The sequence below is a fragment of the Amaranthus tricolor genome, chromosome 11 (assembly GCF_026212465.1).
Source record: "Amaranthus tricolor cultivar Red isolate AtriRed21 chromosome 11, ASM2621246v1, whole genome shotgun sequence".
In the NCBI taxonomy this organism is placed as follows: Eukaryota; Viridiplantae; Streptophyta; class Magnoliopsida; order Caryophyllales; family Amaranthaceae; genus Amaranthus; species Amaranthus tricolor.
Window position 1 is genome coordinate 20,526,489 of NC_080057.1, and position 72,089 is coordinate 20,598,577.

Genomic DNA, 72,089 nt, shown 5'->3' on the forward strand with positions numbered 1-72,089 from the left:
GGGATTATTTTAGTAGTAGATAAGAATAAAATATGTTCTTTTAAATTTTATTGAAATAAAATATTTTTGAATTTAAAAGATGTATAAGGTTTCCAATTAATCTAAGAAAATGTATTTGCTTTTTTATGTTGTAGTATTTGCTAATAAAGTTTCTGCATCAAAGTTTTATTAATATTTCATCAAAAAATAAAAAATGCTTTGGACAATGACAAAGAATTATTTTGATAACATTGTTAGAAGATTATCAAATTTGTCTTAAAAAGTATGTGAACTCTAATTAATACCTATATTAACAACTTAATTTTATAACATATAATTGCATTTATGTTTAAAATTTATATTTATAAATATACTTTTATACTAATAATTTCATGTATTACACGAGTTTTTATACAAGTATATGATATATTTATACTTAGAGATAGTATAGCTATAAAATTGCTTTAAAAATTATACAAAAAGTAAATGAGAAAAACTAAAGGAAAAGATATATAAAAGATAAAATATATATTCATATTAGACCTTGTTAAATTCTTCTTAATGTATATTTTTCATCATATATTTATTTTAAAAACTATAATATATCTTTAATGATATTAAGATTTTAAAATTGCTTTTGAAATATATGCAAAAAAGTAAACCAAAATAAAAAAAAAGACGAAAATAAATTTAAAGAGGAAACACAGCTTTCAGGTACACAAGTGTCTAGGGCACGTGAAATTTCTTGATGTTGCCTATATATATATATATATATGTTTGTTTTTTAGAGTCCATTGAACTTATTCTATTCCTATTTATTTACTGCTCGTAATATCATGTGCTTAGTACGTTGTGTAGTCAGATTAGGTGTAATAATTCTTGGGAAAATATCAGATCTACGTCAAAAATTAATAGGTATGATCAGAACTTTATGTACTGTTTAGTGTTCGTATTTAGTTTAATATTACGTAATCTTAAGGTAATTACAGATTTACAGTACCTTAATTTAGTGTTTAGGCTCTCTCTTGAGAGATCATTTTTCCTAAAGGCGGCTTTCAAATGTTCAGTTCATTTTCCTTCGTTAGTAAATATCTTAATTTAAAAAAAAACTGCTGTCTTTTAAAAAAAACCGTTGTTTAAAAAAAAAACTGTAGAAAATTGTTTTTTTTGGAAGATGAAAAGTTTTCTGATTAACTTTCTATTTCCAAGCAAAATATAATATCATTAAGTAATAAATCAGATATTTTTATTTTTTTTAAAAAAAATTAAGGTTCATCAATAGTGGAAAACAGTAATGTTGAAGATGACAATTATGGCTAATTTTTATGATTTTGGGTTAAAATAATATATTTGGTGTTATGACATAATATATTTGGAGTTATAACAGAATATATTTGTGATTATAACATAATATATGAAGACTCAACTCTCTTAAATCATGATAATTCAAAACACATATTGATTAAACAAATAAATTAAGTAATTACATTTAGTTGTTTAAGTTGGTCTAAAATCATATTGGATATAAATTTAATAATTGATATATATGTTTAAGTCCGAATTATTGAAATATGCTTAAATGACTTCAGTTTATCATAAGGTTAAATTTATAAGTCTTGAAATACGTTTCAATGTCTTGAAAGTGATTACGTTTATAATAAGGTTATTTTCGTAATTATATTTGAAAATATTTTAATAGGTCAAGGTTTATTAAAATTGACTTTGAAATATTTTAATAGGTCAATGTTTATTAAAATTGTCTTTGAAATATTTTAATAGGTCAAAATATATTGAATTTAAGTTTGAATATATTATTACACGTTTTATTTTAAACGTTTGGATATATTTTGAGTTTGAATTTAAAATGTGTGTTTAAAATAGTTGGATGATTAAATATCCATAGTAAAAGCTAAACATGTTTTGTTATTATTAGTACACGTTAATATTTGAATTTAAATATGTTGTTAAGTTAATTAAAAAGTTTCCTATAAATAAGGTAATATTTAAATTGATACTAAAAATATTAAATGACAATTTAAATTAGTGCTAAAAATAGGAATTAATTTTGAATATTATTTTACACATTGATTTATCTTATCTTTGTTGAGTTTTCAATACCTTGTATGAGTTCTAACGTGGTAGCATAGCATTGGTTATTAAAAACAAATTACAGCACACAATGACGAAAATAGATGAGCTGTCAGTGTAACGTCAGTTTGAGATAAAGCTCAAGGTCTTGAAGACTGGCATAGAATATTCAGATCAACAAAATTAGCGGATGAAGCTTTCTTGCTCTTCAAGGATATGTTGAGGCGTAACATCTATATATACAAGGTTTCATTTCAGAATTAAGGATGCACCTCTTCTTACAATTTTCTCTCTTTCTTTAAGATCTAGTATTCTCTAAGTATTTAAAAGAGTTGTAATTCTTAGTTCATCTAGCTCTTACAATTTGTAATAGGCTTAATTTTTAAAAAGAGTTAGATAATTTCATAGTTTAATACGCCTAACTTAGAATACTTTTCAAAGTGTTCAACTTGTAATCTCTATTAAGAGATTGGGATTTGCTTTTATTAAAGGCACTTGTAAGACGTTTCTTCAAGGGGAAGAACGTGGTGAGAGAAGATAGTGAGATCTTCTAGTTTGTCTTAAAGTCTTAATAAAAGGCGTTGAAATCCTATGGGTTGAAAGAGAACCCATAGGCGGGGAGTAGGTTGTTTAGAATCGAACCTCGTTAACATATCGTGTGGTATTCTTCAAGTTTATTTTCCGCACATACGTTATTGTTTTATTACTCGACCTAAAAACTGTCTCAGAAAACAGTTTTTGAGAGGTCCCTCAATCTCTTGAGATATTCTTCCAGACAAAAAATTTAAACGCTCATACTCTCTATTCACAAGAAAAAGGACGCTCAAGAAAATGATGTGTTAAAAACCGAATCTGAATATTCACAAAGTGATTTGGAATCCGTTTCCAAGAACTATAGGGCAATGAATCAATTGTGTTGTGCTTTGAATGGTACCGAGTTCAATAGAGTTTCTTCATGCACAAGTGCTAAGGAAATATGGGATAAGTTAGTTGTGACATATGAAGGAACAAGTCAAGTAAAGGAGACTAAGATCAACATCCTCATGCATCAATACGAAATGTTCAAGATGAAAAAGGATGAAAATATTAATGAAATATTTACTCGTTTTACATTGATTACTAACAGTTTGAATTCTCTTGGCAAAACTTTTGCTAATGCAGAAAAAGTCCAGAAGGTCTTGAGGTGTCTTCCAAGATCCAAATGGGGTCCAAAAGTCACTGCCATTGAAGAAGCTCTAGACTTGAGAGTTCTATCACTTGACGATCTACTTGGAAAGCTCACAACTCACAAACTTACCCTACATGATGATGGAGAAAGTGATGTAACACCTTCCATGAAGAATCTTGCCCTAAAGGCAAAGAAACATTATGAATCCTCAAGCAATGATAAAGAAAGTGATGATGAGGAAGATCCATTTGCCTTGATCACAAAAGGTCTAGAAGGAATCATGAAGATGCAAAAAAGATTTAAAAATTTATATTCAGAAATAAAGGTAAATCTTCAAACTCTAACTCTAATTTCAAAACTAATAAACTTGCTTGCTTTGAGTGTGGATGTACAAAACATCTTGTAAAGCAATGTCCTAAGAAGAAAAGGGAATCTTACAAGAAAAACAAGAAGAAACAAGCAATGGTTGCTACATGGAGTGATTTCAAAGGATCAATCGAACCTGAAAGTGAAGATGGTCAAGCTCACTTATGTCTTATGGCCAATGATGACAACGATCATGAACTAGATCAAAATCATAAAGAGGTACTTGACTTTCTCAACTCTTGTTCTAAAGACGAATTAGTTAAAGCTCTCTATGACATGTTTCAAATTAAAAAGATCTTAAAAGATGAGAAAAACATTCTAGAAAATAGAATTCGTCACTATGCTGAAGGTTGTGAAGACCTTATAAAGAGAAATGAATCGCTAAAGGCTGAAACAGTAAAATTGGAAAAGACTGTTAAATTCTTGAAAGAGTAGAATCTCAGCCAGACGAAACAACTCATTAATCTTAAGAATGAAAACAATGATCTTGAGTCCAAGCTTAAGACTATGAGACATGAGTCTGAGAAAAATTTACAAGCATTAACAAAGTTAAATGAATCCGAATCTAAATTCACAAAAATGCTTACACGTCAAAAAGGATTCAATGATAAACGTGGTATAGGCTATAATAATGTCACACATAACTATAAGAGTAAAACCACATTTGTTAAGAGTGCATACAAACATAGACGTACACCTACTTGCTCATATTGTTGTAAAGAAGAACATATTAAGTTTGCATGTCCGTACAGACATAAGGACAATTATATCATCAAGAATTCCTTTCCTCTTGAATTAGTGGACAGATAAAGCAAATATGGGTTCCCAAAGGGACAAGACCACCTAACATGGTCTACCCCGAATACGATCCCAAATTTATCACTTGGATAGCCAATTAAAGTTGAGAAAGGTTTTTTTTTTGTTTTGTAGGAAAAGCAAAAGTGGATCTTAGATAGTGGATGCTCGAGACATATGAGTGGTAAAGTTTCTTTATTTTCTGAAATTAAAGAAAAATGCAATGGCTCCATCACCCTAGGAGATAAAGGTAAATGCAAATCTTTAGGTGTTGGCAAAGTTGGTAAAAATCCGTCTAAAACTACTGATAATGTCTATTTGGTTGAAGGTCTAGAATTTAACTTACTAAGTGTGTCTTAACTATGTGATAAAGGTAATCAAGTAATCTTTGATAAAGAAAAATGTGTTGTTAAAAACCCTAACACTGGAGATTCATTTATTACCGTCCTTAGACATGATAATGTTTATGCTTTGAATACTAACGAAATTGCAGCTCAGAATTTTAAGTGTTTGAAGGCTATGACAGATGATCCAAAACTATGGCATAGACGTCTTGGTCACATCAATACACATACCATGCATGAATTAGTAAGTAAAGATTTGGTTAAGGGACTTCCAGCTCTTGACTACAAACACAATCCTACATGTGATGCATGCATTAGAGGAAAACAAGTAAGAAGTTCATTTAAACCAAAGAAAATGGTAAGTACTTCAAGACCATGTGAACTTTTACATATTCATCTATGTGGACTAATGCGCGTACGGAGTATAAGAGGTAAATCTTACATTTTAGTTACAGTTGATGATTATTCTAGATCTACGTGGGTTGATTTTTTGAAGGATAAAAGTGAAGCCTTGAAACCGTTCTCAAGACATTGTAAAGAAATGCAAACTCCGCTGAATCTTCCAATAGTTTCGATTAGAAGTGATCATGGGAGAGAGTTTGATCAACTAGGCTTTGATTCCTTTTGTGAAAAATACGGCATAACCCATAACTTTTCAGCTCCTAGGACACCTCAACAAAATGGCGTGGTTGAAAGGAAAAATCGAACCTTAGAGGAAATGGCTAGGACAATGCTTATAGAAAATGGATTAGCCAAACATTATTGGGCCGAGGCTATTAACACAGCTAATTATGTCTTAAATAGATGCCTCATTAGACCCATACTTAAGAAAACCCCCTATGAGTTATTCAAAGGAAGAAAACCAAACATAGCTTATCTTAGACCATTTGGTTGCAAATGTTTTATCCATAATAATGGCAAGGACAATATAGGTAAATTTGATGCTAGAAGTGATGAAGGTATATTTCTTGGATACTCACTAAATAGTAAATCCTATAGAGTTTTAAACAAGTGTACAAGTATGGTTGAAGAAAGTATACATGTAGTATTTGATAAATCTGACAATGGAACATTAAGTGAAGGATTTAAAGAGTTAAACCTTAATAAACATTTCGATGATATAAGTGATGACGAATTGGATGCCAATGGTATTAGTGAAGTGAAAAGGAAGAACATGCAGGATACCATACAAAGTCTTGATGAGGTTGCAGAAAAACAGGTTGTAAACATTGAAGACTCACAGCCTGATCTTGAGACCCAATCTCAAAATCTGGAAACAGCTCCTGAACGTACTGCTTTAGATACACCAATTAGAAACTCCTCATATGAAGTAGGAACAAGCTCTTTGAATGATTACACACCATCCATATTATGAAGAAGACTTAGAATGTCATCTCAACATCCTTCAGAAAACATTATAAGTGATCCAAACAAAGGTACGCAAACTCGATTCTCTCTTAAAAATTTATGTGCATTTTCTGCTTTTGTTTCTCTTGTAGAACCAAAGGATGTTAAAGAAGCTATACAAGAACCAGAGTGGATCATTTCTATACAAAATGAATTCGAAAGAAAAAAAGTTTGGGATCTAGTGAAAGGCCTCCAGATCGTACTATTATTAAAACTCGGTGAGTCTTTCGCAATAAGCTCAATGAGGATGGAGACATTATAAGGAATAAAACAAGGCCGGTAGCTCAAGGTTATGATGAGACTTTCACTCCAGTTGCAATGTTGGAATCTATCTGTATTATGCTTGCTTTTGCTTCATACATGAAGATAAAACTATATCAAATGGATGTTAAATGTGCTTTCTTAAATGGCTACTTAAAAGAGGAAGTGTATGTTAAACAACCACCTGGCTTTGAAAATTCTGAACTACCTAATCATGTGTTTAAACTAAATAAAGCACTGTATGGCTTGAAACAAGCTCCAAGGGCTTGGTATGATAGATTTAGCTCACATTTACTTGAAATGATTTTCAACGAGGAAAAATCGATACAACGCTTTTCATTAAAACTAAAGGAAAAGATATTCTTGTTGTTCAAGTATATGTTAATGATATATTGTTTGGAGCTACTAATGATTCTTTGTGCAAGGAATTCTCTGAGATTATGTGCAAGGAATTAAAACTTAATATATTTGAGGTTTTATAACATAATATATTTGCTTATATTATTATAATATCAGTTTTATAGTATTATATCACAAATATATACTGTAATAAACTCAAATCTATTACGTTATAACCGCAATTATATATTTTGTTATAACCCCAACTATATTATGTTATAACTCCAAATATATTATGGTTATAACCCCAAACATATTATGTTATAATTACAAATATATTATGTTTTAACTTCTAATATATTATGTTATAACCACAATTACTTTTATTAATTTCCCCCAAACAGTAGACATTGTTGTCTTCTTCAACATCACTATTTACACTATTGATGAAGCTTAATTTAAAAAATATATCAAAAAATTGTAAATCCAACTAATATATAACACAATCAGCCCCAAAAAAAAAATAAAAGCTTTAAAAACGAAAATGATGAAGTATAAATATATATCTTTGGTGGTTTTGCAAATGTTGAAGAAGATAAACAGAGAATAAACAACAATGGAGTTTGAGAGAGGAAGATGGAGATTGAAAACCACAAATGGAGTTTGGGAGAGGAAGACGAGTAGTTTTGTCAGGAAAGAGAAAAAGGAAAACTGAAAATGAAAGTTAAAAAGCATTGGTTAGAAAGTTTAGTTATTTTTTTTTAAATTTAAAAATTGGGTTGGCACAAACTTGAGACGTCTTTTGTAAAGATGGTCTCAAATAAGAATTTTTGTTTAGTTTTTGAGGCTGGCCCGTGAACTTTATCATAATTAATATAGAAATATAATCGTATATAATAACTAAAATACCATAGTCCATATTCATATTCATTTAAAACTTTTATATCCATCAACGTCCACCCTATGGAAAATGTGGATATTCGGATATATACTCCTTCTCGGCTTCTCCATATGGTTGATATGGATTTTAGATTTTGGATTTTCATCCAACACGACATTTGATTGGCACTTTCTTCATACCTAATGCGGTAGGAGAAAGAATTGTCGGTATGTGTTGGGATGGTTTGTTCTACATCAATGGATTAAAGATAATGTACATATTTTATAAGTTATTAAAGTCTTTCCTCCTATTGACATATGACTAAGCGCTTTTCTAAGTGTTAATTTACCCTAGGTGCTCGTGTGAAATCTAGAAATTATTCTCAAGAGGTACAATGTTGTTTCAAGATGATCTAAGTAGTTTATACCTATAATGTTTAAGATCAATTATTAGAGCCATAAATTAAATTGAAAAAATTTGATATTGATAGTCAAATAATAATAATAATAAAGGAAAAATTGTTCTGAATAACTCAATTTGTTGTCCATTTGCTTGTGAATAATTTCACCTTTTGAAAATTTTTAAATAATCCAATCTTTGCCTTCATTTTATTGCGAATGGACCATCAAAAAAACAAAACAGCTATTTCAAATTACTACTAACCGTTACATGCAACAGGTCATTGTCCTCCTCCTTTATAAGCTTCCTTTCAAGGAGTCCACCATATTCAAACACAAAATTGTAAAGAGAGAAAGAAAAAAAAAACTTTCATATATTTAATTTAGTGAAAATCTTATTAATTTTAAATGGTGTAAACTCTAATTCCTCTCTCTTCAAAGTGTTGATTCAATTTTCAGAAATTATGTGAAATATGAGCATGGTTTTAAAGCAAAGTTGCAAAGGGCGAAGAAAGGTTCCCAAGCTAGTGAAACTTTAATGAAGGTCAAAGAGATTATTTAATTGAACATATAAAAATGTTTGAATAAGTTGAAAGTAAAAGGAATTTATTTGTTTGTAACTGGTTCTTTGCAACAAAAGGTCTATTTGCAATAAAAGATATACAAAAGTTGAATTATTTAAAAATTTTCAAATGGTGGGATTATTTGCAAAGAATGGGCAATAAAGTTAAATTATTCAGGACAATTTTTCTTAATAATAATAATAATAATAAGCGAAATTCCACGTGGTAACTCTGAGGTGTTGAGTTTTCCATGTGGTAACCAAAGTTTTTTAAAAATCCACACGGTAACCTTGAGGTTTACACAATTCATCCACCGTAACCATTTTACCCAAAAAAACATTTAGAAACATTAGTTTGGTAAGGATAACGATTGTTGTATGCCTATTTAACCCTTTAACCAAATCTCATTGCATCAGAAGTTTATATTTCCCCCAAAACATAAACCCTAATTTTTCCATCTTTACCCCAAATTATACTTCAGGGTTTATATTTTAGGGAAATATAGGTATCTGATGCAATGGGATTTAGTAAAAGGATTAAACACGCGTATAACAATTGTTATCATTACAAAATCAAAGTTTCCAAACGTTTTTTTTGGTAAAAAGGTCACGGAGGATGAATTGGGTAAACCTCAGGCTTACCGCATGGATTTTTTAAAAACTTTGATTACCACGTGGAAAACCCAATACCTCAGGGTTATCACGTGGAATTCCCCTAATAATAATAATATACTTTTATTTATAACTTTATTCCTTATGGAATTATTTATGCTCCTAAATTTATCTAGATTTTAGAGTAAGATGAATGAGAAAGAAGCTAGGTAAGAATTGAATTCAAAATCTTATTTAAATAAAGTAATACATACTTCAATTGACATAAAATTCGATTCTTACTTATGGTTTTATTATAAATTAGCCTTCATTTGCCTATTAGGGAGACGATATACTCTAAGGGAGTGTTTGGTGTGAAAACTAAAAAAGTAATGGAAAGGGAATTTGTTAACAAGAATAACGGTAATAGTAAGTGTTATTATTATAGGTTGTTTGGTATATATTAATAGAAAGGGAAACAATTTCTTATGGAATTTTTTAATTAACTACACATTATCATCCTTCCTCTTTCCTTAATATAAAACCACCAACCCCAAGTCATGGAGCACTTATAACACCTTCAACATTTCTATCAAAACCACCGGTCCACTGCACCACCAGCCCACCACCACTACCATCATCAACTTGTAAGTTAATTTTGCCAAGAAATTCGCTAAGTTAAAAAAATTAAGAAAAAAATTGCCAAAAACTTTATAAATAAGCCAAGATTGAGAATGAAAATACCAAACTTGTTCAATCTTCAAAAGTAAAAATCATGTCAGTGATAATAAATAGTAAAATTTTCTTTGAAAATTAAAAAAATTAACTATTAAATGCAATTGAATATCAAGCTATTCAAATTGACAAAGACTAAGGTAGGAGATGAGAGAAAATCAAGCTAAATTGTGGAAAAAGTGAGAGATTAATAATCATAATTCTAATTGAATATTATCACAAATCAAAGAAAGAGATAAAGTAATGCATTTTTTCAGTTTTAATCCTTGAAAATTTTAATTGCATGCAAGAAAGAAAATTAAAAAAAAAAATCAGAAGGTTACTAAGATTCGTTAGTTAAGCACTTGGAGAAGACACTATCAACCTAATCATCAATGGTTGTTTTTGATATACAATCATAAGAGGAGAAGTGTTAAATATGGCATTTTGAGAAGAAACAAAATTACAGTAATTGTTTCCCCAAGTATTTGAGAGGTAACAAAGTGGGGGAAACGAATACCATCAAAAAACGGTAACGATTACCTCAACATCCTTTTCAAACACTTGGCAATGGTAACTATTAATTGATTCCGTTTCCAATCTTAAAAATTTTGATATCAAGCAGCCGCTAAATCTATAACTATTATGTTTATCTATGCACCTATGATGTTAGCTATACTTTTACTTTTAGTTATTTCCAAAAGATACTTGTAGCCTTATAGGTCTATTCGTAAAAATATTTTTATTATACATTGGACAAAATTTTTTTACAATTTTGATTGAAATGTTACAAATAAATTAAAACGAAAAAAATTAATATATTCTATGTGAGAATTGAGTCTCATCTCAATAAATTTAAATATCATTCTTTTAAATAAGATTGTAATATCAAATCTCATCCAACCTTCCCTTTCTATGGTACAATCTATAATCACAATAAAATATAGAAAAAATTATCTAGAATAATTCAACATTTAATTAATTTTCCTATAATAATCCCAACTTTTGATTAACCATGAATAATCCAAATTCTAAAGTTACTTACCCAGAAACATTATTGCCCGAATGGCGACCGATTTTTACAGATTAATCGCCACAAAAAAGGGAAAAATAAAATCAAAAATCAAAAATATTAAAAGTTAAAAGTTAAAATAAAAGGAGTCAATTGATTTTTTTACAGAGCCCTTAAAAATTAAGTAACGTAGTATATTTTACGTATTAAAGATACAAAATTGTTAAAAAAATATCATAATTAATCACAGAATCTTTAAAAAATTATCAAATTTTGCTCTACCTCAGTACTTCATTGTCAAACAATCAAGCATGTTTCTTTCAATCCACAAATAGTAAAAACTAAAAGTAACCAATTAATTCTATTCATATTCAATTGTAATTTTGGAACATAATGCTAATTACAAATTTCATATAGTAAATGAAAAATAAAAACTACAACTTTAAATGTACGAAAAAATAATAGATGATAATAATAATAATAATAATAATAATAATAATAATAATAATAATAATAATAATAATGAATAAAATAAAATAAAAAGAAACCTAAAAGAGTGTTTAATTTTTAAGTTTGAGTGTAAGTAAATGATCCCAAAATATAAAGGCATGATCAAGTGAATAAATTTTGCAAATTGTAAGGAGCAACAAGGTTAGATCCTCCACTCCAAAACTCCTTAGAGAAAGCCTGGTTAGCCTTATCCGTAGGATGCGCAGCGTCGAACCACAAATAATCATTAGGGTTACTACAAACTGTAAAGCTTGTGCCTTTCTTTTGGCAAGTGAAATCTCCATTGTAGTTCCCACTTCCACAACATCCTGTTTCACTTTCTCTAAACCCTGTAATTAACAATTGTAAACTTTGATTAATACCTTAATTAAATAAAAGCTTAATTTCTTAAGGGTCGCTCTTTTGTTAAATTAGGTTGGACTTATTGTCAATACCAGCATATAATCGAAGAACACAAAGTACACACTTCATAAGACAAGGAGATATCATCCCAAAACGATATGACAATTGAGAGAAAGGACTCCAATAACTTGTAAAGTTTGCACATTATCTTTATTCTATCGATGTTGGACGAATAATGCCAACACTTTTATTGGGGTTTTAATTGTTTGTGTGCTTTCCTCCTATCCTCTCCTTCGAGGGTGGCGGATCTAACGTGATGTCACTGAACTCAGTTGATATTACTTAAATCCAAAATTAATCAAATATTACATGTAAATATCTTTAAATGAGTTGATTAGTGTATTGTCTTTCATATATGTGACCAGGGATTAAAACCCAGTAAATTATTTTACTTAAATTTACATCACACGTTTTTTTTTCTAGAACTGCCACTAAAGACTGCAGTTGAAGGGGTACGAGTATGGTCTGTTTACTACCTCATCCTCCTAGACCCTATGTAGAATGTTGGGCTAATGACCATACGAGTTTGACGCGTCCGCTACCTCTTCCTTCTAGACCCTATGTGAAATGCTGGACTGATGACTTGACCTTAATTTTAAAATTTTGTAATATAAACACATATCATGTGGATTTATAAAAGTTTTCAATGAAAATGTCACTTTCTTGGACAAACTTACTACAATAAAAATTAAGACTTTACCATATGAATGTAACATAGTGTAGTAGATGAACAATGACCCACATGTCATGACTCATGAGCTAGATTAGACTATTCTATATTGGATTTTTCTTAATCAATGGCGTATTTTATGGATTTTGGTGCCCTTGTGTCTATATCATTTCACAATTGTGCAACCTTTAGCTATTGTTTAGACTTATAGGAAACTATTAGAAACAAATTTCACCCACAAATAGTAGAGTGATTATTTTTGATTTCAGAAAAGGATAATCTCATAACGCAAGAGGAGAAGAGGAATTAATCTTTGTATAGGTGTTAGAGAACTGAAAATCGAATTGCTGTAATAAATAAAAAAGAAAAGTTATTTAATAAAAGTAAAACAACTTATATGTGGACAATATTAATAGTTTATTCCATTATTTATCACCAAAGTATATAAAAAAAAAATCATAAAATCTTGGGACATGAATAGTTCCTTTATTCTAAATTGTGTTTGACAACTCATGTGGTAAGGTGTAACAAGCAAGGAACAAGCACATTAATTGAAACTCAAAACTTTGACAAATTACATAAAATAATTAAATAAAATAATTAAACTACCCCTCTCTGTCCCATTGAATTTACAACAAATCTTTAAAAAAACCTTTCACATAGAAACTTAAATATTGCAAATTCAATAGAACAGGAAGAATATATGATAAAACATAAAAGTAAAAACGCACCATATCTGGTTCCATATAAAACTCTGAGATATAAGGCGGTGTAGAAGTCGTAAATAGAGTACTTGAATCCTGGTAATTCACCCTGTAATCTTTTAGCTAGTGATGCAAATGCAGTATTGTGCATCCTAGCTAGTTGTTGGGGCTCCTCAACACATGATCCATTGAAATTTAGCATGTATTTCATTGATGGCATGCACCCTAGAGGACCCAAGTTTTGGAATGCAAATTTCCGTGCTCCTTGGTTGTAGATTGTCTATTTGAACAAAAATTTATCGTTCCATCGAGTAAGTCCTTGGTAAAATTGACCGATAATAACTTACTATTACAAGATATTATAGGTAAATTATAGGGAAAAGGAAAAGAGGGATTTGGAGCAGATGGGTCTTTGAAAATGTGCGAAGTGATCGATCGCACATGGCCCCCTCTTTCTTCCGTAAATGAAAAAGTTAAATAAAAAAATGTTCAATTTATCAATAAAATAAATATATTTACTATAAATTTGGCGCAAAATAAAAATTTTGCACGGAACCCCAAATTTTTCAAAACAACTTTGATTTGGAGAGAGATGCTTTCCTTTGTTTGGATAACTAGGTCTCAAATTCCTTGCTAGATCTCAAATTCCTCCCACATAGCCACAAGGTATTAGTTGGTAAGAGGAAGAATGCTTATTCCTATGAGAAGACATGCATTTCCAATAAGGGAATCACCAAATTCCTCCCATCTACTCACAAAATACTATACTTTGAAATCGAAGTACTACATATATACTCATTTTATGTGCCATTTATGAGTAGCCTAAATTTAGCAAGTTAATCATGTATCTACAAAAAATATATGTACATAATTGCCTTTTATAATCTACTCTCCAATTTGACTCGCTTTCTATTATGAATTTATTATAAAGATATTTTTGTATGTTATGAATTATGATCATCTTTCTCCATAAATCATTTTTTGTGGTATCTTTAATTTGTGAGTTTGCACCATACAATTATAAGGGAGATGAGAGTCATCTAATAAAGGCAGATTACATTATATTTAATACGGTAGACCAAACATGGTGCAAAATCAAGGGACAGAGAGCGGGACTATTTCTGGTCAATTATAAGGTGAGAGTCATCATCTAGCAAAGGCACATTACATCGTATTCAATATATGGTGCATATTTAAAGGGACGAAGAGCGCAATCTACTCTAGTCAATTATAAGGTGAAATCTACTCTAGTCAATTATAAGGTGAGAGTCATCTAATAAAGGTACATTAAATTATATCTAGAGGTGTTCATTCGGATCAACGGGTTGATTTCGAGTCAGTTCGAAATCAAGTCTTATGTCCAGATTAGGTTGCACATAATTGTAAATTCATTTTTAAGTCGGGTCAAATTGAATTTGATTATAAGGTCGGGTGAACATCAAGTCATCTGGTCTGTTTTGAACACCTCTAATTATATTCAATATGATAGATCATCTATGATGCAAACTCAAAATAACATAGTGTATTTCTACTCAATTATAAGGTTGAAGTCATCTAATAAAGGCACATTACATAATATTCAATTGGGTGGACCATATAAATTTAGATGAAACTATTATTATGAGCGTAAATTAGAAGGTAAAACAAAGCTACAACTACAAGCTAAGTTATAAACTAAAAAAAGAAAGAATAAATCATAAAGGAAGAAAAAAAGGAGAGATTCTTACTTTAATGTGAGTGGTGAGGTTGCCGATGATCATATTGAGGTGGCGATACTTTTTAAAATTAGAAAGCGGAAGCTTTTTAACATTTTTCTGGAGAAGGGTAACATAGTCATTTCCAGCAATGTTAAATAAATATACTCCATCTGATAATAGCTTTTTCGCTTGAGCTTCCCCCACTTGTTGCTTCAATTTTCCCACCATTTCTATGAAATAATCAATTTGCATCTTCAAATTTATCTGGACCCCACAATTTATTAAATTAGCCCACATTACAAAATTAACAATCAGAGCTAGGGCTGAACAGAGGTTGGTCTAAACCGTAAACCAAATCGGACCAAACCGTAATTTAAATATTTGGTCTGGTCTACGGTCTAAATGGTCTGGTTCGGTTTTTTTTATTAAAAAACAGTTTCCGGTCCGGTCCCGGTTTTAAAATTTTCAGACCTGACCAGACCAAAAAACCGTAATAATTCGGTCTGGTGAAAACCGTAAACCGTAGACCGGAACCCGTAATTTCCATTTTATTTAAAATTTTAAATGTTACTATTATAACATTATGATTGGGTTTTTTTAATTTCTGATTCTGAAGCTCTCCCTCGATCCCTTCTCCTTCTCCCTCAATTCCTTCCTTTTCCTTCTCCCTCAATTAATCTCTGAAGACTATGATTTCTCCTTCACCGTACCAAACGACAGATACCACTCTCCAGGTCTACACTTCGATACTAGCTGTGTTGTGCTTCTATGCTTCTATATTATAAAATTTGTAATGTTCTATATTATAAAATTAGTGATGTACTTAACTATTGAAAATTTGTAATGTTTCGGATTTGGTGATGTATTTTGTTTACAAATTATCGTTTATCTTAGATTCTCAATTAAAAAAATACAAAAAAATAAAAAAAAACTGTAGACCAGACCAGACTAGACCATTCTAGAACGGTCCGGTCTGGTGTCTTGACTGGTCTGGTCTGGTCTAAAAAATTTCCAGACCGGAATTTCTGGTCTGGTCTGATTTTTCTGTCAAACTAGACCAGACCAGACCGTGTGCAGCCCTAAATTCAGAGTTATTCTCTTGAAAGACTTATTTCTTTAAGACATGTATCTTAAGTTCATCTCATTAATAGTTACTTACCGTATTCTTAATACCTACTTACATTAGCCTTAATGCCTACTTACCGTATCCTTAATGTCTACTTTTAATATCTTAAATGTCTACTTACATCATTTTTAATGTCTACTTATAACATTTTAAAAAAATATATAATGAGCCGGTTCAATTAGAGATGGTCTCTCAAGGAAATCGTCTCTCACAAGAATTTGTAATCTACAATTACTTCGTTCCACTATACTTACAATTGATAGTCACATTCAACTAAACATTTCACAATTAAGTGCAAATATTTCAAAATGAAAGTAATACTAATATCATAAATCTAAACAATAATAACTTATATAAATTAATTAACATACTATAACAAGCTTTAATAAATGGCTGATTTTTGTTGGTTATAATTTATTTACATGGTTATTAATATCATTGCTTTATTTTCATTCTGTAATTGTTTTGTTTTCCTTATTTGATCTAATAGAGTAGTTATATTAGGAGTATTATCAATTGCATGATATTCTTGTATTACTTTAATTGACTATTATTAATTACGTTGAGATAAATATTTTGAAAAAATATTATCCGATGAGGAATATTTTGTTTATAAAAAATTTCCTTCAATTATCTAATATGAGTGTTTAATAAATTATTTGATGATAAAAATAATTTGTTATTATCAATCAAATAAATTAAATGAAGTTGCTCCTATTAACATGTTCAAATCAATAAATCAAATCTATTAATAAAAACAACTAATGGAATTAGCCCCTCCAATCCCCTATCAGCTCTTTTATTAATACTTTCTCAATTCTTTTTTGTTTGTCCACTTTATTTTTGCACGTATTTTTTAGCAAATTTTAAACTTTAATATCTCTAAGTACACATTATAATAAAGAATTATAAAAATTATATATTAAAAAACTTTACATCAAGATAAATCTAACAAGATCCCACATGAATATATTTTATCTTCAATATATACTTCAAAAATGTAATTTATATTTCACTCCCTTAAAGTGAACAAATTTAAAGTAGACAAACTAATTGAAAGGAAGGGAGTAGCTAAATTTTTGTAAACCATCCATTTATTTCACCTTATTTATTTTGTCATTAGTCTCGGCTTTTTTAATTTTTACTCACATATAAATTTTTATTTTTATTTCATTTATAATTTTTTTCACATTTTCATAGAATATATGTTTTTTTTTATCACTTTTAGGCATTTTCCTTGATCTTTACCACATTTATATTAGAAACAATTTTTTTGTGACAAGGGGAGTACTTGTATTATACGGCGTTTATACAAGAAAAAGTTGTCATTCAAAGATATCCCTTTTATTTTCCACTGCTGCCAACTAAAAGTTCAAGAAATACATTTAGTAAATTAAGGACACCTAATGTTTAATTCAAATAAAAGATGATAAAGCTGGCATTTATACACCGTTCTCACTATTTGCCTGTGATATTTTGTTGGGGATAATAAATGAATTTTCATTTTTCTTTTCACCTACCATTTTTTCTTTTTTTTAAAGTTTGGCCAACAAAATAAATATTGGTGTCTTTTTATAATTTTACATCACCAATGAAAATCAACATTAATTTTAGTAATTTTCTTTCACATAAATACTCCCTCTCTGTTTTTACGTGAAGAGTGAGGCGTTGCAACCCTTCCTAAAAGGTGAGTTTCGTTTCCATACTGATTCAAATTAAGTAGGGTTGTACTCCAAGTTTTGGTTATATAGTGACTTTCTTTTTCTAGTGAATGAAAAAATTTTATTTGTCAAAAAAAAATACTCCCTCTATTCTTTAAAAAAAAAATTCATTTATCATTTTTAGTGTTTTATTTGTTGTTTACATAAAAAATCTCTATTTATATAAATAATTTTGGATAAAAATAACCTTGTTCATCAAATTAACTTTAACATTTTTATATATTTTTTATAGTCTCCACATGTTTCTCACTAACTTTAAAAAAAAATTATTAGTTTTGGTTTCTATATTTTGTCCACTAATTTTTTTTAATATTTTTGTGATGTTAATGATCCTTACTTTTTATCCATCAAATTTATTATTCAATATACAATATATCCACTATCTAAAAGATTTCATTTTTTTGATTTCCATGAACATTCCTTGTAGAAACTTCATTAACGATCGAAGGTGTGGAGCTATAGACCTACGGTGGTTGAGATTACTACGTACTTCCTTTGTTCCATAGTAGTTGTAACACTAGAAAAATTAGCACTATTTATTAATTACTCTTAATTTGTAATTAAGTTTTAATTTATAAGTTAAAATATAGTTAAGTGAAATTTTATTTGATTCGTCTCATTGCAAAGATTATTAATATCAAATTTTTGTAATTTTTTTATTATACATAGAAATATTAAAAATTAAATATTAAATAGTGCATTGAAATGTGTGAAAAAAATAAATATTGCAAGTAATGGAATAAGTATGTTGAAAGTATACAACAAAAGTTGGATCATTAATTAGAACATAATCCAAAGTGAAATTAATCACTGACAGATAAATAAAAAGTTAGAATTATTTTCAACAAAATTTGAAAAATGTTACAAATCGAGCCGCGAGTTAGTAAGGGAGTTCATTTTTTCAAACAGAAAAACATAATTACTGCCCTTATTACTGAGAGAAAAGTATGCCGACAGCAAATAAAAATCACAATAATAATAATAATAATAATAATAATAATAATAATAAATAATAATTAAAGAAATCAAAATAATACTCCAAAGCAAGAAAAAAATGGAAAAACAAACCGTTTGAGGACGAAGTTCAACAAGAACACAGGCACCAGCAGACGCAAAATTAACTCCCTTTGTATAATCCTTCAATCCCGGCAACAAATACGGTTGCACAAAAGGCAATCCCGCAAATTGTGCTGTAATTTACACCATTTTCATCCCCCAGTTAATCTCAAATCTACTAATAATAATTCAACCTTTGCAAAACAAATCTAATTGAATATATATAACAAATCTCCATTTCAACATCAGCTCAAATATTTAATTGAAAACTTGAGATTTGTCATTATAATTATATAATCTATTTCGAGTATATAACATATTTTAGACTTTAACCATTAGTTTAACCTTTTGATCGAAGTCTCAAACATGCTAAATAGAAGGCGGGACAAACAACTGATAGTTGTTAGTTGCTGGCTGATTTGATCAACTGATTTTGAATCGGCTGCTATAAGCAATTTGTTTAAAAACAGCTTATTATAACAAACGCTAAGATTGAATGATGGTTTGATTTTAAAACTCAACTCTCTATTTTATATTAAAATAAACTAATTTTGAACAAACACTAAGATTGAATGATGGTTTGATTTTAAAACTCAACTCTCTATTTTATATTAAAATAAACTAATTTTGAACCGATTAGGTTGTTCAAAAACAGTTTATTTATAACAATAAGTTGTTTCAATCGGCTAATTTACAAATACTAATATTAGATGGTTTTACCACTTAACCCCATCAAAATAAACTAAAACAGACTAATAAACTATTTTATCAAACACCCAACCTTGATAATCACATGATCTATTTGATAAATCATGGGTTATGATTCAATGGGATGAAGAGAAATGAAAAAGAAAATACCTATAAAATCAGGAATAAGACGGCCATCGGAATATCTACCAACAGGCTTCTTAAAAAAGGTTTCACCATAAGGCCAAAACTCAGCACCAGCACCTTTAACACCATTATAAAGAGTCATACCATCATCATACAAAGAATCTCCAAATACAAAAAGGGGTGGTTTATACTGAGCATTGGAGAAAGAAGGGAATAGAATAAGAAGAGTTGCTAGTATTGACAATGTAGTAGGGAACATATTTCTGGGCATTTAGTTTTTACTATGCGAAATCAGTGGAATGCATAGAGCTAGATAGCTCTATGTTTTAATGTGTAGCGAAATTGGCAGAATAGAGAATAAGACCAGATTTGGTGTTGATGTTATAATAAGTAGGGTGTACTTGCTTCTTAGCAACTGTATGACTTTCTGGTCACTTTCCATTTGTATCATTTGACTAAAAAAACTCTTATATATTTAAATCAGGACTGAGAGAGTAATAGATATTCATATTCCTCCAACTGTCCAACATGTTGATTTAGCTTTATTTGTTGTTTTAATCTATCTTTCTCATTTTACATGATATATGTTTTAAAGGAAAAGGCGTAATAAAATATCTAATAAAAAATTTTTTTGCTAAAAGTACTTAACAAAAAAAATTTCAAAAAAATATCTAACAAAATTTTTACTTTTCAAAGAGTATTAATTTACGTTTTCTTTCAGTTAACCGTCAAATATAACGATTGACTGGTTGAACTCAGAAATTCTTCTTCCTCATGTTTAATTTCTGTTCGAATTCAATTTGCTCACTATCTTCTTCTTCTACTTTTACTCGAAATCGAAATTAAATTGGAAAAGAAATTGAAGATGAGGAAGAAGAATTTTTTATTTTGACCAGTCAACCACTATATTTGACGGTCAACTAAAGGAAACCGTTACTTAGTACTCTCTAGAAAAGAAGAAATTTTTTTAGGTATTTTTTGGCAAAATTCTTTTATTAGGTACTTTTTGGAAAAAAAAAAAGTCTTTGTTAGGTAATTTTTGATAATTTTTTCTATTTTAAATAATAATTATCATTTTTAAATGTATTACTAAATTTTAACTGTTTTAATTGTATTCAGATTTTTTTACGTTCCTTAGAGTTTATCTCATTTAATACTACCTCCAATTCAATTTAATTGTCCCTTTTGGTTTGTGTAAATATTAAGAAAATGAAAATAGTTGAATAATTGAAAAATGAGATTATTCAGAAATATACATTAAATACTGAGATTATGCATTGAATTTCTACTAGTAGATTAAACAATAGATCAATGAGCAATATTAAATATTTTTAATATTAAGAAAAAATAAGATCACCAAAATTAATAAATTCATTTGTTACATTGATTATTTTTAATATTAAGAAAATAAAAAGACCGTCAAAAATAAATATCTTAAAATAAAAATAACACAATAAAGGTGAACCAAATCGGAGGGTCTAAAAAAAATAGACAAAAAAGACAAACTTAAAGTGATTAATTTAATGGTATTTAAAGGTTTAAATTTTCTTGAAATGACCAGGAAAGTTACGTACCGCGTGGCATTTTTTGACATTTGTTTTCTGCTGTCAACTGTGGTTTGTGTTCCAATTTCTATTTTTATTTGCTATTTTTATTTTTAAAATAGACAAAAAAAATATCACGTTTCAAATTTGCTATTTTTATTTTTAAAATTAAAAAAGTCATTATATTGAAGAGTATGAATCATGATTAGGCAAATTTATAGATTAGACTTTATAAAAAAATAAATTATGATTAAATATAAAATTTGATAAATTAGGCAAATTTTATAAGACATAGGGAAATACATTACTTAAAATGAATATGTTGGACAAACCAAATAAAAATTATTTTATTGAAGAGTATCATTGAACTAAATTGACGAGAGATTTATTACTAAAGTATGGGTATCAATCTATCATAAGAAAATATTATTATATTGATGAGTATTATTGAACTAACAATATAAATCGTGTAAACTATAGACTAGAGAGGTTGGTACTAATTACATTTTTTTAATAATTGTCCACTGTTTCATACTTTTTCCGTTTCATTATACTTTCTACATTTTAATTTTTACGTAATCCAATGCATAATTTTGATTATTTTATGTTTTATAGTATTCTTAACTAAAAATTATAAAAGTTTGATATACTAAAAGTATACTATTAGACGATTTAAATAAGATCTCACTTGACTATATTTTTTCTTACACATTAGTCGCAATATGTAAAATAAGCTTGAATGATGAATAATACCATTATGTGTAATGTAGCGAGTAATACAGTACAGAGGAAGTATTGCATTATGATATACATATTACTTCATGTTACACTACCTTTATTTTCATTTGTTCTTCTCAAATATAATTTTTGTTCTTCTCAAATAGAATTTATGAATTTTGTTGTTAAACTTTGATTATGATTTCTCATCGATCTATATGAAAAAATATATTCATAAGGAATCTTGATTAATTCGTCTCAATATATATTTTCTAATAAATATCAACTTTTAAAATTTTTAAAATCTCATTTGATATTTATGTCTACAGTGAGATCTGAGAAAAAATTGAATAAGAAGAACAAATAAAGACGGAGAGAATATAAGAGAAAATATTTGTTTCATTATTTTATATATTTAATACAAAATTTATTCCTTAGATATATAGATGTATTAGAAATTTATTTGTGTGAAATTAAATATTTTGTTAATTTAGAATTCTTATTCCCTAGGTATATTGATAGTTGTCATTTTGAATCTTAGATCCAGGAAAATTTATTTTGTTTATTTATTGTTTTTGTATGAATGAGGTGTATACTGGTATGATACAATTAGGTTCGAATCTAGCCCAAAATCCTTCTTGATGGATATGGTGTGTATGGCCCATAGAAATAACTTTTTTTCAAAGTAGTTGTTCCAATAATTTTTATTTACAAATTCTTATATGAAACGATTTTATCGTAAGACATGTCAAATATTTGAATTATATAGTCCAATAATAGAAATTTATATTGACTTCTTGTTTCGAAATCATCTCACCGTAAGACGAGCTAATTTTTATTTAGCCGGTGTTTTTACAATGGTTAACTATGTTTTGATTACCTTTGACCCTTTTGGCTTGTCTATCAAAGATTTAACAAGTTCCTAATAATCAAGATAACCTATATCCAATAACTACCCTACAAAGTATAAGCCCTCTATTTTGAATTCTTTTGAAATCTCTGAGAAAGAAAAAAAAAAAAAAAAAAAGCATTTTCATTGTAAACAGTAGCGAAATCAAAGATTATTATCTCTACAAGCCCAAATCTTAAGAGTTGATAATCTTACGGAATGTATTTTTTAACAAAACAGCTGAATGGACTTGGAAGGAAAAAGAAATCGATGCTCGTAAAAGATATATTTTTATGATAAGCTCAAACAGAGAAGACACTGCGATACAACAAATGAGCCCATCATATCCGAGCCAAAGTTCACTAGAAAGTCCAAGAAGTCCACGTTCAGGTTCAAGCTCAAGGTATCCAACATATCACACTCAACTTCTCAACATTAAGAAGTCCAAAAATTAACACGTACAACACTACCTTCCACCAACACGCATAGAAGATTATATGTGTGATCAAGCCAGAATGGCTTTCTTCCTTAGGAAAAGAAGTCATCGACCTTAAGTGATTCTATATGTTGAACTAAAACAAAGATGGCTCCATCAATAAGTACAAAGCAAGGCTCATGGCTAAAAGATATACCCAACAATCGGGCATTGACTTCAACGAAACGTATGCTCCAGTTATTCGTCTGAAGACCATCAAAATAATCTTAGCACATAATATAAGACTACCATTTTTTCATGTTGATGTCAAGTCAACATTTCAAAATAAAGAACTCCAAGAAGAAACATACATTGAGCAACCACGAGGCCATGTAATCAAAATAAGTGCGACAATTCAAAATGAAAATTAATCCAAATGGAGTGCGGTGGACCTGTTTAGTTTAGTTGATTTTTAATAATTCAATTGAATTTCATGAAAACTTTTATGCGGCTGCCTCACGCGTGTGACCAAGAAAATTTTATGCTTGTCGAATTCATGTCTTAAAACACCCATTACAAGACTTAAGAAGCCAAATTTCACACTTAAAACCCCTACTTTAAGCCTCAATTTTCCTTCTTCCGAGGCTTAATTTATTTTTTTAGCTATCAACAACAACCCTTAAAACTCTCATTCCACCACTTAAAACGCCACTTCTAACTCTTAAAAACCTACTCCAACCCTTAATTTTATATTTTACTTGCCTATTTCAACTGTAAAATATTCATTTCAAGACTTAGAATGTCTATTTCAATGGTTTAAAGTTTGTCAAATTAAAAACTTAAAGTGCTTATTTCAAGGTCCAAAATGTCCAATTCAACTTTAAAATAACAACTTCAAAATTATAGGCTCGACCCGTGAGTAGCCGAACGTATGCGGCGGTCTCACAGGAGATTTGCTTACTAAATTTTATTGATATTAGCTGATTTTTATTGATTGAAATTGATTTTTACTGATTTTTACTGATAAAAACTAATTTGTAGTTATAAAATATAATTAAGTTGTATTGATTAAAACTGATTTTTAATGGCTATAACTTAATTTTAGTAATTGAAATTTTTTTTTATTGATCAAAACTAACCTTAGTGATTATTTATTTTTTATGTGAACTAAAAGGAACCACATACACACCCCACCACCAGAAAAATGGCATTCAAATAGTCTTTATTCGAGTCAAATTCCGTCAAAATATTTGTCGGCCGGACCTCGAATCTATATCTTCTATTTAGTTGAAATAAAAATTTTACCCAAAACCTAAACCAAAAATCATTGTTGACCTCAAAAACAGAGTGATATCAATTCAATTCAACCAAAAAACAACAAAATGGGCGTCGTAATAATCGATGGATCAACAGTAAGATCATTCGTAGAAGACGAACCCCAATTCAACAAAAGCATCAACGAATCATTCGCATCACTTGATCTTAACCATGACGGAACCCTCTCTCGATCCGAACTCCGCAAGGCCTTTGAATCCATGCGACTTATCGAGACCCATTTCGGGGTTGACGTGGGTGGGCCAACTCCGACTCAATTGACTGCCCTTTATGACTCAATCTTTGATGGGTTTGACATTGATCATAATGGGACTGTTGATCTTGAAGAGTTTCGATGCGACATGAAGAAGATTATGCTTGCGATTGCTGATGGGTTGGGTGAATGCCCTATTCAGATGATTCTTGAAGATGGGACTGAGAATTTGCTTCAGAAAGCTGCTGATCTTGAGGTTTCTAAGCTTGAGGAAGCTCAAAAATCAAACTAATGGCGAGAATTATGGAATAATGAAGGTTTCTGGGTTGCATGTAAGGTGTTTGTGTTAATGCCTTAATGAATTTGATTTATGCTTCTTGGAATATGTGTTAATAATATGGCATCTAATTTCGTTATGTACAGTACACTTATGTCTGTTTAAAAATACCATTTAAAAAAAATGTTTGTTTAAAAATATAAGGTCTTTCTAGTGTTCATGTTTGAATCTATCAGATAAAATGCGTTATGAACGCTGGAATCCGGAATCCCTCATTCCCTAGAGTGTATATTACTATACAATATAAATTTGGTTTCTGTTTTTGGTTTCCATCCATAACATTTTTTTCAAGACATGTTGCAGCCTTGCAGGAGGTTGAGATGAAAAGATACACTATATATAGATGAAAATTAAAAAAAATAAATTATGAAAGAGTGTATATACCTCCTGTAAAAATTTTTGCAAAAAACTATCTTATATAATACAATTCTTTACAAAACACTACCTTATAACGTTTTTTGTTAAGTATAACCGTTGACCCTCACGTGACACACACGTGACACAGTCATGTGATTTGCAGTACAAACCTTCCTTTCCTTGTTTCTCTAAGATTTGCAGTACAACAATGGCGGCTCATCTCTCTGTTTGCCTCATGAATCGGATTCTTGAAGGCGAAACGATGCTCTCGGGTCTTGTAAAGCCTTAAAACTATCCCTTTCTTCTTCCTTTGTCATTTTCGGTCCAATACACAGCCACAAAATCCGACCGATACCACTAATAGTCCTGCCAATCCATGAAAACAAAATTTGGCATTTCTTCTTGATTCTAAACATTTCTTATGTAAGGTGGATAATGATCTGCAACAATCATCCCTCTTAAAGATGAACACACCCAAAGAAAAGAAAGAACAAAATACGCACAACAATGGAAACGACTGCCAAATTAAAACCAACAAAGTAAAATGAAAACCAAAGTAAACCCAAATGAACCCCATTAAAATCAACAGAGTGAAAGGAAACCCAAATAAATCAACGAAAACCATGAAATGCAATGGAAACCAGCAGAGTGCTAGTTGCAAAATAGAAAATGAAAAAAAAAATATCACATTTGGAGCTAACATCAATTTAAAATGAACCCCATTTAGTCATAAGTCACAAAGTTACATAATTAATTCCCTAAATCATAAACCCTAATTAGAATCGGGTAGTTGGAAATTACTTTCTCAAATACAAAAAAGGTGGTTTACTAGTAAATGAATTGGACCGAAAATGACAAAGGAAGAAGAAAGGGATAGTTTCAAGGCTTTACAAGACCCGAGAGCATCGTTTCGCCTTCAAGAATCCGATTCATGAGGCAAATAGAGAGATGAGCCGCCATTGTTGTACTGCAAATCTTAGAGAAACAAGGAAAGGAAGGTTTGTACTGCAAATCACGTGACTGTCACGTGAAGGTCAACGGTTATACTTAACGTTCAAAGGCCAAAAAACGTTATAAGGTAGTGTTTTACAAAATGGGGTATAAATTAGGTAGTTTTTTATAATTTACAATTAAAGAAAATATGAATTTGATTTGTGGTTTTTGGTTGAGATACTAGTCCATCCATCTCATAATGTCTAAAAGAGCACAGTAACAATGGACAAGAATGCAAATAACAATGGACAAGAATGCAGAGATTAATGAGATATCTAAGGATACATCTCCTTAAAACGAGTTTTTAATACTTATTGAGTCAACATACATCAATGAGTCAACTCACTCATGTCTTGAGACCGCTCTCTCTAGGCAAAGTCTTCAATTTTAATAATGGTCTCTCTCAAACACACTAGTACAAAGAAGAAACTCTAATGATGATAACCCTATTTGCGTTACTTGTATTAGTCTCTCTATAAGTTCTAATAATGTTCTAAGATCTCTTTATATAGTCCCTCAACATATTAAAAGCCCTAGGATAGAAACTTGCTCTTCATGCATAAAATCCCGCATATCAAAAAGACGCTGATTTGGCCCCTGGACCACACCACTCGAACGAGCAAGGCCCCTGCTCAGACGAAGGCTAGATCAGTAGCCTTTTGTCTGCTGTGCATAGCTGCCTTGTTCAAGCATGCCTCTTCTTGTGTCTTGCCTAGTTTAAGGCACAAGTTAAACTTGATGTGTGCACTCTCTTGCTTTGATTAAGCTACTTTAAGCCTTGCCCAAGGCTCTCATATCATCATCATTGAACATTTTATTAAATGATTCAAACCTTAACATCCCATTTCTCATGGCACACCTCAAATCACTCTCAAGTGTACAAGTGTACAAGACATTGTATGAGCTACAAGATGCTCAAAGTCATTTTCAATACAATGGGAATTGGCTCTTGCTTCAACCAGGTGATAAGATTCTAACCCTTGGCACAATTCCGTTAAGCTGTGATTCTCGTTTGAGTTGGTAATAACTTAATAGCTAATATTATATTTGAACTCTATTTTTTTTTTTTTTTTTTTGTGAATTTTTATTTAAAAGATTATGACTATGATTCTGATATGATTATGGGTGATGCTATAAAACCTACAGACACTAGTATAATTTTGGTGCTCAAGTGCAAATGGTTAAAACTTAACTGGGGCATTATATCTGCCAAGTGCCAGTGACCACCTTATGTTTATTCCAATTTCCATGACATTGCAATTTGCAAGGAGACATTTTTGGCTTTGATTAGACAAGTGTTTTGGATTTTGTTCGAAGTATACAATAAACTTGATGAAGTTTTAGGTCAAGCACAAGTACTAATCTCATTTGTATTTAATTTTATTATAAGAGGATATGCCGAGGAATGAGAATGCCAGAGTGAGGATTGAACACAAGAAGTCAAGATCTTACTTGAGAAAAGTTATACTTGTCTAAGACAAAATCCGATTCTTACTAAGTCTCAATATATTGATCAATTGTAAGCGTGTAAGTCGATTGAAATCTAAATTAGTATGATAAGTTTGCTGTCACTCATTCGAAAAAAGGAAGGTAGTTGCCTCATTATTAAGAGTGAATCTCATGTGGACGGTCGCACTTGTGCAACCTCCCCTTGCCTAGCTCAATAATGTTTTTTAATCAATCGACCAATTTCAAGCCTTAAAATATTCATTTTAAGACTTAAATTGTCAATTTCAAGCATTAACCTTCCTTTCCAAACAACTTAAGTTTAGCGTCCTACTAGGAAGTTTAAATGCATATTCCAAGTCTTTAAATGTTCGTTCCAAGGTTAAAATGCCTATTTTAAGGATTAAAATTTCAATTCCACCTTTCCTACAAAGCTTGAGTTTAACATTCTACTTTAAAGTTTTTAATGTTATTGTAAGGCTTATAATGTCAATTCCAAGAATTAGAATCTCCATTTCAATTATTGAAATGTACATTTCAAATATATTGAAATGCCGATTTGAAAAATTATGGCATTCTTATATAAGTGATAATTGCTACTTTAGCAAGAATGTCGTAAAACAAACACAAACTTTATAATCTACTTCTACAACCTTTAAATTTACACGTTTATTAAGGACATTATACCAAATATACAAAGTACTCCATCCTCATCTTCGGTCATACTCTAAGCTTTGTGAGAACCTCACTATTTTCTATGACCATAAATATTACAATTAGCTAAAGAAAAATAAGAAACTACGCAAGAAAAGGAAGAATGAGGCATCCTCTAACGGATACATCGAATCCCAAGAGGATTTAGAAATGACACATTGAAAATAGAGAAGTGAGAAGAAAGAAACATACTCATGTGAGAAAGAGAAAGTTTAGTAAATAATGGTTATTTGTGAGATTAACAAATCACTCTTATGTGGTATGATTTGATATGGTAAGAATTTTATTATTTTAATTTATCTTTTTTGGTTATGTTTATTTTATTATTACTCTTTTTGTCTTTTATGGTGATTTATAAATCACGGTTATTAATTAAAAATTTTTGTGTGAGAAAAGACGTAAGCAAAGCAATTTTTTTCTTTTCCTTTGAATTAAACTTGAAAATGTTGTTGAGATTTATCCATTCGAGTGTTGAGAACTTTTTCTTTCCCTTTATGTGGCCATTTTATTTGCAAATCCCACAAGTCATTTCTAAACTATGTTTGTAAGTTTATCCAGTTTCTTTGAAAAAGTCTAGTATGAACTTAATCCACATTAATATTAATATGGACTAACTCTTACACTTCATTCAATTCTACTTTTCCACTTCATTTGACACCGCTTTTCCATTCAATTCCACTTCACTCTTAAACTCTTAACTTCACTCCATTCCACTTCTCTCAACTCTTATACTCTTTCCCTCTACTCCAGTTCTCTCTTATATTCTTACACTCCACTCCATTTTTTAAAAATTTAGAAAAAAAAAATTAAAATCATGTGACCATTTTTTTTTCAATTTATTTTTTCCAAATTTTTTTTCTAGTGACTTTAGAATATTTAATAAAGGGTAACTTTTTCATATAATAGATGTAACATTGTATCATAATAGGGGTCACTGAGATTGTACATTTAAAAAAAATAATTAAAAGTATTTTGTAACACTACAAATCAATTTCAAATCTATTGTCCATGTGGTAGAATTTTAAATCAAACAATACAAAAATACAAGTTTTACGTTAATTACACCCTATAAGAGGACACTTTTTGTATATTATCAAGTGTAACTTTGTCTTACTAAAGGGGTAGCATTTAATCAAAATAGTAGTCACATTCATTATAGACTTTAAAATAAATAATTTTTGTAGAACCACATATTAATTTCAAAATTTATTGTTATTATGAATAAAATTTTAAACCAAACACAACAAATACAAGTTAATTACATTATATGGTAATTTTATCTTACAATAAGAGTAACATTGAATCACAATAGAGATCACATTAATTATTATAAAAAGTGAAGAGAGTAGAAATACGAGTGATAAAACTTAGTCCACACAATTTAATTATTGGCCTTCCACACAAGAGTTTCTCGGCTTTTTTAGACTTCCATAAGGGAGGAGGAATGAGTGAATTTTCTATTCTTTGCCAAAACTTTGGCCCTTCAATTGGAGGGACTAGGATTGAGAAAGAGTTAGCCAAAACTTCCACTTACCAACTTTTGCTCTCTTTGTGTACAATCTTTGCAATACTATTGTCCTAACATCTTCAAGCATATTCATGATACGCTTGGTTCTTGAATTTATAATGTAATTATTTAATGTTTTGTTGGAAATACTTCACATGTGAGATAAGATTTCACATCGATAAAATAGTGGGTCGTGTACTTGCATATATATTGAGTAATCTAATTATGCTACTACCATATGATTTTGGGAAACAATGAACTTCACCAAGTATACGTGCAAGTCAACGCTCTTGACCCGTGGGTTTGTGGGCCCACGACACGGATGTCCCATGTCCACATGAGTGAGCCACGGTGAAATTATGTGACTAATTATCATGGCCTAATATATTTCTGCCATATTGTTTACTATGACATCAACTTTCCTTGAATCTATCATGAAAGCCCTACATAAAGAAAGATGATTGTACGCCTTGAACCCATCAACATCATCAACATCAATCTTTCTCATTTCAACTAATACATGTTTATAATCACTCATGTTCCAAGCCCTTGTTGCCCTCCAAAATGCGTGCTTTAACTCATCACCCTTGTAATTCTTATGCCAATTTGCATATATGTGTTTAGCTCATACAATTCGTACAAGCTAGAAGTAAATGTGGAGAAACCAATTTCTCCGATACTTTTATGTTCCTAGATTATAGGGGCGGTTGTGTAAGTCATGGAGTCGTGGGGACATGGACTCTAACCTATGTCCATTATCCAAACAGAAACTCTATTTCCAAAAGCAATTTAGTTATTTTCATTAAGATCCTTAGCCACAAGGGTGACACTAAGGGAGTGGTCAGCCACAAGGTACAAGAACAAGGTTACACACCACAAAGGTGAGACTAGGTTAGAAAATTTGACAAGTTATGAAAGTCTCTCAAATTAGAAGCGTGATTAATTACTTGCTCATTCTTGGAAGTGTTAGGCATATGAGAATGCAAATTAACAGACTGACAAATTATAAAAATAGATAATAAATTAGATAAAAGTTGATTATACTTACAAAGTTGTTTTTATAATTCTATACTTTTCTTTATTCTCATTAATGATAAAAATATCTTTTTAACTTACCCAAATCTGAACTCAAATTACCACTTACCTCTAAAAACTTTTTTGTGAGATTTTCCCTTTCTAAGTCTCAACCCCTCACCTTTACCAATTGTCAATCTCTTCAAATAAATAAAAAAAACTTTATATAATTCTACTCAAAATCTCAATCACCAACTTTAAATCTCTCTTACCAAACATGCCCTTAAGGTCATATCTTCAACCTATACTTCTAAGTTTATTTGAACATTTAAGCATGAAACAAACAATATAAAAGAGACCTTATCTTATTTTAAAATTGATACTTTGCAATTACAAATTTATAATATGTAGTATCAATATATCCAACCTCATTCGGTATAATACAAGCACTTTTAATTCAATTTGTCCACTCGTTATGCTATTAAAAATTCCCTTCTCTTATAATTGAATCCATTTTTATTTCGATAAAGCTATACATAATTTGATAAATATTAATTTTGTTTATATTTCATTCTAATTAATAAGTAGAAACCATAGAGTATCTAGTATTTTTTTGTCCTTTTGAAATTGTCACATCTTTTATTTTATTTTGTTTTTATACTTTATTATATTTCTATTTTGGGTAATGTCCTTAATAAGGAGTCCTTACAACTTTCTTTAAAATGTATCAACATATTTTATATCATTTTATGTTATTTTTAGTTTTATCCATGCAATTTAATTGTTTTACTATTTTTCATTCTTATATCTTTGATGAACTAAGGTCGCAATATGAAAGGGATGAAGGGAGTACTAATGTCTCAAATAGTCTATTTTTTTCATCAATCATTCAATCATAAATCATCACATAACATTTATTATGCCTAAAAATACTCTAGAAAATAAAAATCAACCCTTCATTTTCCAACCCATAAATGGAGCAAGAATCATGATAAAGAAGAGCTAGAAAAAGATACTATTAGTATCTTACCTTTTTATTTTGGTCAGTCCTATTTATTTTACATTAATTTTATTTTTAAATGATAAATTATTACTTTCTTTCAATCTCATTCACACGTTTAAACTCTTTTTTAATTTTATTTGCACAATTTATTTTCAAAGCTTTATTTATTACCAACATGCACTTTTTCTTTAAAAAATCAAGTCATCCAAATATCAATATCAAGTTCACTATAGGAAAATACCCTTCAAAGTTAAAATTATTCATATTAATCAATCGGTGAGATTATTATAGAAAAATTATAAAAATATTAAATTATTTTATATAATTTTTTTTATGCTTAAAAAATGATCCCAATTTTCATGAAAGCTAATAATACCAATTATAGTAGTGGTATCACTATTCCCAAGGCGCATTATAGCCAACAAAACCCCACCAACTATCACCCTTTTAAAAAAATCAAAAAACAATAAAAAAGAAAGCGTGAGACCTTACCTTCATCAATCAATACTTTATCTTACGCAACGTGGACGGCTCTGATTAACTCCATGTATCGATCTCTGATTGGCTCAAACAAAATCAACGATTTCAAATCACTTCAAAGTCCTATCAATCTTTCCTACTACTCCATGATTGGTCCACGTACCCTCTTACAGTGGACCCTCACACCATTAAAATATTTCAGGATAACATGCACCATACACAGCTTTCCCTCTTAATAAAAAGAGTTTAGTGATAGAAAGAGAAAGTATTTTTCATTTTTGGTATTCACAAACAAAGAAAGAAAGATTGAAAAGAGTTTTTTCTCTTATTTTGAAACAACATCTAGAAATTCGACACTTGTCCTTAATTAAAAATTTTCCTTATTGGTAAATAAAAACACCCAACTCTCAAGTCTCACCCTTTTTTTTTTTTGTTTTTCATTTAATTTTTTGTGGGTTATTGGGATTATATATTGTTTTTTAATTTGGAATATTGGGGTTTATTTTCTTTTTTTTAGTTAGATGATTGAATAATTAATTTGGAATATTGGATTTATTTTCAATTTTTATTTAGGGTTGAAATTTGAAAATTGATTAATTACTTTGTGAAAGTTTAGATCTTTGATTGAAACCTTGAATTTTTTTGATTTATTTGGTAATTTTTTCTGTTGTTTGATTATGCAGGTTGTTGAAAGTGAGCTACAATTGATGCTGATTGTCTGATTTACATGTAAGAATAAATTGGTGTTTTTTGATGCTGTTTATACAAGTATTTGTTATTGAAATTTGTCAGATTTGTAGAAATATCAAATAGTTTCAAGTTAAATTGTTAATTTAGTGGAGAAAATGGGGAGTAATTGCAATATAAACTTTAGTGATGGGGGTGCTGGAGGAAGTGGGAGACCACCAGGGTCTGGGAATTTTGGGTTAACTAGACAATCTTCAATATATTCATTAACATTTGATGAACTTCAGAATACATTAGGTGGGATGGGGAAGGATTTTGGGTCAATGAATATGGATGAATTGTTAAAGAATATATGGAGTGCTGAAGAAACACAGTCTATGGCAACAGGATCAGGAGCTGCAGCTATGGCTGCAGCTGCTGCTGCTGTTGCGAACATGGGTCAGGATGTGGGGAATTCGGGTGGGTATTTGCAGCGACAGGGCTCGCTAACACTACCTAGAACACTTAGTCAGAAGACGGTTGATGAGGTTTGGAAGGATATAGCGAGAGAATTTAATGGCGGAAAAGATGGGGGAGGCGGGTCTAATGTGCCTCAACGACAGCAAACGCTTGGGGAGATTACTTTGGAGGAGTTCTTGGTGAGAGCTGGGGTTGTACGGGAAGATGCTCAGGTAGTTGGGAAGTCTAATAATGTTCCTGGTGCTGGGATTTTCGGAGATTTTACTCAGCCGGATCATAATCATAGTAGTAGTAATAGTGGGTTTGGGATTAATTTTCAACAACCTGGACGAGGTATGGACTTGATTGGTAATCGAATTTCTGAGACGAATCATCAGATGTCGTCTTTGCAATCATCTAACTTGCCGTTGAATGTTAATGGGGTACGAACATCACAGCAGCAGGCAGCGGAAGTGCAGCTATCTCAGCAGCCGCCACAGCAGCAGCAGCAGCAGCAGCAACAACAGCAACAACCGTTGTTTCCTAAGAAGTCCACAGTTTCGTATGGATCTGCTATAACACTGTCGAGTAATAGTCCGTTAGGTAATGCAGAAATGAGGGGTGGTTTGGTGGGGCTAGCTGATCCCGGGTTGAATAGCAACTTGGTTCAAAGTGGAGCTTATCAAGGGGGTGGTGGTTTGGGTATGGTTGGGTTGGGAGGAGGTGGGGCTATTGGTGTTCCTGCAGGATCACCTGCAGCTTTGTCGTCTGATGGGATTGCAAGGAGTAATGGGGATTCTTCCTCTGTTTCACCTGTTCCATACTTGTTTAATGGCGGACTTAGAGGGAGACGAGGACTTGGTACTGTTGACAAAGTTGTCGAGAGGAGACAAAGGCGTATGATCAAGAATAGAGAATCTGCTGCACGATCACGAGCACGAAAACAGGTTACTTATCTTCCTCCTATTAGTTCTTCATAGAAAAATTCGCAGTTTGTTTTATAGGAGACCGATTTACCATGAGATAGACCCATATAATTAACCAAGTTTTCTAATTGATCAGGTTTAAATTGTATATAATCACTTTAATAAACTAAATGTATATGGGCCAGTCAGCCAGCCCAATAAAGTTAGTCTCAGTATAAGACTGTCACATTTAAGAATTTGTGAAAATTCGTGTTGTAGCTGATTGGTTTAACATAGACAAGCATGCTGCATTTATAGTGAAATTTGTATGATATTCTAAGATCAACCATGTTGAATGTTATATTAAGTGAGATACTGGCGTGTTAAGAATAGGTAATCTAGATGAATACATGGTAAAACATGGGCTCCTAACATGAATGTTTTGTAAAGACATGGATGTTTTGTTTGGCCCGCTTAATTTGCACTCTTTTTTTGACAAAGAACCCACTCCTTTCATTTAATCGCATCAACAAACTTATACTCCCTTTATTTTATCTACTTAATTTTACCATTTATTTGTATTTTGTCTTATACAATAGAAAAAATGCTAATTCATAGAGATGGAGAGTAAGAACTTTTCTATCAAAATAGGAAAAAAAAAATAAAATTGTTAGTTACTCCTGTCACGTGGCTTTACACTACTTGTGAAAACCAAGAAAAAAGAAAAAAGTTGGTAACTAGGATGGGGGCAGGAAGATAAGTTAATGTGTTAGTGAAAATTAAGAAAAAAAAGTGAATGATTTCAAAAATAAAAGTACAACAAACTCGAACAGAGTATACTGAAAAAATGTAGTAAAAGTCATGCAAGAAGGAACATTTTGTGCATGTGGGGTCGATTTCAGGTCGGTTCAAAATTGAGTTTTGTGCTCACATTAATTTTTATATAATTTTGAGTTTATTTTTCAAGTTAGGTTCAGTTACAAAATCAGGTAAAGATTGAGTTATTAGATTTATTTTGTACACCTTTATAAAAGCGAACGACACCATTTTATTCTCTCCCTTTACCTGGTATGAGACCCCTGAATTGATTCACAAAAAGCTGAAAACCTGAATAATATAATCTGACATGCACTTTCACCCTCCACTGAGTGATAAATTATTTACTCCAACTGGAGATGCACTTATTGGAAGCATTTTATGAAGTTGTCAGTTGATTCAGATGTGACATTGACAAGTATAATCTTGTTTAGGCCTATACTATGGAGTTGGAGCAAGAAGTTCAGAAACTAAAAGAGGAGAATCAAGACTTGCGTAAGAAACAGGTGTGTATGTCTTCAAATTTCTTTACAGAAAACATGTTCTTGCTTTCAATTTAATCATCATCTTTAGGGATTGCTTTTCTGACTGCAGGCCGAAATCATCGAAATGCAGAAAAATCAGGTACATAATCTGTTCTACTTGATCATTTTCATAATACTTCAACCATTTCAACTTGAAGTAGTATTAAGGAAATGATTGGTTGATAGCAAATAGCATTGTTGTTTTTAAATAACGACAAAAGTGTCAGAAGTAATGAGATATATATAACAATTATAAGTTATTTTATATGACATACTCCCTCCGTTTTTTTTTGTTTTTCTCATTTACTTTTTACACTGTTTTCAAAAGAAATTTAAAATTTTAATATCTCTAAATATGCATTATAAAAAGTTATAAAAAATTTATAATAATAAACCATACCTTAAAGCGAACCTAGTAATTAAATCTCACATGGATATATTTTATCTTCTATACATGTCTCAAAAGCCTTAATCAAAATTTTATCTTTCCAAAATAAAATATTCCAAACGGAAAGAAAATTAAAAAACAGAGGAATTATATAGTAATTTAACAAGTATTGTAAAACACATGATAAAAAAGTTTAGCAAAGTGTAGCAATATTATGGAACGGAGAAAGTACTATCTATGGTTTAGAGTCTAAACTCGTTATTCTGAAAATATTCTGAAAATTTTTCTATCAAGGGGTCATATTGATAGTGTATATTGCATTTTTTTTCCATTTAGTTTTGAATATTTGTCTATTACTCTTTTTGTCCCTCTTATTTTGTACCTGTGTAAAATATGTGAAATTTAGTAAAAGTGGAAATTGAGTTCGAGCATGAGACAAAAATAAGTGGAGGATAAAAATAATAGTTAGGATGGAGAGAGTAAAAGTTTATAGATAAGGTTAAAAGGAGAGTAAGACCATAGTCAAAAAAGAAAAGGAGCAAAATCAGTGGAACAAATTAAAATGAAAAGTAGTATAAAATAAAAATGATAGAGAGACTAGTTTTTAGCTATTAGCCAATTAAATGATTTTTTTGAATAGCGTTGACTTTTATATTGATTATTAAGCGAACTAGAAAGAAAGTTTTTGATAAAAATTAGTGAAATGGCTATTTATTAGGAATAGGTGGCCAAAAAGCAAGAGAGATATAAATGATGTTTAATGGCAAATTGTGAACAATATTTGGATGAGATAAAAAAAAAAAGTCAATTGTGTCGATCTCGATGGGAGACAAATGAGTACTTGCTATTGCATTTTTGCGTAATTTATCTTGTGTAAAGGTAGTGTGTGCATTTCAAGTAACTTTTGAGTATGTACAAGATGCACTTTGACCGATTAAATTTATCGATCAACAGGTGATGGAGATGATGAACGCACAATCTGGTCCTCGAAAAAAGCTTAGACGGACGCAGACTGGGCCGTGGTGATCTGAAGGAGATGTTCAAAAACTGTAGGTTTTTTGTATATATTTTGTAGGAAATGGAAGTTTTTCTGCTTACTGGATAGTAGATACTAGTTCAGGAATGGATTGTATTTTAGGTTGAAATTCTACACATTTTTATAGTTTCCTTTCTTGGTAAATGGTAAACATCATCAGTTGTAGGAAACAATTATGAAGCGTGACATGAAATTAATCCACCGTTAAACTATTGGATATGTATTTTTAGGATGTGTCTAATTTTTATTTTTTTTTTATTTCTTTTCTACTTTTTTCGTCTTTTGTCTATAATTTTTTACTTATAAAGGTCTATCAGGTTCCCATGATCCCACTAAAACTATAAAATATTAAATTGGAGAAGCAATTAACAAACTCAAAAGATAAAACATTAAATCCTACCTAAAGAGCCCTTTAGTTACACGTAATAATACAACATAAAAGCCAAAAGTACTCATATTTTTTATGAGTAACGGTAGCATTATAGTTAGACACGACTTGCTATCCATAATATTTTCCAAGTTAAATAAACGGTTAAGGTCTGTAGCTCTACCCACTCTAATTGATACGTTGAGCCACAAGCTTGACTTTTATTATAGAAAACACAATACAACACAACACATTGTGTGCCAACTTCTGACATGATATGGCCTTTGACAAATCTAAGGCAAGACACGATCCATGCCTGCTTATGCACACCCTGAATTACACAATTACATACTAATCCATTTTGGACTTAAAATTGTCAATTTTAGAGTATGGTGAGGTTATTTGAGTATGAGACTATAAGTCTTACAGATAAGTGTATTGTTATGAAGTTGGTCCAATTGTTCTCAAGTTGAACTCTAATTTTAGGGAGGGACATTTAAGGGTTTAAATCTGGACCCTATTTTGTCTCGAATCCTAACATTAGGATAGGGTCTAGTCTTAGACCATAATTTTAAGGGTTTAAAAAATTAGATTTAAATTCAAACGCAGACCCTTAGGGTGTGGATCCTTACCCTAATAATTTATTTTTCAAATGAGTTTTAAGGTTCAAAAAAATAAACTCTAATCTGGATTTTTGTTAGACCTTAATCTGAACCCTTATTGGACTCTTACAGCCCGTTCGGTTTGTGGTATTAAATGGTTGTAATGAGAATGATTTGTAGTGTAAAATTTCACCAAAAGCTTCATATCATTCCCAATTTCATGGTAATGAAACTTTGATCACAAAAAAGTTTTTTTGTTTACAAAATTCCATTACCACCTAATACCACCTCTCCCAATGGCAGCCCCGTATCTAACCCGGGACGGGTGGGGCAGAGACCCGGGGCCCCATATTTCAGAAATTAAGTAGATTTAAATTTAAATTAAAATATTAAAAAATCAAAGAATTAATATTGATAGTGGAATATTATTGGCAAAGAATATTTGTAATGTTCTGAATTCATTAAATTAAAAGGATTGTAATTGGGGAGAGCATGGTACTCGGTATTTAAGAATCCGGTTGATTTTACTTATCTTGTTATATTACATAATATTGCCACAAAAATATACATCTCGTTGTGAAAAAAAAAGAAAACAAATTTAATAAATAATAGAATCACAAAATAATTTAGCTTTTCGTAAATCCAATGAAAAACTTTAAGGGAAATTGTAAAAAATAAACTAACATTTGCTCAATTTGCTGAAAATAAACCCAACAATTATTTATTTTTGAATAAACTTACCTATTTGGTATAATTGCTGAAAATAAATCCAACTATTATTTATTCCTAATTCTTGATTTACCAAGAAACTTAAAAAATGAATATAAACAATAGGTCGATTTATTTTTAACAAATATACCTAATAAGTGGGTTTATTTAGAAAATAGTTATAGGTGGGTTTATTTTCTGTGAATCAAGCAAAGGTTGGTATTTCTAATCTCACCCCTAGACCACTGAAAGTTCAGAAACTGGCCTGCCCAATGGTAATGCATTGGAATGAATTTTTGAAGAACATAATTTCATTAAAGTAGCACAAGCATGACCATCAAGGTAGCCAATAGATTTTCAACCAAAATTATACTAATTTTTCATTTTCGTTACTATCATTTATTATCACCTACCAAAGGGGCTGTTAGAGTCTTGAATACTAAAATCTCTGGAAAAAATTACTTGAACCTTCTAAATCAATAATTATTTTGTCCCTTCAATTCTAAATTGAAACAGCTGAATACCTTTTTGTTCTGGGTAGTGTTCAACACTTCAATGCACAAACAACTACAATAATATTTAAAGAAAAATGAAAAATATTATTCATGACAATTAAATTCATATAATACAGAAATTAATTAATTGAGAAAATTTGAAAGAGAACAAAAAGAACTTACATGATAGACTTGAGATGTAGGGTTTTCAAGAATCCAAAATTGGGGGATTCTATCACAATTACATGATAGACCTGTATGAACCCAAAATCAAGCTATACTATATTATTGTCCTTCTTCAACCATTGAAAAATTACTAGAGGGGTTTGGGTTTATCCGGACCCAAACCCTTAAAATTTTTTTGGACCCGTATCCTTAGGGTCTAAATTTTAGATTTTTACCTTTAAAAAAGAATAGGGTCCAGATAACCCTTGCCCATCTCTACCAGTAATTTCATTGGATCAAAATTATGAGCCTATTATTCTATTAGTGTATATCAAATCTTATTCTATTCGAGTATGAAGATTGTGAAATGCCATTACCATGCATATTCCAAAGAGTGTGGTCAATTCTTCCCTGGATATTAGTATAAAAGAAATATACAACTTGTTTTATAAAAGGGTTTAATTGTGAGAGGTTCTATAACTTTTAGTAAATATCCTAACTCATATTTGAGGGCAGATTCAATGTCAGTGAATGGTGTCAGCCGACAATATTCAACTTATATATGAAAGAAATGGATTGAAAGACAAATATATGTGTTAGTTAAGTAGATAGGAGTTTCGCTATGGCCTTGTTTGGATTGAAAGAAATGGAGGGAAAAAAAAAGAAAGGATTTGGAGGGTTGAAAGCTCCCTTGTTTGGATAGCAAAAAGGGAGAGGAGGGGTGGGGTTTGGAGGGAAGGGATTTAGAGGGATTAAGTCTCTTAATTTTGTTAACATTATAATCTCTCCATAAGAGGTAATATTTGAAAAAAAAAAAAAAAAAGAAATTTCCTTTCATTCTCCTTCCCTTCCTTTCTAAACAAACAAGGGGGCATTTTCCCTCTCTTCCCCTCCCCTTCCTTTCCCTTCCTTTCCTCCCCCTTTCCTTCCATTCTTTTTTCTCCTATTTTGCTATCCAAATATAGTGTATATAAATATAATTGACTTGGATTTAAACCTGCTTAAGCATATTTTTTTTAAAATATTATTGACAATATATGATTTGTCCTAAATCTGCCTTTACTAATACTATCTCTGTCCCTTTAAATTTACACCATATAACTCAAAAAATTCTTACATATTTAAATATTATATGATTTGTCCTAAATCTGCCTTTGCTAATACTATCTCTGTCCCTTTAAATTTACACCATATAACTCAAAAAATTCTTACATATTTAAATATAATGCAAACTCAAAGAAACAATAATGAGAGTACAAATTATAAGAACATCAACTCATTGTTTTGAAATTATAATATACAACTAAATTTCAATAACATCAACTTAAAATGTATTTTGTATAAGTAGGACTTACATGAGTAAATAAATGTTTGTATTCTCCCAAGTCTCAAATTTTGTTTCTTTTTAATAGCTACACTTTTTTTAAAAGCTCTTGCATAAACATAGCTTTTAAAAAGAAACAAAGATAATATTTTTACGATTTGTTATTGCAACTAATACATACAATTATCTTTATAAACCGTAAAAAAATGGAAAAACATATCGAATTCGTATTGGAACTAAAAATTAGAAATAATAGGAATCATGGTAAGTGGAAAAGATCCTTGATGGTATAAGAAAGATGATGAGTATGATGAACATAGTTTTTGTTGCTCCACATTTCTTGTGCAATTTGTTTGTAAGCATTTTCAGTGAAATGGAAAGAATCCCAAAAAAGATGGTCATTTATATTGTTGCACAACTCAAATTCTTGTACAACCCTTTTTCCTCCGCAGCTGAATATCCCACGGAATTGGCCTGTCCCACAACATGCTGTCTTCCCCTCCTTGTACCCTAAAATGGAAAGAATCACAAGATATATGTATTACAATAATGATGTATTACAAATATGTGTTACAAGATAAATTTACACTATTTGTAATTCTTTGTATATGGCTTTGAACTCTTGTTGAATCACCAAGGAGACGATGAAGATATGGTTGCGACAATCAAAGAAGTCGCTTGGAAACTTAATTTGAGTAGAAGGCGTTCATGCACTTTCCTATTGTGATACTTCTCCCACAAAGGTGTTTGGGATGATAAATGAAATTCACAATGAGATACTTTAATGGTTTATATACTCTAAATGTTCAACAATATATTCATTTATATTTTGTATGGATGGAAATCTAGGTTTAACAATGTTAAATATTAATACTTTAATGGTTGTAATTCGCAAAATAATAACTCTAAATATTGATTTTCTCTAATTTCTAATTAATTGTGCACCAAGAAACACAAATCATTCGTACCTTATGTATCTAACAGGAGTATATCTCGTTGACTGTATAAGTTTAACTATTTTTTATAGGAAGGAGAAATTAATCCTTCTAGGCAAAGATGAAATATAAAGCTTTAATCAATAATTGAACTCATTAAGTCACAAAATTTTACTATACATGGTAAACCTATGATTTGTACTCCATGCATAGGTGATATATAGGTTTAAACACATGTTAGTATGTTACTATGTAGAATTTTTCTTTTTTATTAATAAATTAAAGGCCGACCCTATAAGAGGATAAGAGGGATTAATCTCCCGGGTCCATCTAAAACTAATAGAATAACTACGCTTTAATTTTTCACAAAAAAGTAGAATAAAAGATTTCCATTTTGATCTATAAAAAATCAATTTAAACCTTAAAATGATCAATTATGATAAGTTATAATTTATAAAAAAAAAATCAATTTTAACCTTAAAATTATCAATTATGACCTTAAACAGATCAAGTACTGGGCGCATATTGAGAAAAGCAATAATTGGGCTGATTGGACTATCCGCCTCATATTGAGTCCGTCGCTTGCAAGAGCGGCTGTTAATTGTCAATAGTTCAAGGCCATAATAGCGTATTTAATAGTTGGGGGTCTATGATAAATATTCCGCTCCGGGTCTCACAAATCTTATGGTCGGCATGAGTACATTGTTTATTCTAATTAAGTTTTGATTTAGCTAATATTCTTTAAAAAAAATATAAAAAATAAAATAAGTAAGGTGGAGGAGAATTAGAAATACCAAATTTTGAGGGGTGCTTGAGTCTTTGCAAGGTACTAGTATGAAAATCATAAAGAGCATATTTGAACCCTGGTAAATTTATTGTTAGGTCTTGTAAGACATGGAAAATGGCATTGTTATGCAATCTTATGTAACTTGAAACTTGTTTATAGCATTCACCATTCCTTTCTGGATTTATGCTTCTAAGGGCAGGTAGACACCCAACTGGTGGCACGTTTAGAAACCCAAATTTTCTCCCACCGCTCTCGTATATTTCCTGCACAATAAGTAATTATTCTATTAGGTAGTATCTTTGTCAAATTTTTGGTCAAATTTTTAAAATTTTAATTCAATATTTCTTTATATTGTATCTCTAAATAGATATATTGTTTTTAATATTATAACTATATTTTTTACAAAAACGAAACTAAAGCGTTATATTTTTTTGGAAATATTTTGATGATAAGAAAAAATTATAAAAGCCTTTAACATGTTGGGTTGATCTGAACCCAATCTGACCTAAAAATTACCCAATCGAAATTGACTCAACTTTAAGTTAATCGACTAATTATTTTCACAGTTACAACATATTGTTTTTGTATTAAGAAAGTATTGTGAGACAGCCTAAGCCGTACAACTAGCCCAAGTCTATGTAATTTTTTTTAAAAGAAATTCTACATGGTAGCATTGAACTTTCATGAAACGCCAGTGATAGCACTTTTGTAAGATTTTTGCAAATAATAGCATCCAATTTATGCCTTATTTAACCGTCGTAGCATTTTCCCTTAAATTCTTGTCAATTTCCGTTTGATTCACCATTTTGACATTACTACTCTTATTTATTGTTGGTTATTGTATTTATAATTATCCTATATTCTCAAATATTTAATTTACCATTTTAACGTTTAATTCACCGTTAAATTCATCAACGCATGGGAGAATTTATAAGAATGTGAGGACGTAAAAGAGTAAGAAGAATGAATAATGGAGGTAGGGGGCCAATACACCTAAGATAATGTCAAAATATATAAATAATGTGGTCCAACCAAGGCAATGCAATAAGCAGTAGAACGAAGAAATCTCATTGTCATTTGTCATAGCCATTAATATAGATGGGCCGCAATATCAGTAGATTTGAATGCCTCTATATTTGACTTTTTGGAATGGACCACAAACTTATGCTGTTACACCCAGCACTCAGCACTTAGTAAACTCTAAATATCAAAAAAAAAAATTGAAAACAAAATCTTAACTCTTTATATCATTAAAACAGTTTCGATGATTTGATATTCACCCGAGTTTATAATCGAACCCGACTTAATATAACTTCAAAATAAATTTGAAATTATATAACAATTAGTGAAGACATAAATTTGATTTTGAATCAATCCAAAACACTTGATTCAAAATCAACCCGATGACACAATGAAAATATTATTTACATCTTAAGTTTTTGAGGCATCCTATTCAAACATATTCAAAATATTATTTTTTATAGGATAATAATATTTACAGTCCTTAAGACTGTAAATAAAAATTAATAAATTTTCTTTATCATTAATAATTTTAAATTTTCAAGAGAATTTAATCTAATCTTAACTTTTTAATAATAATAAAAGAACAAAAATACAAAGACCAATCATTAAATGATATCACCTATTCGTTTTTATCACTTTTAGTAGTCATTAATTTGTAAAGTGTTTTAAAATAAGATACGATTTTTAATTAATATCTCAAAGTTGAGATTTTTATATTTGAATTATGATTTTTAATTTATATTTCAATTTTAAATTCTCTAATTATATAAATAATCATTTGTACATTAGGAAAAAGCTAAAATTAGATGTAAATATTATTAAAGAGAGAATACAACAATTTATTCATCAGGAAGGAATAATGAATTCATTAATATTTTTCAACAGGTATAAAAGACGAATATGTTGAGATAAATATGATATCTTCATGCAAATAAACGTTGGAGTCCTACACATTGTTAAGTCCATCAATTCTATTTGAAATATTAATATATTAAGTGAGTCAAAACTATATATAGATATGAATTTTTTTTAGTAAAAAATATGGATAAGATTAAAAAAGAAAATATATTTTAAAACAATATTTAAAGAAAGTTACAAGAACCATCACAGAAAAGAAAAAAGTTCAAAATAAGTGAAACATTTTAAAATTAAAATTTAACATTGTTGTGTAAGCAAGCTAATTATTCATCAGAAAATACCGAGAGATACATTTCTCACGTTGATAGTATATAAAAATCAATAATGTTATATAAAACAATTTAAATCGTTAAAATAGATCTAATTTGGTAAAAAATATTGATAAAAATTAATAATCGAAAAGAAACAAAATAAATTCAATCTAACAAACCTAAAAATATGATACCCTCTACATTTGATCAATGTAAGCCACAAATAACTTGAAAAAAAAAAATACAAATATGAGATAGTAGTAGTGAATTGCTAAAAATAAAAACAAAACAATACCTGTAAAGAAATAAATGAAGTACTATATAGTACTTATGTCTTATTTAATATGCCGTTATATTTTTCTTTCCTAGAAATCTCAAAATAATTATTAATTTTATAATGTAAAAACATTTAATATGATAGTTTTTCTTAGTTTGAAAATTTCTCAAATACTAATCAATAATAATAATAATAATAATAATAATAATAAATAATAATAATAATAATAACATCATCACGACATGTTAAAGGAAAATATTTTCATGATATAATGTCACATTAATATTTTTAAGAGAAAATGATATCAGCGTCTTTTGTTTTAGTGTAAAAAAAAGGAAAAGAAAAAAAAACTAACCTTGACCACGGAAGTGATGTTGTTAATGACCATATTAACATAATGAGGTTTGGTGTAGGAAGTGAGAAATTTAGAGGAATTTGTCACGAAAAGGCTCATGTAATCGTTTATGCCAATGCTAAACAAATATACACCCCTTTTCAACCTCTTCCTTGCTTTTACATATCCATGTTCTTTTATTAGCCATTTTTTCACCTTCTTGTAGCTTTTTAGCTGCATATGAAGGTCAATTACCTGGAAAAAAAATCAAAAGTTTTCGTTCAAGATTTACTTTTTCTGTATTTTTTACTTGCACTAAACACCTTTTTGCTGCAATCTAATACGTTTATCGGATTATTTATATCTAGAGTTATACATAACTAATAATTAAAAAAATTTAATATTATAAAAATATGCAACGAAACAAATTAAACAAGATTAAACATGACTATATTATTTTCTCGTATAGTAGCCAAAATATATAAATTAGTATAGAATTATAAATAGTGTAAAAATTCATTTAAGTAAAAAGGAACGAACATAGTATCACGTTATTGTTGACTCAATGTGATAATGTTAATACTCTTTTGAATTTTCTTATGAGGAAAGGATATGATGCAAGCAAAAGGCAGACTAAAAACGTGTACTTTCTTCGGTTTTTACTTGCATGCTTTTTCATATCACCTATAATGCATAGTATTTTTCATTGTTAAAATCTCTAATTATATAAATAAAAAAATTAAGTAAATTAAAAATTAATAAATTTTGCGTTGAAAAAAAAATAAAAAAAATTACGTTGAGATGATTCAAATGACCTCTTATATGACTATGTTTAAATTTATAGATTAACGACAATAAGCAAGTAAATTTGGTTGATGAATACGATCGAAGTCAACATGTGTGGAACTAAAAATTGGAGAAAATAATAATTTTTAGACCTATGTTAATGTTTATTTAATATTTTTGAAATATTTGAGGGTTAAGTAAGCTATTAAACAAAATTACAAATTAATATTTGAATTTCTTTAATTTATAGGAGATTGCATCCAATTGGCCACCTTATACTCATGTAGAACCACCTCCAAATCAAAACACAAGAAGTAAAATAAAAAATATGTCATAATTTTTTTTAAAATTTTATAGTTTTAAATTCTTAGTCAACTAACTGAAGATATGCTGATCAACGGTTGATTATGATTGGAGATTATTATATACTTATTTAAAACTTATTATAAATAAATAAATAATATTAAGAAATTAATTATACTACGATACGATACATACCGAACCTTGAAAAGTCTCAACAAGAGCACCACCTCCGGCAGATGCAAAGTTGACTCCATCATAGAACCCATGTTTTCCAGGCTGAAGGTACGCCTGAATCAATGGAAGTCCGGCGTGCTCCGCTGTCCATATCAACGGTGATAAAATTTCAATCATATAGCGGCTGAACTACAATCATATACTCAAACTTTTGATTAAATTGATTTCTAATATCACATATATTTTTCTTTTGTTCAATTTTATGCTGTTAGAATACATAATATATCTTGGATCTCAATTATCAGTTTTAGCTGTTGTTTAAGTTAAGGGGTATATCGGAGTATATAACGTATTTCGAGACATCACCCATCAGCTAAGCTTTTTGGTTAAGTTTAAATTGACATGATATTAGAGGTCAATGTGATGATATTAGAGGTCAATGTGATAATAGGTTATGAGTTTAAATTTCAATCACTTTTCATTTAAAAAGTAAAAATTTCAGTGTCAGATATGAAAAAGATTTGTGTTACATCTACACTTCTAACCCAAAAAGCTCTCGTGTGAGGTGACATATAAGAATATATAAAGCCCTCAACCATTAACTTAAATTTTTAGTTAAATTAGTTCCTTAACACGTGCAATGTTAAATGCGTCTACATGTAACATATAACGTAATGTAAAAAAATATAATTTAATTATCAACTAAAATAGTTGACATTAAAGAATTTAAGTTAGAAGGTGGAATGAAGATGAGAAAATTGAAAAACATAAATAAAAAAGATAAAAACAAATACCAATAAAGTCGGAGATGAGACGGCCATCGGAGAAACGACCGGTGGGGAAGTGGAAGAAAGTGATGCCATAAGGCCAAAAATTAGCTTGGTCAAGAGTAGTGGTATTGATGTAGTTGTTATTGCCAACATCTAAAATGGAGTCCCCAAAAATGAACAAAGGAGAAGGTGAGTGGTGGTTGTTATGATGATTGTTATGGGATAATATGTGGCAATTGATGTTTGAGCAAAAGGAGATTATTAAGAAGACACAAAAGAGAGGTATTAAGCTTTCCAATAACATGGCTTTGATTTTTGGTCTTCTTGTTGGGTTATAAGTTTATGTGTGTAACTTACAATGACCCACTTTCCATTGTCTATATATATATATTTATATATTTGTATTTGAAAGTTATGGTTCAAGTTTTTCTTAGCTATTCTCTCTTATTCCTTCAAAGTGTTTCTTTTGATTTTTCATTATTTTAAGTGGTTAAATGAGACCACAAGTAAAAGAGAAATATTATAATATTTTTAAGAGAAATCTGTGAATTTCAACCTTAAAATTTAGCATTTTTGCGAAATAATAACCTTAATTTTTTTTTTTTGCGAATTACAACTACTAAAATATCAAAGTTTATAGGTTCAGGCCAAAAAAATTAAACTCCAACCACTTAACTTGAAATTCCGACTACTAAAATGGTCGGAATTCTGTGTTTTGGCCTGAAACTGCAAACCTTAATACTTTGGTGGCTGTAATTTGCAAAAAATAAACATTGAGGCTGTAATTTGCAAAAGTGCTAAACTTTAAAGTTGATCCACAAATTATTTTATTTTTCAATTTTGATAGGAATAAAGTGGAGTTAGTATATATAAAAGAGTAAAAATATTTAGTTTAGTAAAGGTAAATTGGTAAAATTAACGTTTTAAAATTAGAAATGAGACTTTTAGGGTGACTTGATCCAATAAGAAAATAAGACACTTAGGGGTCGCTTGGATTGAGAGTAAATATTTGAGAGAGAAAAAAGTCAAACTAATGTAACAAAGGTTATTAAAATAATTGTGATAGGTAAGAACAAGAGTAAATTAAAAGAGGTTGATTTTCCATATTTTGAGGTAAAAATTCCCTCACTCTTCCCTAGAGTAAATTTATACCCCAAAATAGAGGACTTAATTGCTAGTTTCTCCATTTTTCATTACTTTATAATTAGTTCTTTCACATCTCTAACAATTAAATTCCTTTAATCATCTATCTAATAAATTTTGTTTTCCTAATTTAACTTTTATTTACCCCGTAAATATTTACCTTGAATCCAAACGACCCCTAGGATGAATAGGAGGGAGTAATATTTAAAGTATTTGGTTAGCATGAAATGAAGTTGTAGGTCATGTGTCATGTGAAATCAAGTTTGTATATAATAAAGGTACTTTCATGGTCAAAAAGGAATTAAAAGGAGGGAACTCTATCAATGGAAAGATTAGCAACTATGGTGTTGCCATATTGAGGTGTAACATTCACCATTATGGAAGTTAATGATATCTCATTTTTACAAGACACTACTCCTTTAAGATAATTTAATAGTCTAGAATTATTTTTCTTTTTATCCAAATTAATTATTTACCACTTTGTAATGTCACTAATGTTTTGATTTTAAGAATTTATTTCTAATTATAAAAGAAGTAATTATTGCCTTATTAGATCACTAATAAGTACAACTATCAATAATATAATCAAAAGAAATTTGTGTAGCGACCGACTTAAAAGGTTGTTGTTCGGTTGTCGTCTAAGCAATACAGTGTCCAAGTAATGAGGTCGTGTGACATCGTCTTTTTTTTTCTTGTTTTTTGTAGTGGTTTAACTAGAAGTAGAGTTAGTTGGTGAATGGAGCATATGAAACGTACAGAAGTACCTGAAACAAGTGCTCTCCTTCACTGGACATGAATTGTGCTCTCCTGTATACAGGATCGTTTTCTGATCCTAGGCAAGTCAAGTCAGGCATTTTGCCTAGGCCTTGAGTTAGAAAGAGTCCTTATGCTTGAAAATTCAAATTAATAAAGTAGACACTTAAAATTTTGCAATATATAATCAATTATTTTATCAATTAAGAAGTTTATGACATGTCTACATTTATAATGAAAATTATAACATATAAGGTTCGTCACTTTTATTTTTCCAAACACCCGTTAAAGTTCTGAATCGACCTTCTACAAATAGGGCCCATTTCTTCTAATTTTTCTAGAACCCAAAAAATATCAAGAACGACACTGCCTCTGTGCCTTGCACCCAAATTCATCGTGCAACCACCATGAGTTCACTAGCCGCTACAAATCACAAAGCATCAAGGCAGTTGTCGTTAATCATCATATCTAATCCTTTCTAAATGTAGCAATCTTAAAGTGAGATTAAGAGTATGATTAAACTAGCAACAATATATCACCTAAAAGTATTTCTAGAAGTGTTTTAAGGTATAATTATACTACAAATTTTGTACAAGAACATTTGCATTCATAATCGTCCATTGTTCTCTTGAATTTGATCTTACATAACAATCCGTAAGCTTTATATAATATTACAGGGTAGAATGGGGAGAATAGAGCAAATAAAGAATCAATCGGAAAAGTGGTACTTATTCCAATTAAGATAAGATCTAATTATCTATTTTTTTCATCTTATTTATATCTCTGATCATGTAATTTAACTATTTACACAATTGTCTTTAAAATATCATTTTTCTGTTTTTTTTCTTAAACTCACTCCTCCATGTCGTCCTTTTTTTAAATCGGTACATACCAAATGAGACATTTGAATTAGGAAAAATTGATATTAATAATCTAATTTTTTGCTCGTACGCCGTTAATAATCCTATCTTTAATTATTTTTTAATAATCCAACATTTGTCCTTAGTTCGCTGTGAATAATCCAACCTTTATTTTACTTTGCTGGGAACATACCCTATTATTACTTATTATTTGTAATAAGATACATTGTGGGAAAATGTATGACAATTGTTAGATTATTATAAAATAATCAAAAGGTGGGATTATTCACAACGTATGGATGAAAGGTGGGATTATTTACAGCGTATGGATGAAAGGTTGGATTATTAATGTTAATTTTTTTCTTTGAATTACCCCCTCCGTTTCACTCATTTTGCATCAAGTGACATTTTGGTTTGTCTCACTCATTTTGGATCATTTCTATTTTTGGACAATGACACATCACTTTCTCTTAAAATCATGTATACATTTTAACTCATTTTTAATTTCATCAACACAATTTATTCTCTCGATCTCTTCATTTATTAACAATAACTTTTTTTCTAAAAACTATAATTGTTCTCTTTGTTCATATTTGACTAGGATAGAGGGAGTATTTGATTAGATTATTAATATATGATAAGATCTCTTAATTTATTAAACTAATAATATTTAACTCATTATTATTTTTCTCTACTCTTGTGTAAAATAGTATACATATGTTCGTGGTAATTGAAGAATAAATCAAATAAGTATAACAACTGATTTTAATTTTAGGGTTCCTCTGATAATGGGCCTTGTAAGTAGCGATGAATCAGGAAAAATTCTCCGACTTGTGCATGCTAATCGACGACCTGCATGATTGTAGGAAATTCTCAGACTTGCGGTCAAAAAAATACGACTAAGAATGATGGGCAGCAGCATCACTCACGGCTAATTGATCGTTAAAACCTTTAATTTGTTGCCTTCATTAGCTTAGTTTGGCTTGTGCATTAAAATTATAAGTCTTGTAAGTAGTGATGAATTAGGGGCAAATGTGATCCTGATTCCTGAGTGTGGCAGGAATCTAACATTTAGCGCCGCGTGCTTTGTTGATGAAAAATTGGTCAACCAGGGAAAATTCTTTGCTTTATCAAAGCCTATGTTTCAGGTAAACATTATCTAACTCATTATTTTTGCTACATTTTTTAGTAGCACTAGCTGTGGCAGATTTAAAGTTTGGAGTTTTAGGAGTATTAATTAATTAATGAAATTTTGACAGAATTTTATTTGTAAAATTAACAACTATTTTACCTTTACTTGTTAGAATTTTAAATACGACGTACCATAAAAGGAAATGAAATAAAAGAAATCAACTGACCTGATAAAAAAATAAGACAAAATAAATAAATAAGACAAAATTACTAAAATAAGAGAGTATTTATCATCAAAATACTCAGTATTAATTTTTACACTTTTACTCTTACCAATAGAAAAATCTACGTTAAGTTTTTTATAAAAAAAACCCAAGGGCACGTGATCCCGTAGGCTCAAATATACAAGCACTCGTGTTGGCTTCAACACTATTTATTAATCAGATTAACATATACTTTTTAAGTTAAAACATAGTCATAAAAATCTTTGTTTGAATCATCTAGGTCTAAAATTTATTAATTTTTTAGTTTTTATAATCTTTTAATTTATATAATTCGATATATTAACCATTAAAAACATATATTAAGTGGTATGGGAAAGCAAAAAGTATAAGTAAAAGAAAAGTATCATTTACCAAAAAAAAAAAAAAAAAAAAAGGTTGAGTTTCAGAGCAACGTAGGAATATGCTTTTGCATTTCTTGTTGGGCAAAGTTCACCTTTCAATATCTCTTTCCTCTTAACGCAAAACCACTAGAATGAATCTTTAAATTAGGCTATTTCATACATACATAGTCAACCAAAATATTATATACCATTGGACATTGGTAGCAGCTAAGAAAAGAATGACTTTAGTTATTAGCTTTTATTTAACTAATTAAGTTATCACGGATGAGAAGGCCAAAGTAAGAACGATTGATGGCTATGAGCCTATGAGTTAAAAAATTTATAAGTACTCATTTAGATCGGATTTCCAAGCTCTTATCCCATAAAAATAATTGGGACGTTTTTTTTCGAAAATTAATTGTTATTAGTATTGGTAAAAAATATAATTGAATTAGCCTTATTTAAAAAATATATTCTAATTTAAAATAATATGACATAGAATTAAATTCAGTTTTAAATTAAAATATAATAAATTAAATTAAATTAAATTACTGAAATAAAATAAAAAATATAATTAATTAAATTAAATTAAATAAGATTAATTAAATTAATTAAATTAATTATAAATTAAAAAATAAAAAAGTTATACTAAAGATATGTACAGCTACATGTATAGTCACATTAGAGCAATAATCATATGTACAACCACGTTAACTAGTGATTTGCTGTTTTAGGGTATCTATACGTAAAAGCCTCTTGGCTAAAAACTAATTTCAAAATTTATCCTAAGAAACGTAATATTTAAAGTTTTTTTTTTCTAAAGTTAAACTTGTTACACACAATTTTTCCTTTGGACAATCATACAATCTAGTGACTCAAGTCTCAAATAAAGAGTTGTTATTTCCTCTTTTGCTACCTCTGTAATCACTTTTTTAGAATAACTCAATATAGTATCAATGAAAGAGCCTTAAAATCCAATTTTATTTTGAATATTAAGTTTCCTAGCATACTTGATACCAATTGGTTAGAAGAAATGCCAAAATTGAAATTCTAAATTAAAAGAAATCAAAAATTACAAGGAAAAATGTTTAAAATATACACAGTTTAGGAGGTGGAAAAATGCCAAAACAGTGTTTTTTAGAATATAAACCTATCCAAACAATGGAAGAAAATATTTTCATGTCAATTCAGACAAAATTCAACATCAGTCTGACAGGATCAGAGAAAAATAATCTGATTTGTATCTAAAGAAAAGAACTCTGGCTATGAACTTGTTAAGAAACCTAGTAAACTAAAAGTTTAAGCTAATGGCTGAAGCCTCATGATATGTTATATATTCTAACATGCCCCCTCACACGAGAGCTTTTTGGGCTAGAAGTGTAGATACGACACAGACCCTTCTCATACCTGGCGCTTAATATTCCACTTTAAATGAGGGGTGGTTGAGATTCGAACCTGTGACCTTTTGTCACTCTGGCTTTTGATACCATGCCAAGGAACCAACTAAACCAAAAGCTTAAGTTAATGGTTGAAACCCTAGGATTAGGGATGGGCATGAGTCGGATCTGGGTCGAGTCCAGCTAGACCCAAATCGTGACCCTAATTTTTTTTGGACCCAGACTCGGACCCAGACCCTTAGAGTCTGGCGGGTCTAGGGTCTGGATCTGGGTCCAAAAACATTTATTTATTTATTCTTGAAAAGTTTTGAAAATTATATTATGAAGTACGATTTCGATCATTCGTATATACTTATTTAAACATTTTCGACAAACGAGGATCTTCTAATACTTTATACTAATTAAGCAAATAAATATATGAAGTTTTCCAACATTCAAGTTCTAACAATGAAATATTTATCAAGCCTTTAACTTTTAAAGTATAGATACGACGACCACATTTTAAATTATATGAACCGAAAAAGTTCAAAATCATGTAATATTCAGAAATATAATAAAATTTCAAATCAAATAATAAAATACACATGATAGTTAATATACAATTTTTTAAAAAAAAGATGTGAATGGGTCTATGGGTCGGATCTGGGTCTCAAACGTGTAGACCGGGACCCGAACCCGAACCCGGACCCTAAGTTCATGGACCCAGATTCAACCCGGATCCATAAGGTCCAAACATAGGTGGACCCAGACCCTTAAAATTAGGGTCGGGTCGGGTCGGGTCTAGACCTTTAGGGTCTAAGACCCATGCCCATCCCTACCCAGGATGTGTTATATATTCTAACAGAACTCAACCAATTATATTGTATTCCCACTTTAAGTCGGAGTAAGATCTAATGAAAATAAAATATGATAATTCGACTTGACTCAAGCTTTGACTTTGATAAAATCGAACATCTGACTCCGGCGTAGTTCATATATTTTAATGTTCTAGTTTATTTTAGAGATATTTTTATATCAACGATTGAAGTAGACATTGAATGTAGAGTTTACTGGAACGTTGTTTCTACATTCATAATTGGTGGTAGAGTTATTGAACCTCATTATAGAAAAGTTATCCCCGAAAGTCCAACACTGTTATCTTGATGCACCTATTCAAAAGACGACTTAATTTTATGAGTTTGGTTCCTATTATTAAGTTGAATTTCAACGATTTATAGCATATTTGAGTTATTGAATTGTATGGTCAAACTATTGTTCTTTTGCTACTTATAATTTTGGCAAATTAAAGCTTATTTGGAAAAAAATTATTCATAGCAAAATTAATTTATACCAAATTCAATTCAAGTTCGACTTATTGCTATTCCTAGACCATGCATCCTAACTCCACTGAGCACCCGAAACAAAAGTAAAGGTAAAGGAGAAAGGAGAGGAAGAGTGGTACATGAAATGACAGGAGGCCAACGAATGCAAAAATCCACTTAATATGTCACTTACACTATATAGCATAGGTGTTATACTTGTAAGGCCACTAAATTTACATCACACCAAGAGTCTATTAGGCTAAAAGTATAAATCTGTATAAGTGCTGAATATTTCACTTTAAATGAGAACGTGGTTGAAATTTGAACGTGTGACTTCTTGTCACATTAGCTTTTGATATCATGTTATTGTCAAGGAACCAACTCAATCCAAAGATTAAGCTGATGGTTAAGACACCAACATATATTATAGGCTCTAATAGAAATATATTGATGAAATTAAAATATAAATTTAGAGTGAACGATTATTAAAGACTATGAATATTTTTTTAAAAAAATAAAAATACGCCGAATTTGATAGTAGAGATATAAAAAATAAACAAATTTAGTTGGAGGAAAAGAGTAAATAGGACTCTAGAAGTACACATATTTATTTGAGGAAATGTAAAATCAAAGTTACTTTTTAAATTGCAGGTCGTCAAAAGTTGCTTTCGAAGCATGCCGAATGCCAATGAGCCGATAACTTAAAGTTGCTTCATCATATCAATATTATTAGCTATGGCTATTTGATACTACTTCATGCAAATGGATTGTCTTTAAGCAAGAACAAATATATCTTCTCTTCTTATACTAAATTTGATACATTTTTTAATTTATTCTGAAAAAGATGCTATATTAGAATTCAAACAACGTTTTCAGACTCTAATATCACCAAGATCAAGGGTATCAAGTCTTGTGATGGACAAATTACATGCAATTATGAATAACTCGCAATTTAATAACAAACAAGAGTATAATTGCATCATGACATTGATAAAGCCCATCGAACCTCCATGCACTAACTCTACTAAACTTGCTGGTCATTGCTTGTATGAGGGAGATCATCCTCCACTTGGACTAAACATGAACATGGAATCAAGGCAAAGACAAGTAGGAACTCCAGGAAGCCTTTCAACAGACATTAGGCTGAACAGAAAGCTGGTCCAACGCATTCAATTAACAGAACAAACAGAACACCAACCTGACGACCAGCTTACCTTGCGAACCATGGAACGACCAACCTGGTGCACGTATGAGCGAGGAAATCCAAGGGTTGTCATCTTTGGACATGAAATAAGAAGCCAGGACCCAAGGATGATGGAGCTAGCTCTCACAGAACCCACGAGAACAGCTCCAAGGTCGCGTGTTCGCCAACTGTTTGATAATGGCTGATTCAGAGGGCAATCAGAACTGCCAGCCATCACCTGCTGAGCAGCCGACCTTGAGGCCCTCCCACAGAGTCAACGTGAGCATCCCAGGATACACCAAGGGTAGTTTTGGAATCTCTATACATGGACCTTTCCATCAAGACCTTAAGTGTCTCCTAACGATCACAGTAAGACACCAAGAAAGGGAGCTGAAGGTCCCCTGTGAGACAGATCAGGCTGGAAAACATATTTAGCATTCTGTTTTAATTTTCTTAATTTTGCACGTGTTTTAATAATAGGCACGGAGTTAGTTTAGTTTGTTAGGCTCCTAAAATTAGCCGTTAGAAGCTCTCTATATAAGGGCATCCTCATTGTATCATGGACTTCAGTTTTGAGTTTTGGTTAATGAAATTTTCATTCAAGTAATTGGTGCAATTACAATCCTGAGTATTATCTTTGTGAGTGAAGCAAGGAGGTATTCAGTCAATTTCCACGAAGGTTGAGAGAGTGAATCTCGACTCTAGTGTGAGGGGGAGGCCAGGGATCGAGTGAAGATTCATTGTCTCCATCCACGACATAGGACCATTCATCCGAATTGTCCTTGTCACCCTTCTGTTTTCATACAAAACAGAAGGTTTTGTTTGTTCTTTGTATACCACGAGTAGTCTTGGCCGTGTTCTTAAAGTTGTTAAGCGGGTTCTTGGATCGACCATCCCCATACTCGCATCAACAAATTACACTTTCAATAAAAACAATGTTTGTAAGAGATAACAATGCAATAAAAACAACACAATGATTTACGAGGTTCACCCAATATTGACTACTTCCTCGGAGGTGTCTAGTATCTCACGTATATTATCACAAAGGAATTCCACTGAACTCTCAAATTGAAGAATTACAATTGACAAGAAATTAGAATTTCCGTTTAGGCTTGAGGTAATTTGTGAATGTTGTTACAATGGCACATGAGCTTTCAATTTATAGGGGATTAAACATTTAAAAGGAATACACAATAATGACTAAGAATAAATGGTAAAACATAACAGCTCCAAGAATGTAGATAGACAAAACAACATCCTATGCCAACTAAACTGGTCTGCTTGTTCGAGCTTGCTCCTGCTCTTTCAAGCAGATCCACTGCACTACTCATTGTGTTGCTGCTGCTAGGTGCTCGTTTGAGCCTTTCATGTGCTCGTCAAGCACTGTTTCACCGAAGCTATTTAGAGGTGTTTATTGGTCCAAACCCGGATCGGACCGGCGGAACTAGTTGGACCGGAAGACCGGAATTTTGAATATGCTAAGACCGGATACCGGACCGTTTCCATCTGTTTCGGTCCCGGTTAAGAATTTAAAGATTTTAAAATAATTTAGCAAATTAATTATTATAAATTTAAATATTTGGGTTAAAAAAATTATTTTGTGTTAGAAATAAAAAATATAAAGCTCTTTAAATAAGTATATACATAAAATCGTAAATTTTATTTCCCTTCAAAATTACTTTTATATACATCCGGTCTAACCCGAGATGAAGAATGATTAAGACCCGGAGCCCAGACTGGATGTAGCCGGTTCGGTCCCGGTTCCAGTTCGGACCGCCAATCCGGTCTCATTTTGCACATCCCTAAAGCTACAGACTTCTCCAATTGCTTTTGTTCGTTCAAGGCACGGTGTTCTCACTTGGATGCCTCGTTCAAGGCATCTATAACCTCTTGCAATTCCTCTTTAATATCATCATTCATCATGCTTTGATTATCATAATATTCATGCTTTAAGTGCCTCCATCAACACACCACTTACACCATGAATTAATCACCAACTTAAACACCCAGTTTAAGACATACACTTAATCATATATTAATCCACCCATGGAATTCTATCTTTATGCACTCGCTAATGCATAAAATTTATTTGGTGCACTTAAGTCTCCAATTGCATCAACACGTCCCCTCAAATTTACCATATTTTTATTTTTGATTGTGATGTACACGCTTTTCAATTCTCATTCATACATTTAACTGATATTTTCATCTCATTCACACATTTCTCCCATTTTTCTCATAAAAATTACAATTTTTTCATAAAAATCACCTACTAACCGAAAAGAGTATTTAAAATAAACAGTAGTATATTTAAATGACAAGGATTGATATCATTAATTAGAGTAATCAACATTACATCAATAAACCCATCCTCACACATTGAGAACAATCTTTCAAGTACAAAGTTTCCACCTATTTTATGAAAACACACTCTAATACAAAGAAGGAACTCTCTTGATACTCAACTCTAGTTTCTATCTATGTATTAGCCTCCCTCTCACATTCCCAATGTTGATTTAGTTCCTTATATAGGCCTCTAAATCAGTGGAATAAATCCTAGGACAAATAGACAACTTGCTCCCAAATATTGACCAAAACATAAAGTCTAATTTCGCCTTGCACCAGGGTGCTCGAACGAGCACTATCTGCTAACAACCACCATGTCTCCAGGATTTATAGACTTCTTTGTGCACTAGTGCCTTGTTCAAGACACCTTCCTTTCTTCATGTTGCATTGTTCAAGGTATGAACCAATGCGCTTCTTGTTTAAGACACCTCTTACCTTGTTCAGGCATTCCATTTGCACATCCTTGATAACCTCATGAGTGATCCAAACCTCAATCCTCATACTTTCTTTCACAACCCCCAACTTTATCTTTCAATGTGCAAGTCATAAAACGGACTATGAGATTATCAAAATCATCTCATAAGCTACAAAAACTGACACTTGCACTAACATTATACATGAGAAATATTATAGGCATTTAATTTAAAGAATAGGCAAACTCATTCTTCCCAAACTCTTCATATACAAAGTTGGAGAGAAATTTGAGGGAAAAAAAAAAGACTTTCATGGGAAAAAAAGCCTTCCTATACTAAGGACGAGTACTTTTGTGACTTTTTCTCTTTTCATGATAAGACTTTGAAAACATCCTTTGGACTAATGAACCCTAATAGCCCGTTTGGTAATTGTTACTAAATAGTGGAAATTATTATCATTATTATCCTACCTAGTATATCCCGCTCATAGAAAACTAAGGTCAGGTTTTAGGGAGGGAAAGACAGCGGCAACTCATACCCATAAAGGAGAGCGCGGCCAAATGAGTCCCCCGGCTCGAGGAAGATAAAGAGACGTGATTACACGTGAAAGATAACATAAAGGTCTATAAAAAGTAGAACCACCAAAAAAGAAAAGAAAGAACTAATAGAAAGGAAACGATAAAAGCAAGAGGTTAAGGACACTAAAAGGTAAACTAAGAGGACATCAGTAATCTAAGACATGGATATGGCGTCTCCAACTGCTCTTATCCCTAATTAGGTCTGCAGAGAGGTAAAATAGTGGGAATGGTAATGGAAATTTAATGTAATTTTAATAGAAATATCTCTTACAAATTTAATGGTCGTGTTTATTCTCCTTCAACAATCTCATTTTGTTCACAAAAGTTATTCCAATGCATTACCATTTGAGCATTTGGTATTAAGTCGTAATAGAAATTTGTGAACAAAAAAAGTTTTTAATAATCAAATTTTCATTACTATGGAAATAACAAGATACAACTCATGAAAATTTACAGTATAATTACAACTAAATTAAATTGATCTTTCATGAATTGATCTTTCATGAATTAATTTGAACTTTATTTCTCATAGGTTAAAGTAACAACAATCATAAAAAGTAATCTGCAAGAGAATAATTCTATTAAGATTCAATTCAAAATTAGCTTAAGAGAAGTCTTTATCATTTTATATATATATATATATATATATATATATATATATATATATATATATATATATATATATATATATGTATGTATGTATGTATGTATGTATATATATATATATATATATATATCGGATACTGGATATCCGGATTCAAAAAATTTGTGATCCGGATTCAATAATCGATTTCAAAACTAGATACCGAATAATTCGAATCGGATATTTCAGATCGGGTTTTTATGCACACCCCTGCTATCTCCCATCATGGTCGTAAACCTAGAGGACTTAAATCCCAGTTAATAAGCTTTTGTCATTCTATTTAGCTTCTCTATCTTAAAAGTTAGTTTGTCTTTTTTAATTTTATACTTGTTTGAAAGCGTATTTCAAATCTCAATTATACGTTTAATAACACATTTACAACACCAATAGAGTTAGCGTAACCCAAATAAAAAAGAATAACATCTAACAGCAAATTGATGTTAGAAAGAATAATCCATTATAATCATATGCGGATTCAGAGTTCAAACTCTGGACATTCCAAATTACAATACCAAGTTCATTACAACATTAAAATAAAGCAACACATAGCTGGTCTTAAAAGGGGTGAGACCACAACTTCAAACCATAAAGGTGTTCAGCCTTCATCAAGACATAATAAATACAGCAAATACAAGCTCCGAAACTTAAAAGAGTCTCTCAAATGGAAGGACAAACCTAGTTTTACCTATGTACTTCCTTAATACTGCAGCTGCGAAACAACACCACTACGCATTATATAAGAAGCACCATACGACTCACGACTCGAGCAGAAGCTCTTGAAAATTGAACAAAACCAAGACGGTGACTAACATGTTTTATTTACATAAAAACGCGAGCCAAACTCGCATCTTGAGCTTAGTTGACTCCTCCCCAAGCAGGAAGGTCATTGAAGCTCCATAGATCCATCGGGTTACACTCGTTGGATGCATCGCCTCCGAGGAAAGCCTCAATAGCCCAGTTCTCATCAAGATATGGGGTTGTCTCCAAGATCTTCAACTGAGACTCGAAATCAGCATCCGACAGCTCCTCGCTCAAGCTCTTTTCACTGTTCTGCTCAAAGGGTATAGCATCTCCTGAAGCGGTTTTCATCTTCTTTGCTGAATTCCTATCATCAAAGAGGTGTAAATCGTCGTTGTCGAGGGCAGAAGCAAAGAACGATGATATTTCGGGAGTTATGGGGCCATTCTCTCCCCAACCGAAGTCGGAACAATCAAGGGTGTTACTTCCTTCATAAGAAGGAGCGGAAAAGGGTTTGAATGCAACCTCTTCTACAGCGGGAATTACTTGAGGTTTCTCCTCCACAAAAGCAAAACTGTTGTAATACTCATTCTCAGCATTGTTCGAGATGTTGAAGTTCTGGCTAATGTTTGGAGAGAAAGCGATTGGATTTGTCTTGGCAGCAGCTTTTTGGGAACGGGCTTTGACAGTACGCCTAGGAGTAGCAGATGCTACGGGAGCTTCTTCGGGGAAATTCACCTTGGCCTTCTTACCACGAATCCTGCGTGCCTCAGCATCATAGGCTCTAGCAGCTTCTTCAGCAGTGTTGAATGTTCCGAGCCAAACTCGAACACCCTTCCTTGGGTCACGGATCTCAGCAGCCCACTTACCCCATGGACGTTGTCTGATACCACGATACTGGTTTTTTCTCTTTCTTTTGGAAGACTTCTCAGCCTGACTATTGAAATCGGCTGACTTCAGTCCTTCAAGAACAAAAAGGAATAATAATGAGAAGCAAGAAGTACTAGCTATCAAATTGTGGGGCACATTTGTTAGAGTATAAAACATATCGCTAAATGTTCCACTTTAAATAAGGAATGGTTAAAATTAACCTATGACCTCTTGTCAAGCTGGCTTCTGATACCATATCAAGAAACAAAAAATTAAGTTGATGGTTAAAGCCCCAGGATATGTTACATACTCTGACCATATTAATTAAAATAGCATGTCTTTCAAGCATTAGAGGGTGACATGCAGAGACCTACCAACTCTTAGGGGTATTTGATAGCGGTTTTTGAAGGGTCGGATATAGAATCAAATAAAAAAAAATATTACCTAATGTCTGTTTTGGTTGTGCGGTCCTTTTCCAAATTTCCAAAGGTGATTCCTTTACTTGTTGACATGAACAGCAAACTCATTCTCCCCATTGCCTCTCTCACCATTCCCACACTCGCACCCCTCTTTATTTCAAACAAATAATAATAATAATAATAATACTTGACTATACCATTACCCTCTTTAACCATTCCCTTTCCATTTCATATCCACTTCTCATACCAAACACCTCGTAAAACTTGAATCAGACAAAGTATCGAACATAACAAAGCGTATTGAATGTAAAATTTAATCGTAAAAAGTATAAACTGAAGATAGCACATGAAAATACCTAATACATGTTGGTAAGATCAATGAACATGGAGCTTTAGGAACGATATCGTTAAACAAGTCTTTGGATCTCTACAAATTATCTTTCTAAATTAAATTTATGACTTCTCATAAAATATTTTAGCGTGTTAGGAGCTTAAAACTAAGAGTGTAATTCAATCTTACTTAAATACAAAAAAAAAAAAAGAAAAAAACATACATCATATCATCATAGATTACGTTTATAGGAAGCAATAATGAAATTACTTCCAAAAAAAAAATCATCCTATAGATTTTTGAAGGAAACTTCTATCAGAGCCCAATAAGTTAAGCTTCTATTTCAAAAATTTCCCCTTAAATTTTCCATCAAAATCCACTTGTTCATAAAGGAATTGCCACTGATCATTTTCAAATCCAACAATCTAGCAAAAAGGAAAAAATAATAACCAAGGAGGAACAAGAAAGGTTGATGTATAAGGGAAGCTAAGATAATAGTCAAGAGTTAAAAAAATAGCTAGAAAAATGCAAAAGACAAGTCCTGAATTTGATAAAAGGTTCATCTTCCTAAAGTTTTTGATACAGAACATCAAGGGTTGAAAATTTCTCAGGAAATTCCTTCAATCTCCTCAAGCCATCATCTCAAGAAAGACACAAAACAAGTAATCTATTCATCCACATTAAAGTCATCATAAACATTGTCAATCCAATAGATTTCATATTAACAAGCAGTGAGGATCAAAACAACACTATATTGGGGTAAGGATTTAGGAGGAAATGAAGAGAATGGAAGGGGAACGAAGGGAAAGAAAAGAAACGATAGGAACTGTTAAAAAAAAACATTTTCCTTCAAAATCTTTTCAATTTTGGAGAGATTTGGTTATCAACAGAGCGAAGGGAACTAATCATTACAAATCCCTTCCTTCCCAATTTATGTCCTCCAATTTGGCAGCCGGAAGCGGGTTATAGTTTCTGATTTGACTATCTATTTTATTAACTGGTTTGACTAGCTATATTTGACCTCACTGCTACTGAGTTTGTTTAAAAACAGCAGATTCATAACAATAAGTTATTTCAATCGGCTAATTTACCAAAACATTAAAATTGCCCAATAGGCTACTTCACAAACAACCCACTATCCTTTCAAATCTCTTCCTTTAAAAATCAACTTACTCCTTCGCTCCAAACAAAGTGTTAATGTCATGAATCAAATATAGAGAACCCATCACCCACCAATTAATTTCTATTGTAAAAGAAATGGTATAACTAATTCAATACTTCTATTGTCCAAAAACAAATTTCATTAGCAAGTTGAGAACCTTACACAAATGTAATTCAACAACAATGAAATTAAAACAAGAATCCTAAACCCAATAACCCAACACATAAAAATAGTTCAAGCAACTAATTGAGATGATAAAATCCTAAAAAAATCTCAAAATTAACAATAACAATGAATTACTCCATCTCCTACCCACCTCACCAAACATAAAAAAAAAAAAACAGTTAAAAACTTTTCAAGCAGAAATTTTTTTCCTTTTTGGGGAATACTTTTCAATCTTTAGATTTCTCCAACCCAAAAAATCAAGAAAATAAGTCATAAATTTCTAAGTTAAACATAAATATAAAAGGAACATCAACTTAATCTATTTTTGTGAAAGATATGGTATAGCTAATCAAATACTCAATTCACCAAACACTTACATAACACTAATGTAATTAAAAAAATACAAATGGATATTTCAATAGCACAATTTCTCTAAATTAATAGTTACAATAGATAGATTATTCCATCATCTCCCACCCACCAGACATCAAAGAAACAAGAATAAACTTTTCAAGCAACCAATTTCCTTTTTTTTGGGTTAATTGTTCAATCATCAGCATTTTCCACCAAAATTTCTTTTAAAAACCCAGAAAATTCTTAGTTGAAATTAAATAAAAAGGAACAACAAAACCCCCCCCAAAAAAAAACAAATTAAAGACATACCATTGATGGGTTGTTTAGGCTTAAAAACCCCAAAAGAGAAGGGTTTAGAATCCTTTGATTTCATGAAAGTTTCTTCATCAGACTCATCTTTAAAGTCGAGAAAATCAGCTTCAAAAGCTTTATCAGCATCAGTATCATCATAATCATCATCATCTTTAGATCTCAAGGGCTTAGAATAACCAGAATTACCCTTGTTAGTCTTAGCAGAGTTGAGATCAGGCCATAGATAATCAGCAGTCAAACGACGAGTTACACCAGGGGGTATATAATCAGAAATTACTGCTCCACCACACATGATTGATTACTCCTTCAACCACTTTTTCTGGGTTACTCTCTTTTTGTGCTCCAAAATCTTGTGGGTTTTTGTAAATTGAAATGAAAATGAAATGAGATTGGGGATGAAAATGGGGGTATTTATAGGTGGGCAGGTGTGTTGTCAGGTGTGATTAGATTAGGAGAAAAGAAAGAAGATGTGTTTGTTTGTGGAAGGTTGTGGCCACCATGAGGAAGGTAGGAAAAAAATTTTACCATTCAAAAAGTTACTTACTTTGACATAAAAAAAATTTACTATTTTAAATTTTAATTATTTTTAAAATAATGTTGAAATTGTTAGACCAAATTAAATCTAAATTTGATTTTTGTTAGTTTTAAACATTAAATTTAAGTCAATTTTAGATTTTCAAATTAAATAATCATTCTCAAACATAAAATAAGGAAATTTTGATAACTTGATTTTGAAATTTTTGTATAGTAATTTATATTTTTTAATTCTTATAATAATCTTGTAGTTTTTATTATTAGTTTGAACTATAATCTTATTCACAAGTGACATTAAATATTCTTGTTTAATGGGTCGTTACTAAACACTGAAATCTCCAATACTTATGTATAAAAATTCAAATTGGTTTGATTTCTATTACCTATTAATCTGAAACATTTATTAAAGAACGCAATAATGTTTAAGAGAGTGGAAAGAAAAATGACAATTTGGATATCGAAGAACCACATTAATTTGAGTCTTTCTACATAAATGACAATAATTTTAATGTTTTAATCTTTTGCAGCTTATTAAAGAAGAAATACGTAGTGTCTTTTGTGAATACTAATTTGAAACTAAAACAATATCATAAGAAAAAAAAAATTTGTTTATCATGCAAAAATTTCAAACTAGAAGGTTACCATAAGGAAATATTCTTTTATTTAAAATAAATATAGTCAACTTAATAAGGCTAGTAATATTTTTCAAATTCGCTTCATTTTTTATTTTAGATTATCTAATTTATTTTATCTTATTTTTTTAAAAAAAATTAACTGTACGCGTTACTTTCATTCTTGTATATATATTTCAACTCAATGTAATTACACTTTTCATTTAATACAAAATTCATTACACTAAAGACAAAATCAAAAACTAACAATTTTCAAATTTTCATTAAAAAACTAACCAAAAATTAAATGTTGCTATTTCATAGAGGTCTTGAAGTACTCTTTTTACTAAAGTTTAGTTTCATAGTTTACATATCACTTTGTCAAAATAATCGGTAGGACGAGTATTGATTTGAAGTATGAGTATCCTATTAATAAACATGACCCTATTTATAGGGATGACAATAGATCGGATTCGGCTCGGATTATACATACTCCGACTTTGCTTCGGATTTTAGTCGAATTTTTTTTTAGTCCACCTCCACTCGGAGTCGGATTATGCATACTCCAAATTTGCCCCGACTCAGACTCTCGAACCTCCAATGGAGTCGGATTATTATCAAACTTTATCGTTGTGATATTGTACTAATGATTTAAAGCATACGAAGTTAACAAAAAATATTTTTCAAATATAATTTAACAAAAAAATATGTACTTTGAATTCAAGTTTAACATGAGAAATATTCCTAATACTACAATTTAACAAAATTTTCTCACATTTTGATTTGGTGTATTTTATTTCTCTTGATCTGATTTGTCGTATTTTGATTGATTAATCTAAATAAAAATACCTAGTAGTTTTTCAAAACGAAAATTACAATTAGTATGAGAGAGAGCTTGAATTAGTCACGTCTAGAATTTTAAAGGAAATAAAATGTTGGGTTAAAAGTCAAATTCAAAGTCGGATTTCCTTCAGGGTCGAAGTGTCGGATTTTTAATAAGGTCCAACTCTGGTCCGTCTCTAACTCGGATTCGGATGGTGAAGTCGGAGTTGGAGTCGGATAACCTTTTCCTCGGACTCGAATCGGATTATTTTACTCGGATGGAGTCGGACTAGGGTCGGATTCGGACTGAATTGCCATCCATACCTATCTATAGTATTCCGTTAAATTATTTACTTTTTTAAAATTTTTTTTATTTTTGTGTCATTTCTTAAGGAGCAATTTTAAGAGATACTTCCTCCGTTCCATAATACTCGCTATATTTTCTATTTTTGGCAATTTCATATTACTTGCTATATTTTCGTTTTTAGTAATAAAACAATCATTTAAAGTTCTACCTACCCCTATTTTTATCCTATTCTGTACTCTATACTCTATAATAAAATACTATACTATACTCTATAAAATAACCTAACAACTTATTTTTTATTTTTTTTTTCAATTAACAATAATAAAATATTATACTCTATAAAGTAAACAATCAGCTACAATGTAGATCAATCACTTTTCTTAATTTTCGTGTCCATGCAAATGTGAAAGGAGGAAGTATATGAATATATTATATTTTTACTGATGTTTGAAGGTGAGTCATGACCTACCTTGATCATAGCATAGCTACACATACCATGTTTAATATTTGTCAAACTAAGGAATAATTACTACTTCCTCTAATTATGTCTCTTTAAGAAAACACCAAATACAATTATTGTGTATTTAAGTGAAAAAGGAAAATTATGTTAAAGAATCAAATACAAGTAAATGATAGAAATAATTAGTTAATTAAGATAAAGACTAGAATGAGATGATTAATTTGTAAATGAGATTAAATAAGTAAAGCTCTTTAAAAGTAACCCGAATCGAAATTGAAATTAAACCGATCCGAAAATATGTTCTTTTTAAGGTTTATCGAACCGACATTACTCGACCCGAACTTATTCCCGAACCGGTTGACAACCGAAAATTGGTAAACTGAACCCGAGCTGTAACTGATTTTTGTAACTGACACATAACTGTTAACCGAGATTACCCAAACCTAATAATGACCGACCCAAGTCATATCCGACCAAAATCATGCTCGAAATCGAAATCGATCCGGCTAAAACTGACTTAACCCGAATGAAGTTTAGATCGAACTGCAACTTGGAAAATACCCGAAACCAATCTGTACCCGATAAAATCGAACCAGTTATTAACCGATGACAACCAGAGACCGATTGAAACTTGACACGAACTTCAACCGACACCGAACTGATTTCAACCCAATAGCTCGAATAACCGATCTTCAACCGAACCATGACAAATCGACCGGACCCGAGTGTAACCCGTCGTAACACGCATCCGAAATACAACAAATTGAATAACATTCGTTTAAAATCGACCCGATCACCCGAATAAACACCTTAATAAATTAGTGAGCAAATCAATGTCAAGAGAAAAATTGTGCAAATGAAATGAGACATAATAAAATAAAAAGGGCGTTAATGGATAGAGACAGATAAAATATAAAACAATTGCATGAATTTTTTAAGAGAAAGGGACAGGAGGAAAGAGATTGTGGTTAGAACCACTTTAGAGGAAAAGTGATAAGAGGAAAAGTATGTCCAAAAAGATATCTAGCCCTTAAATTTGAATGGCAAAAAATTTTACTATTTATTTCGTAACAGAAAATATATATTTAATAATAACGTTATAGAAGTATTTAATTCAACGTAGAGTAAGTTTTTCATTCATGGCCTATATTGTAAAGGTATATTATAGAACACTATTTGTAAAATAAGTTCACTTCTCTAAAAATAAAATAAATCATTATTGTTATGTATAATAGGCTTTTTTCAAATATTTAAATTTAAAAATAAGATTTCAATCAACTAGAAGAAAGTTTTAATGGAATGTTGTTATGTATAATTAACATTTGAGTAATCATGGATTTAATTGCATTTAATTTAGATCAACATATTATATGAACTTATTAATATTTACCAAAATACAGAGTTATTAACCTATAATTTTAATCAATATAAGCCATTGTTAAAGTTCACAAGGCATGCATAGTCATGTATAGTTTTAATTGATCTCTCACGGAAACGTACAGAACGTAACGTACAAAAGTACGAAACGTAGATTTTTTGTCTGTTTTTTGAATTACGAGCTTTGCACTTATTATTAGTTGTAAAGTTGTAAAGATCTCACACTTATTTTGCATGTCGCGCTCATAATTCAATGCAATGAGCGTTTTTCTTTATATACAAGCTATAAGTTATACTATATTAATAACAAAATAAATAAATAGAATCGTATTTAAGTATATCCAAACTTGATATTGCATTTTATTCTTTATTGTTTTATGTGAATAAAAGTGTGTACGAAATTAATTTTATTTTACAACACTATGAGTAGTCATACCTATATTTTTTAAAATAAATTCAATAATATTTGTGGACGTCTCAAAACAAATTATAGTTAGAAAATATCAATTTAATTCAATTGAGATATTGAAATTGTTGTTAGGGCATTGAATGTTATGATTCATTTTATAAAATGTTTGAGGAATAATTTGATGAATAGAAATATATAAAAGCCATCATTCAAGTTCAAGTTACCAAAATACATAGTTATTAACCTATCATTTTAATCAATAAAAGCCATCATTCAAGTTCACAAGGCATGCAAGCCATGTATACTTTAATTGATCTCTCACGGAAACATACGAAAGTACGAAACGTAAGTATTTTGTCGGTTTTTAAGTCACGAGTTTTACGCTATTATTAGTTGTAATGTTTTCACACTTGTTTTGCATGTCTCGCTTATAATTTAATGCAATGAGCGTTTTTCTTTCTATGCAAGCTAAGCGATATTATATTAATAACAACGTAATTAATAAAAGAAAAGTCTTATTTAAGTATACTTCCCATATTTAATATTGCAATTTTTTATTGTGTTATGTGAATGAAAATGTGTACAATAAAGTTAATTTTATTTTACAACATCATAAGTGATGCCTACATTTTTCAATAATATATTCTATCATATTTGTGGATGTCTCTTACAATAAATTATAGTAATAAAAGATCAATTAAATTCAATAGAGTATTGAAATTGATGAATAATTTATTAATGAATAGAAATATATAAAATAAGTGTGTATTATCACTCCAGATTTTTTTTTATGATTCGAATAATTGTCTTTTAATTCAAATACCAAAACATTATATGAACCGGAGAATACTTGTGAATGTATCTTTGGTTTATTGATTTGTCACGGAAACGTACGAAATCTAACGCATGAAACGTAGTTCTGCTTGTCAGTTTTATGAATAACGAGCTTTGCACTTATTGTCAGTTGTAAACATCTCACACTTAGATTTTTCATGCCCCCCTCGTAGTTTAATGTAATTATAATATATTATTTAATAACAATATAATTAATACATTGAGAATCATATATAAGTATTTTCAATAATTATATGTATATAATACAATATGTAATCAATATTTATTTTATTCTTTATTCAGGGGAGGTTCTTAGTATGTTCAACATGTTCGATCGCATAGGGCTCCGAATATGGTCCTCAATGTTAAACTACATAGTATATGTTAAGTGTTTAAAGATACAAAATTATTAGATATGCATCATAATTTTTGAAATTGCACAAACCCTTTAATAAATTTGTCAATTTTCATTCAGCCCATGTTTTTATTATTTTGTAAAAGATTAAAATTTTATAAATTAAAACAAATTCTACGATATTTGCTTTCATCTCATGACAGATTATAGTAAAGAAAATATCGATTATATTCAATTGAGATGTTGAAATGGATGTTAGGGCAATGACTAGTTGACGATTTATTTTTATAAAATGTTTGAAAAATAATTTGATGAATGAAAATTATAAAATAAGTGTTTATTATCGCTTAAAATTTTCTTCTCTTTTTTATAATAATTTTGAAAGTACTTCTTAACAATAAATTAGGAGTCTTTGGAGTCTTATTCAAGTAATTATCTATTTAAATACTTTTGATTCAAATACTTAAATTCAAATAAATATATTATATGAACATTAGAATACTAGTGAATGTATCTTTGGTTTATTAATCTCTTACGAAAACATACGAAAACTAACGCATAAAACGTAAGTCTTTTTTGTCATATTTTTGAATCACGAGCTTTACACTTATTGTCAGTTGCAAAGATCTCACCCCGAGATTTTAATAACGTAATTATTTAATATTTTAATAACTTTTAGAGATTTTATAATTATATTAAATTATTTTTAAATTAGTATTAATAAATTTCTTTCACATACGAATTCAAATGTTAACATATATTTATATTAAAAATATAATTACGATTTCTAAAATAAAGAGGTTCGAATCAAAATTATTATTTTATTAAAATGTAGGACAACAGAAAGGTGAGTTTCTTAGTTGGGCCTCGCAAGAAGATGAATTTAGGTAAATAAATAAATAAGTAAATAAATAAAAGACAAAATTATAAAAAACTACCTAATGTATACCCCTCTTTTTAAAAAACTACCATATGTAAAATTTTTTGCAAAAAACTACCTTATATAATACAATTCTTTGCAAATCACTACCTTCTAACGAGTAACATTAGTTGACCGTTAAAATCACCCGTTGACCATCATGTGAGTGGCACGTGAGTTATTAAATGCTTTCCTTCTTCTTCTTCAATTACTCGACCCTGCCTTTCAGATCCATTCTTTCACGCAATATTCACAGCATCTTATCCTCAATTTCACTCTCATCCTCCTCTTTACTTCATCTCATTGAAAGTTCTAACATATACGAGTATATACTACTACTCAATTATGGTTTTCTACTTCATTGTTGTATTTTAGGATTAATTTAAAATTTTTTTCCTTTTTTCTCATTGAAATTTGAATCCATTTTCTGCGTGTTTTTCAACTGTTCAATTTGTTGTTTTTAATCTTAGAATTTGTGAATTGGTTGTTGTTGTGTATTTTAGGGTTCATAAAATTAGCTAGATCATTAAGATGAAGAAATTGAAAATCAGGAAAAAGGCTAGTAAATTGAAAAAGAAGGGGTCTGAGTTGGCTACTAAGGTGGGTAATGTAGGGATTGTTAGGGTAGATGAGGTGGAGATTGAAAGATCTGATGTGACATATAAGGTTGTGGATGAGTTGGAAAGAGCAAATGTAGATGTTGATATTGGGGAAAAGGGACCACCAATCACAGATACGGGTTTTAAAGAATCTTTAAGTGCTAACCCTAGATCTAAAACAGAAAACTCAGCTGCTATTTCCACCCTAAACCTTACAGCAAATGTGAGAGTCCACATAGAGCAGCAACATCCTGATTTTGATGATAGCAGTGATGCAGATTATAGTGGTGGTGATGAGGATGAATATGAGGATGATGCTGATTTGTTTGCAGAAAATGTAGTTTATGGTCATGATGATGTGTTTATAGGTGATAATGAAATTAGATTGGTAGTAGATAAGGAGATTGATGAAGAAAACAATAGAGACGTATACTATAATGGAGAAGGGGATGAACTGGAGTCTGATGATGATGATTTGGGTGCATTGAATGATGATGTGGAAGGTATAAGCAGCTATCCTACATTCAATCCTGAGGTTGATTTCAAGGGTAACATCAATTTAACTTTAGGCCTTAAATT

The 72,089-nt window shown here is 30.4% G+C and overlaps 5 protein-coding genes across 6 annotated transcripts; 2 read left to right on the forward strand and 3 right to left on the reverse strand.

The window, feature by feature from the left end:
* Positions 1-11,268: 11,268 nt before the first annotated feature.
* LOC130827207 (GDSL lipase-like) lies at positions 11,269-20,054 on the reverse strand. The gene is made up of 5 exons (XM_057692860.1): positions 19,649-20,054; positions 18,803-18,924; positions 14,918-15,151; positions 13,218-13,470; positions 11,269-11,743 (listed from the first exon to the last, which is right to left on the reverse strand). Exons 1-5 carry the CDS (start codon positions 19,893-19,895, stop codon positions 11,517-11,519), a joined length of 1,083 nt encoding a protein of 360 aa, XP_057548843.1. The 5' UTR covers positions 19,896-20,054; the 3' UTR covers positions 11,269-11,516.
* Positions 20,055-24,391: 4,337 nt separating this feature from the next.
* LOC130826732 (uncharacterized) lies at positions 24,392-25,330 on the forward strand. Its single transcript, XM_057692297.1, has one exon. The coding sequence runs from the start codon at positions 24,572-24,574 to the stop codon at positions 25,007-25,009; it is 438 nt and encodes a 145-aa protein (XP_057548280.1). The 5' UTR covers positions 24,392-24,571; the 3' UTR covers positions 25,010-25,330.
* A 7,472-nt stretch (positions 25,331-32,802) lies between these two features.
* On the forward strand, positions 32,803-37,631 carry LOC130826731 (bZIP transcription factor TRAB1-like). Its single transcript, XM_057692296.1, has 5 exons — positions 32,803-32,954; positions 33,252-34,640; positions 35,849-35,920; positions 36,009-36,038; positions 37,281-37,631. Exons 2-5 carry the CDS (start codon positions 33,414-33,416, stop codon positions 37,350-37,352), a joined length of 1,401 nt encoding a protein of 466 aa, XP_057548279.1. The 5' UTR covers positions 32,803-32,954; positions 33,252-33,413; the 3' UTR covers positions 37,353-37,631.
* A 3,354-nt stretch (positions 37,632-40,985) lies between these two features.
* On the reverse strand, positions 40,986-47,932 carry LOC130827358 (GDSL esterase/lipase 5-like). Of its 2 annotated transcripts, XM_057693052.1 has the most exons (6): positions 47,605-47,932; positions 46,832-46,953; positions 45,569-45,802; positions 42,911-43,007; positions 42,752-42,820; positions 41,006-41,532 (listed from the first exon to the last, which is right to left on the reverse strand). In XM_057693052.1, exons 1-6 carry the CDS (start codon positions 47,882-47,884, stop codon positions 41,282-41,284), a joined length of 1,053 nt encoding a protein of 350 aa, XP_057549035.1. In that variant the 5' UTR covers positions 47,885-47,932; the 3' UTR covers positions 41,006-41,281. The 2 variants fall into 2 exon arrangements, with proteins under 2 accessions (XP_057549034.1, XP_057549035.1); XM_057693051.1 differs by having other exon boundaries at positions 40,986-41,532; positions 42,752-43,007.
* A 12,407-nt stretch (positions 47,933-60,339) lies between these two features.
* On the reverse strand, positions 60,340-64,742 carry LOC130827220 (ethylene-responsive transcription factor RAP2-12-like). The gene is made up of 2 exons (XM_057692878.1): positions 64,281-64,742; positions 60,340-61,632 (listed from the first exon to the last, which is right to left on the reverse strand). The coding sequence occupies exons 1-2, from the start codon at positions 64,573-64,575 to the stop codon at positions 60,788-60,790; spliced, it is 1,140 nt and encodes a 379-aa protein (XP_057548861.1). The 5' UTR covers positions 64,576-64,742; the 3' UTR covers positions 60,340-60,787.
* Positions 64,743-72,089: the final 7,347 nt, after the last annotated feature.

Coding starts and splice junctions, on each gene's coding strand:
- LOC130827207 (XM_057692860.1), bottom strand. CDS start 19,895: ATGCCCAGAAATATGTTCCCTACTACATTGTCAATACTAGCAACTCTT. Junction 18,925..19,648: donor TCTTATTCCTGATTTTATAG/GTATTTTCTTTT, acceptor TGTAAATTACAG/CACAATTTGCGGGATTGCCT. Junction 13,471..14,917: donor ACCTCACCACTCACATTAAA/GTAAGAATCTCT, acceptor TTGTTCAAATAG/ACAATCTACAACCAAGGAGC.
- LOC130826732 (XM_057692297.1), top strand. CDS start 24,572: ATGGGCGTCGTAATAATCGATGGATCAACAGTAAGATCATTCGTAGAA.
- LOC130826731 (XM_057692296.1), top strand. CDS start 33,414: ATGGGGAGTAATTGCAATATAAACTTTAGTGATGGGGGTGCTGGAGGA. Junction 35,921..36,008: donor AAGACTTGCGTAAGAAACAG/GTGTGTATGTCT, acceptor TTCTGACTGCAG/GCCGAAATCATCGAAATGCA. Junction 36,039..37,280: donor TCGAAATGCAGAAAAATCAG/GTACATAATCTG, acceptor ATCGATCAACAG/GTGATGGAGATGATGAACGC.
- LOC130827358 (XM_057693051.1), bottom strand. CDS start 47,884: ATGTTATTGGAAAGCTTAATACCTCTCTTTTGTGTCTTCTTAATAATC. Junction 45,803..46,831: donor TTGAGACTTTTCAAGGTTCG/GTATGTATCGTA, acceptor TTTTTTTTCCAG/GTAATTGACCTTCATATGCA. Junction 41,533..42,751: donor CAAGCACCCCTCAAAATTTG/GTATTTCTAATT, acceptor TTTCCATTTTAG/GGTACAAGGAGGGGAAGACA.
- LOC130827220 (XM_057692878.1), bottom strand. CDS start 64,575: ATGTGTGGTGGAGCAGTAATTTCTGATTATATACCCCCTGGTGTAACT. Junction 61,633..64,280: donor GCCTAAACAACCCATCAATG/GTATGTCTTTAA, acceptor TTGTTCTTGAAG/GACTGAAGTCAGCCGATTTC.